The following is a 50,876-nucleotide window of genomic DNA, read 5'->3' as shown; positions in this document are numbered from 1 at the left end:
CTAAGTGTCAACACTAGATGGACACAAATCGATCTTGCAAGAAAATCAATTTTGTCATCAATAGGATCAACTAGTGTTGGTACTTATGCTTAACAAATATATTATTTTCTAAATTTAAAAGCTAAGTGTCAACACTAGATGGACACAAATCGATCTTGCAAGAAAATCAATTTTGTTATCAATAGGATCAAACTAGTGTTGGTACTTATGCTTAACAAATATATTATTTCTAAATTAAAGCTAAGTATCAATACTAGATGGACACAAACACATTATTGAAAACAATTGTACTTGAACTTTAGAAATTTAGAAGCACCAACCTTATTTCCAACTTTGATGAAAGAAGCAATATAGTCTTGTATCAACTTTTTTAGATGTTGAGCTTCCTCAATTGTCTAGCACGAAAAGTTCGAAAATTAGTTAAATATAAACTTCAAATCCAAGAATATTAGTTTTGTATATATATATATATATATATATATATATATATTCAAGTTTTAATAAGTTCAAGTTCATATCTAATTTCTACACTTAATTAGTTATATATTCAAGCTAATTAGTTCCAAGTTCAAGTTCTAATTTCAAGCTCAAGTCTAAGTTCAACTTCAAATTCTAAGTTCAAGTCTAAGTTCAACTTCAAATTCTAAGTTCATGTTCTAAGTTCTAAGTTCAAGTTCTAATTTCAAGTTCAAGTTCTAAGTTCAAGTTCAAATTCTAATTTCAAGTTCAAGTTCAAGTTCAAATTCTAAGTTCAAGTCAAGTTGTAACTTCAAGTTCAAGTTGTAACTTCAAGTTCAAGTTCTAAGTTCAAGTTCAAATTATAAGATCAAGTTCAAGTTCTAAATTCAAGTTGAAGTTCTAAATTCAAGTTCAAGTTCTAAGTTCAAGTTCAAGTTCTAAGTTCAAGTTCAAGTTCAAGTTCAAGTTCAAGTTCAAGTTCAAGTTCAAGTTCAAGTTCAAGTTCAAGTTCAAGTTCAAGTTCTAATTTCAAGTTCAAGTTCAAATTCTAAGTGCAAGTTCAAGTTCAAGTTCTAAGTTCAAGTTCAAATTCTAAGTTCAAGTTTAAGTTCAAGTTCTAATTTCAAGTTCAAGTTCTAAGTTTAACTTCAAATTATAAGTTCAAGTTCAAGTTCTAATTTCAAGTTTAAGTTCTAAGTTCACGTTCAAATTCTAAGTTCAAGTTCTAAATTCAAGTTCTAAGTTCAAGTTCAAGTTCAAATTCTAAGTTCAAGTTCAAGTTCTAAGTTCATGACATTCAAACATTCATCATCTAAATTCATGACATTCAAACATTCATCATCTACTCATAACACTTCAATTACTAATTTCTAACTTCAAATTATTAACATTTTACTAACTAGTCCTAAAATCAAATCCAAAAGAATCCCAATTCAACCTCAAATTACATATTCTCAAGTTTGAACTAGTCCTAAAATACAAAAATGCTAATTCTTCACTAACTAACAATGCCCAATTTAAAAATGCCAATTTTTTTATAAAAAAAACCCTAAAATAAAAATCTTCAATTATCTATTCCTAACTAACAATAATCAAATCAAATTACCAATTGAATAACACAACCCAACAAACAAAAACAATAATATACTAACAAACAATCAATTATATTCACTAGAATTAAAGCTAAGTATCAATACTAGATGGACACAAACACATTATTGAAAACAATTATACTTGAACTTTAGAAATTTAGAAGCACCAACCTTATCTCCTACTTTGATGAAAGAAGCAATATAGTCTTGTATCAACTTTTTTAGACGTTGAGCTTCCTCAGTTGCCTAGCACGAAAAGTTCGAAAATTAGTTAAATATAAACTTCAAAACCAAGAATATTAGTTATATATATAGTTAAAGTTTTCAATTCAAGTTCATATCTAATTTCTAAACTTAATTAGTTATATATTCAAGCTAATTAGTTCCAAGTTCAAGTTCTAATTTCAAGTTCAAGTCTAAGTTCAACTTCAAATTCTAAGTTCATGTTCTAAGTTCAAGTTCAAATTCTAATTTCAAGTTCAAGTTCAAGTTCTAATTTCAAGTTCAAGTTCTAAGTTCAAGTTCAAATTCTAATTTCAAGTTCAAGTTCTAATTTCAAGTTCAACTTCTAATTTCAAGTTCAAGTTCTAAGTTCAAGCTCAAATTCTAATTTCAAGTTCAAGTTCAAATTCTACGTTCAAGTTCTAGTTCTAAGTTTAAGTTCAAATTCTAAGTTCAAGTTCAAGTTCTAAGTTCAAGTCAAGTTCAAGTTCAAGTTCTAAGCCAAGTTCAAGTTCTAAATTCAAGTTCAAGTTCTAATTTCAAGTTCAAGTTATAAGTTCAAGTTCAAGTTCTAAGTTCAAGTTGAAGTTCTAAGTTCAAGTTGAAGTTCTAAGTTCAAGTTGAAGTTGAAGTTCTAAGTTGAAGTTGAAGTTCAAGTTCTAAGTTCAAGTTCAAGTTCAAGTTCAAGTTCTAAGTTCAAGTTCTAATTTCAAGTTCAAGTTCAAGTTCAAGTTCTAAGTTTAACTTCTAATTCTAAGTTCAAGTTCAAGTTCTAATTTCAAGTTCAAGTTCAAGTTCTAAGTTTAACTTCTAATTCTAAGTTCAAGTTCAAGTTCTAATTTCAAGTTCAAGTTCTAATTTCATGTTCAAGTTCAAATTCTAAGTTCAAGTTCAAGTTCAAGTTCTAAGTTCAAGTTCAAGTTCTAAGTTCAAGTTCAAATTCTAAGTTCAAGTTCAAGTTCTAAGTTCAAGTTCTAAGTTCAAGTTCTAATTTCAAGTTCTAAGTTTAACTTCAAATTCTGAGTTCAAGTTCAAGTTCTAGTTCTAAGTTCACATTCAAATTCTAAGTTCAATTTCAAGTTCTAAATTCAAGTTCAAGTTCTAAATTCAAGTTCAAGTTCTAATTTCAAGTTCAAGTTTTAAGTTCAAGTTCAAATTCAAAGTTCAAGTTCAAGTTCTAAGTTCATGACATTCAAACATTCATCATCTAAATTCATGACATTCAAACATTCATCATCTAAATTCATGACATTCAAACATTCTTCATCTACTCATAACACTTCAATTACTAATTTCTAACTTCAAATTATTAACACTTTACTAACTAGTCATAAAATCAAATCCAAAAAAATCCCAATTCAACCTAAAATTACATATTCTCAAGTTTAAACTAGTCCTAAAATACAAAAATGCTAATTCTTCACTAACTAACAATACCCAATTTTAAAATGCCCAATTTTTTTTTAAAAAACCCTAAAATGAAAATCTTCAATTATCTATACCTAACTAACAATAATCAAATCAAATTAACAATTGAATAACACAACCCAACAAACAAAATCAATAATATACTAACAAACAATCAATTATAATCACTAGAATTGAAAAAAAAAACAACTAAAATTTAACCACCCTACCTGCAGCGACGTCGACCGGCGACGGGGAAGGGCAGCAGGCGACGAGGAAGGGGTGCACTGGCTGAGGACGGCGACCGGCGACGGCGACGGGAAGAGCGGCGACGGGAGGATCGATATATATATAGAGAGAGAGAGAGAAGGGAGAGAATAAGAGTGAAGAGAGAGAGGAAAATAAGAAAATGGCAATATGTCATTTAGATATTTAATAAAAAGCGACGGACACCGTCTCTAAGTCCGTCGCTTTTTTTAAATATAGTTGACTAACATTTTGACCAAAAAGCGACGGATTAAGAGACACTGTCCGTCGCTTTTTAAAAATAGTTGACTAGATATTTTGACCAAAAAGCGACGGACTAAGAGATGCCGTCCATCACTTTTTTAAAAATTAATTAATAAAATAAAAACGACGGACAACGTGGTTATTTTTTAATTTATATATAATTATTTTTAATAAAAAGTGACGAACGGCGTCTCTATATATATTAAATAAATAATTATTAATTATATATATATTTAGTGCAAAAATCCGCGAAAAAAAGTAACGGACTAAGAGATGCTGCCCGTCGCTTTTTGTAAAATAATTTTAAAAATAATTATTTTTATTAAAAAGCGACAGACAGTGTGGCAAAAGGTCGCTTTTTGGAGCGACACCGTCCGTCACTTTTCTGTCCGTCGTTTTTAAGCTGTTTTTTAGTAGTGACATGTTTAAGGCCACAAGATTAAAGAGCAATTTTGTACATTTGACATAACTTTAATTTAGGACCATAAAATTTAAAAGTCTTCTTTAATTTCTTAAATTCTGTGTCAAGTCAAACTAAACCATTCTTTGTGAAACGGAGGCAGTATTACAAAATGGCTGACAATGTTGTGAATTTAGTCGCTTTTTTAAAAGCGATTTGTCCGTCATTTTTTTTAGCTCTTTTTAGTGGTGATTGTACTTGTACCTCTCTATTAACAATTTTTTTATTTGAAGAATCATTAGTTATCAAAGTATATTAAGAAAACACTAAATCAATGAAGTTTCAAAAATTTGTGTAACTAACGAAAAATTAGAAGAAACTATCAATTGAAAGCTAAAGAAAATCAGATACAACACTTAAATAATAGTCGAAAAAGTTACAAACCTCAATAAATCAGATTGTATTTCAGTTTTGATTCAGTTTTCTACGATTTAGTTGAAGGAGATAGTGTGAGGGAGAAGGAGGATATAAAATGGGATTGATGAGTGAGAATATTAAGATTTGGCCTAAAAGCATGATTTAGGGGATAGTTAAACTACACTTTATTATTTTAGGCTATTTTTTAGAGTATGGTGTATCTCAATTCATTTATAGGTAAGATTAGTATATAAGATAAACTACCTAATTACATAAACATTCTTATCATATTTACTAATTCTTCTTACAGTTTGAAATTAGATTTTATATCACTAATTAATAATTTCATATCAGATTTCAAGTCAGATACATGTATATAGTGTGTATCTAATGTGATGCGCATATATCTAACTTGAAATTTGGTATGAAATTATTCTATAGTGAGATAAAATGTAATTATTTCAAATTATAAAAAGAATTACTCTAATAAAGATAATAGAAATATTTGTTTAATTAGATAGTTTCTCCAATTTGATACCTAAAGCCCATCTTACGTACACCCCTTAATATATATATATATATATATATTTGGCTAGATATATATAGGGAAATAAGTAAGGAAAAGAACAAAAGTAATAAGGCAAATTTTATTCCATTATGTCTTGGCCTTTAGTAAGGCTCCAATATTGTCAAATCACAAACATGCTACATTAGCTACAACAACAAAACATTGTAATTCCACAATAGAAAGTCCGAGGAGGATAATGTGTACACAAATCTTACCCCAGTCTTGAAAAGGAAAAAAAAGTTGTTCCCACACCCTAAAGTGCTATTTGAGGTCAACAACATGTGCTTGCTCCAGCAGGCTCTCCTCTTCATCCATAGTGTCACAAAGTAGCCTACCCTTAGTCTCTGGCAACCACACAGTAAACAAACCAAATGTGGCACTACAGACTCCAAATACCCCATAAGAAAACAAGCTATTGTTCCTTCCAAGTGCAACAAGCAGTGGACTCAATGCACCACCAACTACTAATGACTGCCTCACCATTGACACCGCGCAGTTCCTCACACACGTTGGAAATAGTTCCAACGTGTAAATCAATAGAACATTAAACGCGGTACAAGCACTAAAAAACGACACCATTTCCAGCCCCATTTGAATCCACTTCAATCCCCCCTCACTCCCCTCCACCAACGCGCAACCCACACTACATATCCCACTTAGTAAGGAAAATCCAAACAGTGAACCCTTCCTATTCATTTTCCCTATAAGAAAAAACGCTATCAAGGATGATGGCAACTCCGAAATTGCATTCAACGTGATACTTAAGTAGATATCAAATCCCAAATCCCCAACCCCTAACGGCATGCCATAATAAACCATTCCAACACCAAAACCAATCAACACTACTGTCATCAATCGACGTAAAGCCCATCCTTTCTCAATCAACAATCTAACAGCAGAGTACAGATCCAAATCTCGTGATGCAGACACAGACATGTTTTTTTCTAAATCAATAAACAATGCTTCGAAGAAACTTGAACTCAACTCCCTCCGTGTAGCTGGATTTGCAATTCTTTTCAACGTCTCAACAAATTCTTCCTTATGTCCTCGCAAATAAAGCCACCTAGGCGATTCATGAACAAAGAAATATACAATAATCGAATACAGAACAGCTGGGAAACAAGTTAATAGATACAAAACTCTCCACGAATTCCCTTTATTTAAATACGCTATCCAAGGTAACGATATAAATCCAAACGTAAAACAAACGAAGCTAATAATCCCAACTTGCCCTCTCCACTTCCTTCCTACTAACTCCGTCGATAAAACAAGAGAACAAGTACCTATAGTTGCTCTGCCAAATCCAGATATGAACCTCAATAAAGAGTACATCCATATATTAGTAGAAATCGCGGTAACACAACCCGTTATAGACATTATAAGACATGATATAACCAACATGTTTTTACGACCAAACGAAGAATCAGCTAAAGTGCAAAGAACAAATCCACCAACAAGGCAACCTATGAAGAAACTTGATGCAGGGAGGCCAGTGATGACTGAGCTGCTACATTCAAGTGACCAATCAGAGACAACTGACGTCTACGTTGGCAAATCAAACTGCCACGTGTCCTTTGGAACGTCGCAGATATTTTTGTACATTTGGCATGAGGAATTATTATTATTAATAATACAATGCCAAGTGGGAAGACCATCAGTGAAAACACTAATGAATGATTGTTGAGCATCGAAAACCCAAGCAAGCGAGACTAGAATAGCTTGTACAAATTGTGACCATCCAAAATCTCCGATGCATACTTCAATCGTATTATCAAGTGAAATGATGCATCTTTTTTCGTTCGAATCGGATAAGAGAGGCTCACTAGTCATGGCTGCCAATTTTTAATTTTTTTTGTGAAATTGGACGTTTTTCGTCTGTCCCTATAAAAAGAGTAATTATTACGCGTACCAAGTTAAGAGACCTGGTGAATATAAAAATGTTTCCTTTTGTATGTTTACCAATGATTTGTTTTTTTTTTATTGGAAAGGAAAATCTTTGTTCAATCATTCACCAAACTTTTTGATTTAAAAATAAGGTAATAGTATTGGCAGGTAGCGGTTAATTAAACTCATGCTTTACCAATTTATAGTGTATAATTAGTTCTAGATGATGTACAACTATGTATCTGAGATGCATATATATACATTTTTTATATAGTAAAGTATACATTGCACACCAATTTTTTTAATCTCAACCAACTCAAATTTTCTTTAAGCAATTTTCAGATATGCGCTCCTCTTAATATTTTAAAAATTATTCAGTCATAATGATTTATATTTACGATACGTTGATTTTTAAACATAAGCTTTTGAACCAACTTTGAATATGGAAGGAGGAGGAGGAGAAGGAGGAAAGTAGTCATTAATAGTTGGAAGAAGACCAAAAAAAGAAGGAATACAAGAAGGTTTGGGAGGTTTCTAGATAAACATATTATATGAGATGTTTGAATTTTACGAAAAAAAATTTAATATAGAAAATGATATTTTAAAAAAATAAAAATAAGATATAACAAATTGAAATGAGAAAAAATTGCAGTCATAAATATAAACGTGAGATTAAAGCTTTTATAAATATTATAACATATTAAAATATATTGATTGTTCGAAAAAATAGTGGTTATTCTTATCTTTTTGTTTGGGTTTTGGCCTTTGGGGAATACCAAAGATAAAGCTATCGGATAGAATATATGCTAAAGGGATGGAGGGTTATGGCCTAGAATATATGCTCATTTTGGTCGTGTTATATGACCGCTCAACATGTTTTTATTTTATTATACATATATATTACTATTGGTGTTTTGTCCGTGTTTATTTAAATGAGATAATCACTTAAAAGTATAATTGATTTAAATATATTGTCAAAATGAAAAAGTGTGAGAAATATTCTTAAATTGTATGAAATAAACAAAAATGTTCTCAATTGATAGTTTCAAAAAGTTCTTCAATAGTTTGATCCAAAAATATTTTTATTGTTATTTATTGGATCAAAAACTTCATTTCTTGAATAAATATACTCCATATGTCCTAATTTATGGGACACTTTTCTTTTTTCGAGAGTCAAACAGTTTAAGTTTGACTGAAAATTTGCAAATGGAATTTTCAAATTTTTGAAATGAAATTTATATATTTGTATACTACGTAAAAAATAGTTAAGTCACAACGATTGACAATTCAAAATATTTAAAAGATATATAAAAAATTTACGATCAAAGATAGACTTGTTTGAATCTCGAAATCTAAAAAGTGTCACATAAATTGGGACGGAGGGAGTATTACTTCTTTTCTTTTAAGACGCATTCTTTTTCAAATGTGATTTTATAAATATAAGAATTTGGTGATAGCCAAGTCGTTGATTGTTTCTCTGATGAAGGTGGCTATTGAAGCGATGGTGGTGGTGGTAATTAACTAATATGTTGTTATACTTTCAGAGTGAAATGAATGATCACATATATATGTATAGTTGAGTGATTGACAATCACCCAAACTTTTGGAGAAATTTAGATATTAAGTCATTATTTTATCTCAGTTATTGGAGTTATTGTGAAGTACTATTGACATCGTGTTGAGTCATAGTCAAACATTGTTGAAGCTTAAAGCTTCAAAATTTGAAAAGCAGATCTCCGCAAATAACTTTCATCTCGAGTGGGCATTGTTGCAAAAAAAATTATATATGTATATATTAAGGAGCCTAAATATGAATTTTGGGGTGATTTGATGTAGTTTTTGAGGTGATTTTAGATGAATTTGATGAATTTAAGGAAGAAGACGAAGTGTGTTTTTTGTTTAATAATGTACAACATTGTATATTATTGTATATGGATGTATAAATTATTCTTAGAATTTTGTATATTGATTATATAGTATTGTATATCAGACTGTGTTTTGGTGTCACGCCCCAAAATAGGGGGCGTAACTGGCACTTGATACTTGGTACTGTATATTGACTATATAGTATTGTAGAATGCATAGCATGTCATGTCATGGATTCATAATGCATATTTGTTACCGTTGTTATGTTGCCAATCTTGGCCCGCTTGTACTCTTGGTATCATAACCCCATAATCACTTTCATATGACATGTAAATGTCTCATGGAACCTCATATGTTTTTCCAAAATAAGCTTGAAAACTTAACTCGACTTTTAGAAAGATAACATTACCTTGAAGATGTTCATAGAAATCTGAAGGTGCTTTACTTATGTCACGCCCCGAGCTACCCCTGAGACGCAGACACGGGACCTAGGACCACAAGTGATCCCAAGCTAACCCTGCTGGCATTATCATGAGCATACTAAAGATAATAAACTAATGCGGAAGCTAAATTAGAAATAAATCTGAAAAGATGGGGAATACCCCTATACTATAGCTGAATATATCAAATCTGAGAGTTTAATACAAAAGAAATATCAAACTCAAAACACTAAGCTGAATCTAACTATGTCTGAAATAGGCCTCTAAACTGACTAGAAATGTTGGGACATGCCCCAACTAGATCTAGCAAAACTGAAACTAAAGACTAAAAGCGATAAAGATAAACATGTCACCAGTCCTCGAAAAATGAGGACTCACCACTGGTTCTGCTGAACTGAAGACTGGGAACCGATCTAAGCGTGATCTGGATACTGAGAACCTGAACCTACATCACGAGAAGATGTAGCGCACGTATGCGTCAGTACTTGAAAGGTACTGAGCATGCAGGATAGAGTAAAGCTGAAATAACATATAACTGAACAAAGCAATAAAGCAATGAAATAATCTGAACATGATATAGATACTGAATGCTGAGCTAACTGAATGCAATGACCAATTTATAACATGTTGAGACTAAATACTGAATATACTGATAAATGGTCAATGCAATAGAATCTGACTGAACTGTGGGAGCTACTAATAACCGACATAAAACCACATGAGCTGAATGTGGAGTCCGATGTATACGCCCCATCGAGAGGACCCAATATACCCTGCCAGAGGTATAGAGGCATGCTGGCGTGAACACTAAACTAATGTTGCCCACAGAGGGGACTTACACCTACGTGGCTCGTAGTTCTGGGACTATATGGGTACGCTGAAACCCTAATCCAACTCGGTATTATAGTACTCCCAATGAATTAAGTGGTTAACTAGTTATGACTGAATTTCTGTAAATACTGGATAGCTCGAAACTGAACATGCAAACTGAGAATGCAACAATTAATCTGATAATGATGCATTCATAAACTGAGGCATGTAAAACTGAATACTGAAATATCTGACCTAGCATGTGTAATTCAAGAACTAAAGAAATACATAGCTAGGGTTCTGAAATTCATGCGATAAACTGAGCAATAACATAATAATCTGATTTGGAACATTTAAATAACTAATTCATGATGATCTATTGAAATTCTAGAAACCCTAGGTATGTTCATAATCATGAAATCAAGAATCTAACTGAATTCTAGGGACCTAATGGGCGAAAAGAACCCACTAGTGAAATCCCACATACCTGGTGACGAATTCCACGGAGAAATCTTTCGATTTCGAAGCTGGAACTGAAGAAACCTCACTGCGTTCTTGAACTAGGGTTCTTGACCTTTTCTCCTTCTTGATTCTAATTTTCTAAGTTTTGATTAAGGATTTTGACTAAGGTAAGTTCTAATTATGTTTCTAGGCTTAAACTGATTAAATCCTCATGATTTAGGGTCTAAACGACGTATCTTAGGGGTTAAATGAAATAGGAAAAGACCAAAAGACCCCTGAATTAGCTGCTGTCGGAGTGACTGACGGACGGGACTGACGGTCCGTCGATTGGGTCCGTAGGTCGAGTCTGCCCGACAGGGCTTCACTAAAACGGGAATAACTTTTTACTCGGAGGTCGGAATTTAGCAAACTCAGTGGAGTTGGAAAGATAATTCAATTATCTATCTAACCATAGGTCATGGGACACATAATTAGTTTTGTGCTAAAAGTTATGACCATCCGAAGTTGACCCATCAATATTTTTCATCTAACTAGCTGCTAACCTCATCTACGGTCAGACCTACGGACCGTGGATCAAATGACGGACCGTGGATCGAATGACGGTCCGTGCTGGTCGACCGTAGTTTGTGTCAGAGGCTGGTAAGGGAAGTCTCGATCCACGGAAACAGACCACAAACCGTGGTCTGATCTACGGACCGTGGGTCTGTCCGTGAGTCAGGACTTAGCCAAATTTTCTGACTGAGTTTTGGGGAAGTTTTCTATCACGAACCACGGACCTGCAAGACGGACCGTGAGTCCATCTACGGTCCGTGGATGGTGTCCGTGAGTGCCATCTGTTACACCAGAAATTTGAAATCTCTATTTTCGGATACGGGGTGTTACAACTTATTTCCTAAACTTGGTTCCTAGATAATTTATAAAAGAAAGTATTTCAAAAGTTAGGTGTTTTAATAGTTTAAACATTTAAGTTATATTAGAGAGTTTTGAAAATCGTGTATTACTATAAAGATTTTTCATAATAAAATTTAGCGGAGAAAAAGGGTTGATTACAAATAATAAATGTCTCCCATAATATTTTAAGTCACATCACCCAAAGAAGAGTAAGAATTCATACATACAGACATATAATCAAGGAAATCAATAAAATGACATGTAGATGTTGAATACTGTATTTATCCGAACGAGTGGTATATCAAAATAATAGAATCATGAAAATAATTCAGTTGAGATCTCAATGCCTTTCACAGAAGATCTTTCTAGCAAGAGAGTAGCACAATATCACATTCGGCGTTTTAGGAATTCCCCGGGGGTGGTGCTAAAATGAAGGATGGAACTTAGCCTTAACATACCTTTTCGATGAACGCTCGGATGCTCATATTTTCTTCACAAAAGTTATTCCTTACGTCCTAAGCTTCGCAACGACTATATATACACAACTGATACGCACCTATAAACAATTTACAATTGAGCTTAAATTGACAGATTTGTCATATCTCCCTAACTTGGCGAAACGTCCATAGAACTTCGTAAAAACAATCATAAAAGAGTCCCGAGATGATTACATTTGCAAGCCAAGTGTAAAACTTGAAGAAACACGAATAACTACTAATTTCTATCTTCAAAAACTAGCTCCAAACACGGCTAATAAAAGGGAAAAACGATTGCCACGTGTAGAGATCATGTTTCTTGGCACGAGACAATTTTTAATAGTAGAAATCATCAAAAATAACCTTCAACATGCAAGAACTCCATTAAAAACCTCTCTTCAGCTTTCTTTCTAGTTAGGGAGTCTACCATGATTGTACCATTTCCGTCGATCACAAGAGCACCGTGGCTAATTTAGTTGAGTTAGACATGGTAGATTTTGATGTCATTCTAGGTATGGAGTGGCTTTATGTCCGTTATGCCTCAATCGATCGTAGAACTCGAGTTAATAAGTTCCAGTTTTCTAATGAGCCAGTTATAGAGTGGAGGAGCAGTTTAGCAGTGTCTAAGGGTCGTTTTATTTCATACCTTAAGGCGAGAAAGTTAGTTTCCAAGGGTTGTGTCTAACAATTAGTCCGAGTTAATGACTCTATTATTGAGACACCTCATATTGAGTTAGTTCCAATTGTGAGTGAGTTTCCAGATGATCTACCCGGAGTCCCTCATGAGAGAGAAATAGACTTCGGTATAGATATTATTTTTGATATTCGTCATATGTTTATTCCGCCATATAGAATGGCACCAGCAGTGTTGAAATAGTTGAAAGAGCAATTGAAAGATCTCCTTGAGAAGGGTTTTATTCGACCAAATGTCTCACCTTGGGGCACTCCGGTCTTATTTGTGAGGAAGAAGGATGGTTCTCTTAGAATGCACTTAGATTACCGTCAATTGAACAAGGTTACTATCAAGAATAAGTATCCTCTTATGATAATTGATGATATTTTCGATCAACTTTAGGGTGCCACTTGTGTTTCTAAGATAGACCTCAGATCTGGCTATCATCAGTTGAGAGTAAGAGAAAGTGATATCCCTAAGATAACTTTCAGGACCCGCTATGGTCATTATGAGTTCCTAGTTATGTCATTTGGTTTGACCAATGCTCCGGCAGTATTCATGGACCTTATGAACAGTGTATTCAAGCCTTATTTAGATATGTTTGTTATCATATTTATTGGTGACATCCCAATCTATTCAATGAATGAGGAAGATCATGCTAGTTATCTCAGAATAGTTCTCCAAACTCTCAGAGATAAGGAGTTGTATGCTAAGTTTTCTAAGTGTGAGTTTTAGCTTGAGTCTGTGGCATTCTTAGGCCATATTGTTTCTGGTGATGGAATTCGAGTTAACACTCAAAAGATAGAGGCAGTGCATAATTGACCTAGACCTACGTGTCCAACTGATATTAGGAGTTTCTTGGGGTTGACTGGATATTATAGAAGGTTCGTCGAAGGGTTCTCATCTATTTCATCTCTTTTGACCAAGTTGACTCAGAAAACGGTTAAGTTTCAATGGTCTGAGGCTTGTGATAAAAGCTTTTAGGAATTGAAAAAGAGGTTGACTACTGCCTAGTATTGACCTTACTAGAAGGTACGCAAGGTTTTGTTGTGTATTGTGATGCGTCCAGAGTCGGTTTGGGTTGTGTGTTAATGCAGAATGGCAAGGTTATAGTTTATGCCTCTAGACAGCTTAAGGTTCACGAGAAGAATTATCCAACCCATGATCTAGAGTTGGTTGCCATAGTATTTGCTTTGAAAATATGGTGTCACTATCTTTATGGTGTTCATGTAGATGTGTTCACCGATCACAAGAGTCTTCAGTACATGTTTAGTTACAAAGAACTTAATCTCAAACAGAGGAGGTGGTTAGAGTTACTCAATGATTATGATATGAGTATTCATTATCACCGAGGTAATGCTAATGTTGTTGCTGATGCTTTGAGCAGGTTGTCTATGGGTAGTACCGCCCATGTTGAGGAAGAAAATAGAGAGTTAGTGAAAGATGTGCACAAACTTGCACGATTAGGAGTATGAATGAGGCTGAATCATCACTAGTGTCTGAAGTGAAAGAGAAACAAGACCAAGATCCTATTTTGCTTGAATTGAAGGCAAATGTTCATAAGCAAGAAGTAATGGCTTTTGAACAAGAGTGAGATGGTGTATTGAGATATCAAGGTAGATTGTGGGTGCAAAGGGTGGATGCACTCCAAGAGAGGATCATGGAGGAAGTTCGTAGCTCCGGATATTCTATACATCCGGGTTCCACAAAGATGTATCGTGATTTGAGAGAGGTTTATTGGTGGAGTAGCATGAAGAAAGGTATTGCAGAGTTTGTTGATAGGAGCCCGAATTGTCAATAAGTTAAGGTAGAGCACCAAACGCCCGGTGGTATGGCTCAGAATATAGAGATTCCAGAATGGAAGTGGGAGATGATCAATATGAACTTTATTACAGGTTTGTCGCAATCTCGCAGACAACATGATTCCATTTGGGTGATTGTTGATCGAATGACCAAATCAGCCCATTTTTTGCCGGTAAAGACTACCCATGCAGCAGAGGATTATGCCAAGTTATATATTCAGAAGGTAATAAGACTTAATGGAGTCCCAATGTCTATTATTTCATATAGAGGTGCCCAATTTACTGCACAATTTTGGAAGTCATTCCAGAAAGTCTTGGGTTTAAAGGTAAAGTTGAGTACTACTTTTCATCCTCAGACAGATGGTCAAGCAGAGCGCACCATTCAGACTTTAGAAGATATGTTGAGGGCTTGTGAGATTGATTTCAAGGGTAATTGGGATGATTACCTACCTCTCATAGAGTTTGCTTACAACAATAGCTACCACTCTAGCATTCAGATGGCTCCGTATGAGGCTCTTTATGGGAGACGATGCAGATCTCCTATTGGATGGTTTGAGGTTGGTGAAGTTGGGTTGATAGGACCAGAGTTAGTTCTTCAAGCCATGGAGAAAGTGAAAGTTATTCAAAAGAGGTTGAAAACAGAGTCGTCAGAAATTCTACACTGATGTTAGGAGAAAGGACTTAGAGTTTGAAGTAGATGATTGGGTATACTTGAAGGTTTTGCGCATGAAGGGTGTTATGAGATTTGGTAAGAAGGGGAAGCTCAGTCCCCGGTATATTGATCCTTACAGAATATCCAAAAGGATTGGTAATGTGGCTTATGAGTTGGAGCTACCGCAAGAGTTAGTAGCGGTACATCCGGTATTTCATATTTTCACGTTGAAGAAGTGCATGGGCGATCCTTCACTTATCATACCTATGGAAGATATTGGTATTAAGGATAACTTATCTTATGAGGAGATTCTTGTTCAGATTCTAGATCGTCAAGTTCGCAAGTTGAGGACCAAAGAAGTAGCATCAGTCAAAATTCTGTGGAGAAATCAGTTTGTTGAGGAAGCTACTTAGAAAGCTGAGGAGGACATGAAGAAAAGTTACCCACATCTCTTCGAGTCCGGAGAAATTCCAGACTAAGGTACTAATCTTTTTCTTGGCATTTACTTTAAGTTGACTTGTTGTGTTTACATTTTGCTTGTTGGGTGTTTAAGCTGAATGTTAGATGTTACATCCTTAGCCTACTAAAAGTAATCTCATTCGAGTACAAATGTTTTCAAGGGGGATATATTGTAACACCCCGCTATTTGAAAGGGCTAGAATTAGAAAGAACCATTTTTGAAAAGAATAAAAATCTGAAATTTGGCAAGTATGTTAAGTATGAGTTTTGGTTCAATTTCAAACGACCATAATTTTCAGTACAAGATGAGTTAGGTGGCAAACAAGATATCAAATGAAAGGTCTTTGAACTATCTTTTCAACGCCATCGAGTTTGCTAATTTTCTAGTTCGTATGAGGGAGATATACCCATTTGAAGTCAGGCTGTCTACATAAGGAAAGTCAACCAGATTTAGAGGGGTATTTTGGTCTTCTCATTACCCAATTGATTTATTTCGTTTTTAGGAATTTCTTTGGAGTCTAAACTGAGTTAGTTTAGCTTACGCAATTAAGAATTACGCTAGGGCTTTTAGTGAAGAGAAAAGAGGAGAAAAGTCAAGGCATTCTTGGAGATTTCTTGCGGAATCAAAGTCGTTTCGCCAAGGGTTGATCCCTAAAGAGGTATGTGAGAATTTCATAGCGTTGGGTTCATTCATCCACACACCAATCATGTTTAGTTCAGCAAAATTTGCTCTAGAAAGTTGAAAGTTTGATGATCTTGAATGGTGTTCTTGAAATTGGCTTTCGTTCTTGAGATTTGATGGTATTGTTGATGGAATCGTGTCGATTTTAGAGTCGTTTAGGATTGGATTCTTGTGTACATGTATTGGGTATCTGAATCTAAAGAGAAATTAAGAAAAAAAATCGAATTTAGGCAAATTGGGGTTAGAAAATGAAGAAAAAAAAGTCAAGCAGATTCTGGCACGCAAGTCCGCGTCGCGAACTTGCTCCCCCAGTGAACAAATTTTCCCTTCGCATCATGGAAAGGACGCAGACTCTACTGTTTCAAAAATTATTTCGCAACCAAAAAATAAAATGCATCTTCGCGTCGCGGACTTGTTCCCAGACATTGATTTCTTGATCATTTCTCATGTTTAACTATCTAAACACACTCCTAAACATCACGAGATCTTTTCTATCACAAATCACAACCTTGAATTCATAAATCAAATTCAAGGTAGAGTTGAGAGTCAAGTCTTGAGGGTTCTTCGAGTCATTTTAAGAAGTCTTTTACAAATCTTTTAAACTTGTTTTAAGACTTAAGCATTGAGATTGAGAAAAAGTATAGCCGAGTTCATTTTCTTTAAAATGTTATATGGGGACTATGTATTCCCAAAGAGTAAATGTTTTCACATCTAAGATGAGAGGAAACACCGATTTTCAAATGAGTTTTCGTTAGTAGTTTTGAGTTCCATCCCTTTTAAGAGATAAACTTTTTGAGTAATAACCTCAAATCACAGAGAAAGAGTTATGTTTTTAAACATATTAACTGAGTATGTTTTGGGAGTAGTATTGAGCACCGATATGGGGATGAGTTCATAATAACTCAAGTCTCCATAAATCATGTAGCCAACGTAGGTAGAAAGGGTCATACTTTTTGGATGATTCCTTAATTCTTTCCAGCATAGACTAGCGGATCCACTTAGTTGAGGCGTTCTATATCCGGGCAAGTAATATGACAATTTTGGCAGCGTGGGTGAGACGTTGTATCATAACATAGCTCATAGTGATGGTTGTCGGTTAGAGAAACTCCCACATAATTATATTACTTTATTATATATATAAATTAAGTTGTTATTGTATATCTCCAATACATTGAGTTGCTACTTACTGTTTAAATGCTTTATACAAACTGCATCTTTACTGTTGTTTATTTCTGCATTAAGTTGAGTATCTATGAGTTGAGTAAAGCTAAGGTAAGTGTTTCTTTCAGAATTCATTTCAAGCTTATGTCATGCTTAGATTTCCCTTCGCATGCTCGTACATTCAATGTACTGATGCCATTTGGCTTGCATCATAAAATGATGCAGATATAGGAAATTAGGATCAACCTTTAGCGCCTCGTTGATCCAGTTGAGCATCTCAGAGCCAATTGGTGAGCCTCCTTGCTTTCCGGAGGATTCCCTTTTTATTGCTTATTAGTCCGTTGTTAGGATGATCGGGGGTCTTGTCTCAACATCCCTCTTAGTTATTAGAGGCTTCATAGACAGTTAGACATTATTAGTTCATTAGTCTTATTCATTTCAGTTGTTTTGATTATAAGAATTGAGTTGCCTTTATGGCCAGTCGAATGTTTTCCTTTATGCATTCTAAGTTTGAGTTATGAATCTATCTCTTGAGTTGTTTTAAATGTTGAGTAAAGTCTTCCGCTGAGTAGTAAGCCAGGCTAAGGGTACGCTTGGGGCCAACAATGGTTATCGAGTGCCAGTCTCGCCCAGGATATAGGCTCGGGCGTGACAAAAATTCTTGGGTTGTCATCTTTGCGAAATAGCCCAAAGGTCTAGTTCAAACCTACATTAAGGCTCATTGCAAATGAAAGCAAGACATAATTTCGTCTTAACCTTCTCAAGTTATTTTCTCTAATTTTAATAAGCATTGTATTTATGAGTGATTTATTGTGTACTACTAAATATATTAGAGGAGAGAACAATATTATATTGTTGATGTGACATTGTAAAAAGAGTAAAATAAGAAAGATTGAGTATAGACATAGTGTTACACTTCGTCACTATTTTACGAGCTTATAGAGAACGCCCTTGGAATCTAAGAGAACTAAATTTAAGATCCACATTAGATTCCTACCGGTATAAAAACATACCGTGTCATTCAATTTTCAAGCAATTACTTTCTACATTATTATAATTTTTATTTAGTGCATATATTATCAGTCTACATTACATCAAAAATCATCTTCAGTGGCAATTAATTAACGACAATAACTTAAACGCAGCTAAATATATATTTTTAGTGACAATTAGCACTCTTTATATTTGTCCCTAAAGTCTCTAGCGACATTGAATCTAATGACAATTATATAATGCTAGTAAAGACTTTAACATTTTTTATTAATGTGTATATAGTGAATAGAGTTAGCTGGTCAAAAAAGAAAAAAGAATTCAATTTACCCCCTCTTACACTTTGAATATTGTGTAGAAAAAGTAAGTGATGATGAAAGATGCAGAGCCATGCATGCATGCAAAACTTTGATTAACATTTCATGTGGCATATCCCTTTTTGGTGGTTAGTGATATATTTGAAGGATACAAGTTTGGTCCTACAAAAAGCTATATATATATAGTAGAAAGAAGCTTCATCGATGTTCGCATTAAGCATGATGAGTGCCTTGTCTTCACCTTCAATACTTTGCCCACCAGAACCCACGCCCCTTAAATAGTTAGCTTTTCACTCCCACCTCTCTTGGCCACCATCTGTGACCTTTCCATCTTGCCAACTTAACAGTTCACTGCAACCAATAAAGTTAAATCAGTTTATTTGCACTACCATGCATATATGCTTTATTACTCCCATCAAAACAAAAAGAAAAAAAATAGAATAAAGTAACTATATCCCTTCATCTAGCCCTTCTTCCACTTTGATTTAGTAGGCGTTTCGACATGTGATATGAAATCAGCATATGGACATGCGACTTCATCCTGATTTCATGAGATGAAATTTCATCATGATTTAGAATTTTTTAAATATAAAAATTGACCCACAAGTTATATTTTATAAATACAACCCCACATATAGATCTACTAATCATTTATTTCATACGTAAATAAAATTTATAATTTATATCACTTAAAGAAATTCTCACTACAATTGTAAGATATAGGTGGTTAAGATGACAAGAATTTAAAGTTAAGAATTTAGAAAAAGACAAATATAGATGGTTTATACTACTTTAACCATCTTTATATATATAGTATTTTATCGGATGCCATTTGAAATTTAAGAAATTAAAGAGACTTAGACCAAATATGTGCAACATACTAAGAGTATCATTTCAAATTAGTGATGTTGAAAATTTCGCATGTCTTTTTATTTTGAATTGACATTGGTGAGAATCCAATGAGTCATGTCATTAGGAGTAAAATAAAGATACTAAGATTAAGTAATTTCTAGAAAAGATAAAGGTGTATTTTTTTTTAATAGATTTTTAAAAAAAAGTATTACCTAAAATGGGATAACAGGAGTGGTGTTTATTAATTAATCCTTCTATTCCGATTTTATATGAAGCTATTTGACTCAATATTGAGTTCAAGAAATAAGTAATAACTTTTGAAAATACGTACTCACAGTTCTCTTAAACATACACAATATTTGTGCAACTATTAAAACTTTTTATTAAAGATAAAATAAAGAGTACACAACACAAATTTAATTAGTTTAGGGCCTAGCTAATTACGTTTTTTTACTTTAGTTTTTGAAATTACCTTTCATATCATATTTATTTTGTCAGATACATATATTTCAGATATATGCAGATCAAATTAAGTATAATATGTTTCATATACTAAGTGTGATTCACATATATATGAGATACACTAACTCTCTCGCTCGTTTCTCTCTATGTATCCGTATCTCAAAATATATTTGAAATGTATTTGATATCCCAGACAGATACAATATGTATCTGGTGTGATTTGCATATATACGGGATACACGGACTCTCACCCGCCTCTATTAATCGCCTAGCTATTTCCTCTCTCACTCACTGTTTTCCTTATGTATCTGTATTTCAGAGTATATCTAGTATCAAAGATACATGTATTTGACTTGAAATCTAAAGAAGTGGTGTATTTGACTTGAAATTTGGTACGAAATTATTAATTAGTGAGACATGTAATTATTTCAAACTACTGAATTAGTATTTATGATAGAGATGTTTGTGTCATTTGATTGTTTTTTCAAAAATAAAATATGACTTCTATATTTAGAAAGATAATTAAATATATATATATATATATATAGATTAGAAATAGGAGTAGCTTGAATGATCAACAATTGGAAATATATGAGAAAATATGGAAGGAGTTCTTCATTTTCCTTTAGAGGAAATAACGCTCCTGGGACAGTAACAGAATCAAGATTTTCACGAAGAGAATTTAAAATATAAAATTAACACATTAATTATATATGCATAACAAATAATTTGAATCATATATAAAAAATGTAATTTTCTTTTAAAAGAAATTCGAATGAACCTCTCAATCCATCCTAACTTCTCCCGAGACTACTAGAGTGGTAAGAAGGACCATAGTATCTATTCATGATCGAGGTGAAAATCTCAAAAGGTGATAAGGGGAAAAAGTATATATGCATAGAATTCCGTTTAGATGAGTACGTACCGCCAGTGAAAAGCTTGTTATAGTTGTAAGAGCCACGCTTAGCCTTGGGAATATCGAATCCTAAATTATAAAAGTTGGATGCTCTATGTCTCTTTGTCTCATTCCTAAAGAGAAGCTTCCAAATATCCCTATCTTTAATTTTGCTCAAATAAAAGAAAAAGAATATATTCTCAAGTAACCCTTAACTTCTTTACACTTTTTTCTACTTTGGTTTTCTTTGACTGGCTATGAAGATCAAGTTCAAGCCACCCTCTTTCTGCTTTTATTGTTATGTAATCATGAATAATTAGCCTAAAATGAAAGTTTCCCAATAAAACGGTTAATCTCATGATGATCATTTTGCGGTACCAAAAATATCATTATTGGGACCTTAAACTTTTTAAAAGTTACTAAAAGAGAAAGAAAAAACAACTTAAAATGGTACGTGTCCATGAGAAGCGTAATGATTAAACAAGGATTGAAGGGCTATTGAATGTACAAATTTTAAACATTTTATATCAGTTAGTTTGACTCGACACATAATTTAAAATAAGTGACAGATATTAATGTGGTTTAGAAAATCATTTCATTAAAGATAAAATAAATATTTTAAAGTTAAATTGTTAAGTTTAATTCAATATAGAAACGTGTCATTTCAAAAAGAAAAGTAAATTATAAAAACGGAGACAGATAGAGTACTATATATCTATAAATATTTGACTATAAAATTAACATTGTATATCAAAATTAAAGTTATTGTTCTAAAACTCATGATTTTAAATCTTGAATCCATCGTATACATACATAGGATGGGCAAAAATACAAAAATGAGAAATGATCAAGACGTGTGCGCACCAAATCTAGTGCAATCCAACAAATTACATATAAGTGTAGATTGTTTAAAAAAATGATGGTGCCCTTCAATATTGTAATTAGGTAATTATAATAAGGTGTACGTGCCATGTCAAATGATACGTTATAGTAAAGTGAATTCATTGATATGCATGGTGACCAACAATTATTGTTTTTCCTAAGTATAATAGTAATAGTAATAGTAATACTACAATATATATCATAAACTCGATAAATTAGAAAAAAGTTCCAGTGTAAAAAATTATCTAAGTTTTTACCCGAAAACAGAATTTCGTCCACCTTGAGCACTCAAACTCGAAACCTGGGCAGCTCTTCTTGGAGAAGGTCTCTCCAGCTTCGCGTCAAATTTCTTCTCATCTTGCAGTAATGGCTTAGATTCGTAGATATCAGACACCGAATCAATCTCAGGGTTGCAACTCCTCTCCATCTGAATAATTTGATGATCGTCTTCATTATTAGAACCTAAACACGAACCTCCTCCACCTAAGTAAGTAAAATGATCATATATATATAGTTTGTTCTCTCTAACAGCTTAAATCTCATAATCACACAATTTCAATACATACCTAATTCATGTAGACGAAAATCATCTGACCACATAAATGGACTCTTTCCATTGCTAGTATTGTAAGGGCTAGACCTTTTCTTTCCAAGAGACAAGTTATGATCAGTTGTAGTATTGCTCAAGTTCATGAATCCATCAAAGGACGATGAGCGTTCACCCATGCTACTCTGAGCATGAAGATCGATGTGTTCTCCACATATGTTCAAATCTTGGAATGACGAGAAAGTTAGAGGAGGTGTTCCAAATTCTTTAAAGGCAGCTGAAATGTCTGGTATTAATCCTCCTTGATGATTTCCAATACCTTTAAAGGTTCTTGTTGGTAATGCCATGTTTTCTTCTCCACCCAATGTTTGACAAGCTTTTTCTAATATAGTTTGCATGTATTTTCCTTGTGCTTCAATCCTCAATTGAAGGTGTCTCTGTACCTGTACCATGCATGCACACATAATTAAATTCCTAAGTTATACTAATGATATACTATGTCTGTCTATCTCAATTTATGTGGTACGTACCTTTTACTTTTTTAGTCTGTTTTAGAAAGAATGTCACCTTTTCATAATTAGGAATAATTTAACTTTGAAATTCTTCTTTTACCTTTAATGGAATGATTTATAGTCATATATACAAATATACAAGGTTTGTTTTAGGCTATGAATTTCAAATGTCTTTTTTTAAAAAAAAAAAAACTGTGTCAAAATCAAACGATGCTACTTAAATTGAGATGAAGGGAGTAATGGTTGAACCTATTAATTAACTTTAAAATTCAAGATCCAACTCTTGTATCCGGTAATACTAGAGAATTATGAGTCTGGGTTTAAAATAGACACTTTCTAGACACCACAAATCAAAAAGGATCCTCTATTAAAACACAGACCAAAACGGACACTTCACCCACAAATGGACGAACTGTCACAAACGAACGTTAACTTTCGTCCGTTTCACTCCAAAACAAATCACAAATATGTTTCATAAATTAAGACAAATGAAGTAATGATTGAACCTATTAACTTTAAAAATTCAAGATCCACCTCTTGTATGTGGTAATACCAGAAAATTATATCACTTTGATAAAAAATAAAAAAAATTGAAATATATAATTACCTCCAATTGTTCATGCAGCCTTCTCTGCACCTCCATTTGCATCCTAATTCCATCAGATATGTGAAAGTTAATACTGACGCTATTTCATGTATCACATATAATTACCCAACGATAAAATTAAATCTAACACCCCATTGATGACAATTACTTGTATAATCACAAGTTCAATCCAACGGCAAAATCAGAATTTTCATTAATAAATTCAAAATTTAATATGTACATAAGAAAAGTAATTTTTAACCTATATATTTTCGCTACGCCACTAATTAAACCACCCAATCTAATAGAATTAAGCATTTATTAGAAGAAGAATAAAAGAAAAAGAAGATCTCAATATTGTTAAAATTTCTACCTTTCATACTTGGAGGATTTATATTAAAGTTTGATTCACATCACACCCTCTAATACACCTCAAAAAGAATTTGAAACAAGAAAAGAAAAGAAAGGGACTAGTGTAAACACCCTTCAAAGAAACAATTCCTAATAATTATTAAAGTGAAAGCAAACTAAAGGAGCTATAACAAGATGAAATTTAATTTATACTAAAGTTTAAAGGGAAATTAACAAGAAAAAATAACATACTCATTCATATTACGTCCGATCATTCCAGATGAAGATGCTGAATTTCTTTGCAGTTCTAAACTTGTAGCTGCAAGTTAATTAAACATATTAATATACACTTATACAAAAAAAAATTCATCTACAAACACTAAGAATACGAATCAGTAATACCTCTATCGCTATCCTTCACTGAGTGATCATTAAATTCTTTGTGCGGTTGTTTTCCCAGTCTAAATTTCTTCTCATAACAACAACAAAAAAAAAACAATTAGGTTATGAAATGATCAAGATAAAAATATTCAAAGGTAGATCTTGAATTAATCGCGAAGATCAAAATTAAACCTGAAGATGACTCTTGAGATGGTAAAGAGTTAAACCCTTAACACCCATAACTCTCATAATAGTCTTAGGTGTTGCCTCTACACAACCAAAAAAAAAATAAAACATATAAGTTTAAATTTTGAATCGACCTCTGGTGATCATATGAAAAGCTTACATATAGGGTTAGGTAGAGAACGTACTATCAGGTCCACCTAACTGAGTAACAGCATCAACGAAGCGTTCATGAAGCTCAACAGTCCAACGAAGACGAGGTTTTGGATCAGTGGTAAGGACGAGACCGGAATCACCTTGAACACACATGGGTCTATCATGAGAATTCATAGTAGAAGGTTTCTTGGCATGGAACATTCTCTCTTCTTTTTTTTATTTTTTTTTATTTCTTTGATGGTATTTCTTCTTAATGGAATACTATGCTAAAGAGATTCAAGAACAAATGCGATATGCAAATAGAATAGGTTTGGTTTTAATTTGAAGAAGAGAACATGTACCTTTTAGAAAAAAAAAAAAAAAAGTGGACAAACCCTTCAATTAAATAAAGATAAAGTCTATGTTGAGTAAAATTTGTATTATACTTAATAATTAGTCCGTCCCATTTTATATGAGTTAGTTTGACTTGACATGGAGTTTAAGAAAGAAAATAAGACTTTTGAAACTGGTGGTATAAAATAAGTGTTAGGTATTTGTGGGTAAAATGAGCATTTTAAAGATAAATTGTTACTCCCTATGTCCCACTTTATATGACTTATTTTCCTTTTTAATCAGTCTAAAAAAGAATGACACATTTCGATAGTTAGTAGCAATTTAACTTACCAGCAATGATTGTGGTGGAGTGGTAAATACTCCTTTATCCTTAACCTAGAAGTCTCGGGTTTGAGTCTCCTTGATACAGAGCCGCCTTTGTTATGGAGCGCTTTACGGGACTTCCCGGCGCGACATGGGTATCGGACACCGGTTGGAAAACAAGAAAAGAATCTTACTTTAAAATGTTTATTTTACCTTTAATGAAATGATTTCTAACCACACAGATATCTAAAACTTATTTTAGATCACAAATTTTCAAAGTCTTTTTTTTAAAAAACTTCGAATCAAGTCAAACTAACTCATATAAATTGGGATGAATGAAGTACTTAAAAAAGAAAAATTGAATCATATAAACTGGGCAGAGGAAGCAGTAGATTTATAAGTAGCTAGGGAAAAAAGTTGTAAATACTAACATGCAGCTCTACTTTAATTTGGCAAAAGAAAATTAAAGTTCCCCTGGTGTAGATGTGGATGTGTATATAACTAGTTAATTACGGTGTTATTTTTTTGCTTTATTAAAGAAAATTAAAGAGGGACTCGTATAACGTGAGGTGGTATAATTTATTATTAATATGATAGGAGTTAATTAGGATCTGGCCTGGGGTTGAATTCACACTTTTTTTAAATTTTTTTTTTTATTGAAAAGGGACTCTAATAACGTGATGTAGTATAATAATATAAATTATTATAGAAAGTGCTAAATAATCAGAAAATTTGATCAGAATTTGGCCAGAATATTAAAAAAATTATAATATTTTTTTTATTTTAAAATAAACTGATTTTTTTTCCAATTTTTAGTTAAAAAATATTAAAGTTAAAAGGGTAAAAATATTTTAAAATATAAAATAATATAAATAAAATATCATTCTGACTAAATTCTGGTAAAATTTTCTCGCCAAAAAGATTTTTCCAATTATTATACTCATACAATCATAACTAACTTTGCATTTATAGGGATTTGTATTGCTATGATTAAACATAATTCAGAATGTTACCTCGTTGGTTAGTGGTACATTGGAAATTGAAATTAGTTATATTTACTCTGTTCTATTTTATACTCCCTTTGTCCCTAATTATTTATCTACTCTTAAATTGACACATTTATTAAGAAAAAAAAATCAACATAGTGAGTTATCATTTTACCTCTATTAATTATAAATTGGATGAATTAAAAATTTAAAATTTTTAAGAAGTTCTACATTTTTCAAAGTAATTAATTGAGGGTATAATAGGTAAAAAAAATTTGTCATTTATTGATTTGTCAAAATGGACAAGTAATTAGAGACAACTAAAAAAAGAAATGGACAAGTAATTAGGGACAAGGGGAGTATGATGTAGTGTGATTTGATACGAAGTTTTTTTTTTTAAAATGATTTTTGTGTGGATATATAAATCATTTTATTATTAAGAATAAAATGAGTAAAAATTAGTATTTTAAAATTAAATTATTACTAAATATAGAATATATTTTTTAAACGAATTAAAAAGAAAAGTGAATCATATAAATTAAAATAAAAATAATAATTAATTTATATTAGAAATCAAACCGCGGAATATCTAGACAACTTCAAAGGTCAAAAGTTTTATGACCAAAAAAACGTTGAAAATATGAATTGTTTAGTGCTATCACTCGACAGCCATTATTATTGAAAACTAATTTATAAATTGAAGAGAACTTTTTGAAACAAAAATCAGATATTCTCAACAGCCATTTTTATTAAAAACTAATTTATAAATTAATTTAAATGCTTTTTGACTGTAGCATTCGAAAATCCGTAGAATTATTTCGGTTAGACCGTCGAAAATAGAAGATATTTTTTTAAAAAAAATAATATATTTTCTATTGTTTATTCAATCAAAAATATGCACTCTTCCCACAATAAATATATATGATCGAATGCAAATTAAAGTAAATTTAAAATTTTTTAGGACTAAAACTTAAAAGATTTTCATATAAACTGGATAAAAAAATTTAGGGAAATTACTATCTAATAGAAAAACTAAACACAAATGATTGGAGATACTTGTTCCACACTGCCAATGTTTTACTCGTGTAGTTTGTGGCTCGATTTACATGGCACGCTTGATTTGACATAAATATTAAGAAATGAAGAAAAATGTTTAAAATTTATGATCTAAAAACAAATCTTAAATATCTATATAGTTATGAATGATTTCATTATGAGTAAAACATGAATTTTAGAATTAAATTCTTTCTAATCAAAAGAAAAATGACATTATTAATTCTTTTAAAATTGACTAAAAAAAGTGTCACGTAAATTATTAGAGAAAAAATAAATATTTGAGGTAAAATGATTTTGGAACCAAAGTAACTTTTAAGAAGATAAAGTTAAATTAACCGCAGTGACTTTGAATTCGATTTTACCAAGGGTTACCTATCTTATACTGTGAAATATATCTAAAAGTGTTTTTTTTTTTTAAGAAAGAAAGAATAAATATCATAGATATTAAAAGGAATTTAGAAAGTTATGGCATAGTTCCTTTGATATTTGTACTAATTTTTTTTTTAGATATTTAGGAAAAGATATTTGTGGTAGATAATATAATTGTGTGGAATATTTTGAATCTAAATTGATTATCCCTATATAAATATTTCTTTTTTTGGATGACCAACTCTACACAAATATAAATAGGAGTGACCTTGGTCATTTAAATTTTGAATTTATGATTTATTTGCTTTAATAATTTGACTCTTTTTTTTTTCATATCATTCATTTTTTTTAGTTAGAATTGATAAAATATTCTTTTTGTCATACATTTGAATTTTTTTAGTTAGAATTAATAAAATATTCTTTTTGTCATACATTTGAATGATTTTATTAATCTTCTGTTTTCCGAACATGTAGTCCAACAAAATGTGTACTTTTAGCTTTTATAATTAGTTAAATTAAATATTATTAATTGAAAAAAATATATCAATGATTTTTTACAATATTAATTACAAATATATGTTAATTTTAATTTATTGGTAATTTTCAAGAAATAATATGTATCATAGATATCTAATTTAATATTATGTATAAAGGCATATGTTTATACTTGTGCAATTAAAAAAAATACGCTTATAATTACAATATAATTATATTATAACAAATAAACATGTTATCATAGTTGTGTAATTACTATGTCTTATATCAATTTCAATTGTCAGATAACTTTCCGAATAAACTCTTAGTGATTTTCAATTTCAACATTTTGCCTAACATATATATTTCCCATCATAAAATTCAAAAAAAAATTGATACATTATACACAATCTTAAATTTAAGATTATAACTTAAAAGTCTAATTTATTTTCTTAATATCAAAGTAATACAATTGCACATACTTAGCACTGTCATCCTAAACACGTACGCTAAAATATTTTATTTCAAACTTTTTCTTTTTTGTATTTTATTATTATATTATGTATAAACAACTAAAATTTATTTATATTGCAATGTACATATGCTAGTATATTTACACTTCAAAGTTATTTTTTTAGAATCTTCTGTTCTGAATTTTGTACCATATCGATATGTTTTTAAAATTCATTTTTTAATTCTTAGTAAAAACGAATTTAGCGGTTTACCCCCCAAATAGCCAAAACATACCCTTTTGCTCTTCGGATTTTTTTTAAGAGGAAATTTCTCAAATAACCACTATAATAAAATTAATTAGGCTCATTAATTATAGTTTATATATTTACAGGTTGTAGTTATAATTTAAGCTGTTATGGGCGATCTTATTTGTATAATTCGCAGGTATGCTTGTATAATTGAGCTATTTTTGTTTGTATTTGTATAAACTGATTAGTATCAATTGATTTGTATTTATTTTCTGAACTTTAAACAGTTATACAAATTACATTATACAAAAGTTCGTTCGTATTTGTATAAACTGGTTAGTATCAATTCATTTGTATTTATTTTTGTATAAATTCGAAAAAATGAATTTATAGAAACAAAAACATCTGAACTTTAAACAGTTATACAAATTATATTATACAAACGTACACACTTATACAAACTGAAAAAGTGGGTGACGTAATTATAACTGAATATTGATGGCGAGTGGTAATTAATGAAAATCATATAGCTATAATAACTAATTAACTAGTATATGTTTGTTTAACCGCGTAATTTCCTTTTTTTAAACATTGGTTTACATTATTTATATGAATAATGGTGTAAAGATTATTTACACTATTAACATAATATAATTTTTGTAACATGTTAATTATTGCGTATAATATTTCACTAAAATCATCAATCAAAGCGTTATTTATTTAGTATTCTTATTTATATAGCGCATATTAACTATTTTCTTTGTCTCAATTTATATGATTTCAATAAAAATGTTATCTGTCCATAATTAAAAAAAGTAATTTTTAAATTTCATTTTTATACTTAATGAAATGACCTATAGTCATATTTAGATCACAAATATCAAATTTTACATCAAATGTCGATTGCAAGGATTGGTGCTTGGATTCATTGGTAATTAAGGTGGCTAACCAACAGAAATTCTAAAGCAGTTACAGACTGTGCAGCTTTTCTTTCTAGCCTCAAACTTCTTTCTTTGTTAGGTTTTTATTTTATTTTATTTATTTATAAGTTGTAGTAGTAATGCTTTTCTTGGGAGTTTCAAAACTCTACACTCTCATAAGCTTTTGTGGAATAGAAGATTGTCGACTCAATTCCCCTTTTAACTCTATTTATTACCCTAGCTAGCTTTTGCATGCATGTTTATTCAAAACAAAACTAATATAACTACTTACTTCCCATGCACTTTTAATCATTGAACATTTATTTAATAACTTCTTTAGTACTTTACATATATATATATATATATATATATATATATATATATATATATATACATCTACTCTACCTATAATCTATTTTTTACCTATACATACACCACTTATTTCTAGCCCAATAAAGTTGAAATTAGTTATATATACTAGTATCAACGTAAGTTTGTGATATAGTGATGAAATTGTTTCACCCTTAATCAGAGGTCTCGAATTTGAGTTTGGGTTCAAAAAAAATTCTGTTGGAAACACTACCATCGAATAGGGGCCTTACAAGCTCCGAACACCGGATGAAAAATAATAATAAAAAAGAGTAATTATGTATACTAGTACTCCAATTTCATGCCCCAAAGATTCTTGAGTTGATAAATTTTGCTTGGATTCCAAACAAGGAAATTAGTAATAATTAACCCGTGAAAGACAAACTTAATTAATTATCCATATAGTTGTAAATTTTATAGATTAGCTAGCGCTAGATTATGCAATCACATATTTTCAATATGGTCATGTAATTAATCACTCTTAGAAATAAAGTGTTTTTCTAACAGTAAACTAGTAAAAAATTTATCCGATAAAATATGATTTTTCCATTCATTTCTCATCAAATCAGCTTATATATGAAAAAATGCATGATGGAAAAAGATTCTCTAAGATTTCGTATAAAAAATAACTTTATTTTTTTCTCACATATTCCATCAAAAAATCTATGAAAATAGCAAATGAATATTTGTCAGAGAGATCAAAATAGTAATTTTTCAACCGTGCATAAGTTCAAGTCTCATAGTAAGTTTGTAACTATTAATTAACCAAATATATTTCTACTTGATAAATAACTATATAATATCTCTAACTATAGTTAAAAAAAAAAAAGTAACCAAATAAATAAGAATGAAAATTAAATAATTTGATATCTTTTTATCTCTACCACTTTCACTTTGTATTCCTCGTGGCCATGCAAATAAGTAACTATAAAATATCTAAAGAAGAAGGTCTCATCTATTCAACCCCACCTCCCAAACGAATATATGCTTTCTTCTTTCACAATCAATTGAAAGATTCTATTCTTCAAATTAAATTTCTTTTTCTCCAAATAAATTACTCATAATTGTTATTACTAATACCTAAAATGAATGTTAATATTCATTATTTACAATCTTTTAAATTAATAAATGAGGAAAATATATTTAAATAATAAAAAGGAAAAGGGGGATATGGATTCTTTACACTTTCATTTTATTTTGTTTCATGAATCAACTGTATTATTCTTGTTTTTTATTTTAAATTGGGTTTGGGACGGGGGGGGGGGGGGGGGGATTCATATTTAAATACATGTGTATTATATATATCAAAAGCACTCAAAAGTTAAAACTCAACTTTTAGTGCTTGCTTATAGTCTGTCTGGAAAACATAAATTATATATTTTATAATATATAGTATAGTAATAAAGAAGAATGAATGATAATTAAAATAATAGTAAGAAATTCGAGGATAAAGGGATTGGATTTAGACAAACTTTCCGGGTGCAATATGTTTGCTTAGATTTCAAGCATCTTTATACTCCTTGAAGGAATTTATTCCCAAAAAATGAATATATTCTTCCTTCTCCGCCCCACCCCCTACCCCTCTTACCTTTCTTTATATGTTTGGAATTTTAGAAAGCTCGAGCTCCCTACTTACCTTTTTTTTTTTCTCTATATGACTCTTCTTAGGTTGAGAGGTTCAAGGTTCTTAACCATATATTACTTACATCCATTCCAATGAATAAATATATATTGCCTCCCAAATTGATCTTGAATCATATTTATATCATGAATACAAATGTTTGAACTATTTAATTGATTTGTTGTAAAGAGTTAACTAGTATTATATATATGGAAAATGGTTTAAAATATTTTTGGACTATCGAAAAGGTATAAATATACTCTTCATTCGTGTATTTTGCTAAAAATATTTATGGTTATGCCTTTTGACTAACAGTCAATATACTGAATTTAATGTTGGTAAAGACTTAAACACTTTTTGTTAATATTAGAACCATCAAATTGGCTTAGTCCATGGGGTCGGCCCAACCCAATCCGTTATTGGAGTCGGGTTGGGATATGATTTTTCAAGCCCATTTAAAACTAGGGCTTATAAGCCCGACTCATATAAGCCCTTAGCTCTTGAGGCTTGATCAGGATCGGGCCGGGGTTGGCCCATGGGCCAAAATTATTTATTTAAGGGTAACTTACAGAAATTTTACTAGTGTATGAGCTAATTACTTAGATGCACGCTATGTTGCAATATTATGAATTTGATCAGATTTTGGTGTATCCAGATACATGCATCTCGGGATATATGAGTTCAAAATTAGGTGTAATTTATTTTGGATACACTATCCATGTGGATTTGCGTGTATCTAGGATACATAGAAAAATCCCACGCTCTCGCCTCCCTCTCATCTCGCTCGCCACTCTCTTATCTCACTTACATATCTGGGATACATCACACCAGATACATGTATCTCGCGTATTTAGTATCCTAGATACATGCTAATCACACTCGATTTTTTGGTAGTGTTATTGAAACAACACCACTATCTGCCATATTTGATTTGAAAATCTTCTCATTTTCTTGATGTTACAAAATTTTAAGTTTGAAAAGAAAAAAAGATGGGCTAGCCCACCCCGGCCTGCAACCCTTCTAGGGTTGGGTTGGGTAGGACATTTTCAGGCTCTTCCAAATGAAGGGCCGGTCCGCCCCAGCCCATAAAATTTCTTGACCCATGAGGCTTGGGCCGCTGGGGATGGGCTAACCTTTTTATACAACTCTAGTTAATATGCATATTTATTGCAGCAAAAAACTGTTTTTGTTATAGTGTATGCAGCGATGGACTTGACTACGATGGGCTACTCTTTCAGGCGCATTATTTTTTTTATTTTTTTTTAAATTATAGACGTTTAGATCAAATTAAAAGGATAGTTTGATAATTAAACTTTTAAGTTAGGAGTCTCACATTTTAATATAATAAAATTCAGGATAATGTCAAATCCAAATGATATTTTCCATTTACATTTATAATTCAGGAAATGACATGTTCCTTTATGGAAGAGAAGCGTCGAAGTAGTCCAAAACATACATGCATCCACCTAAATATTTTGTTCAAAATTACAAAACTTCAATCTTATTTATCTTGAACTTTTCCATGCAAGAAAAATGGATCAAAAACCTAATTTAGTCTTCATTTCATCTATTGATCAATAGTAGATGAATTGGCATCCATCGAAACCTGTTCAAGTTAAGAGAAAACGATTGCATTCAGATGTGCATTCAGATTTAGACGTGTTAATCTTAATGAAAACAAATGAGGTCTTACTAGGATCAACGGTGACAAGTATAGCTGTCCCTCCAAAGTCACAAGTGCCACCAGCCATTTTAGTTCTTTGCCAATAGCTATTAAATGCATAAGATGCATGTGCAAATAAAGTATCAGGTTGATAACATGACCCATTGGGCCGAAGTTGATCACAATCTGCTCCAGATGCACAAGCATAATTCATAGCTTCTTGTATTATTGGATCCGGTACTGACGGCTTCGCCACACACCATAGAGCAATAGCATCTGCGATGTGTGGTGGAGGAGGCACTGCCGGTGGTGGATACACCACCGGCGGTAGGAAATACCCTGTTGGTGGGATAATTGGGACATTATAACTTGGTGGATTAATTGGGACATTATAACTTGGTGGATTAATTGGGACATACCTTGGTGGACTAGGTTCATAATAATAAGGTGGACTAAAAATAGGTTGTGTTGGGCTAGGAACATTTGTGGGAGGATTAGGTGAAACATATTGGGGTGTGTTGGGAATTATTATGGGAGGAAGAAATTGGGGTGGTGGGCTTGGGATTATAATTGGGCCAGATGATGGGCTTGAAGGCTGGTTTATAATTGGGCCATATGATGGGCTTGTAGGTTGGTTTATAATTGGGCCATATGATGGGCTTGGAGGTTGGTTTATAATTGGGCCATATGATGGGCTTGGAGGTTGGTTTATAATTGGGCCAGAATTTCCATTGGCTGGTGGTGGATTGACACAATAAGGTGTTGTTGGGGTATTTGGTATTGGAGGAAGAGAATCATAAGGTGGTAAATTGAAGGGAGAACCAACACCATAGGATGAACCAGCCATAGGTAAATACATGTCAAAATGTTTCAAACCATTGATTTTGATAATTTCTTGTGAACTTTGTGACATTCCACTTAATTTTATAGCATCTGTTTCACATGTACAAGTGCAAAATAATAGAGTAAGTATCATATAGAAGCACTAAGCTGGGATAGATATTTAAACTTGTATAAGATAAGATGAATAAGTAGACAAGTGTCCTACGTGGCGTCTCACACGAATTGTCATGTAGGAGTAGGACATGTGTGTCTATTTGTTCAACTTTATATAAGTTTACGTTTCTATTTATGCATGTCTAAAGTTGAAGACCATAAATGTTATCAGTCTTTGTAAGTCTACACAATATATTGTGTCAAGTGATATAATTAATGTGAGAATACATATTACTGATGATTTTAAATTTTATGCATTGATGATAAAATATAGTACTAACTTGCATAATCATATGACTTATAAAGTAATTATAGATAAATCTATTTACAAAGTAAAAGAGGTTTTTGTTCATCTAATTTATTATTACTAGTGTAGCAAATTTTACAAGTCAACTGTATATAACTCATTACATCTTTGTTATATCATGTTAATTATAAAAAAATATGCAAAAGATATATATCTTATATTCATTATTTTAGTGCGTATATATACGGAATGTGAACAACTTTTTCCGCTATACAGAGAGGATTATACTATACAAATGTAAAATAAATGTTTTTTTTTTTCAAATGTGATGATACAAATAATTGTTAAGGTTAATTTGTCTATTTTTCTTAAATTTCATACCCAATCAAACACTTTCGCTGAAGGAGTAATTGACTTTGTTGGTAAAGAGTAGAATGTACATACCAGTATATATGATGAAGAAAGCTCCAAGACACAAAAGAAGGCTTAAAACGTATAGCATATTGGAGTGACAATGAACTGATATTTTCATGAATATTTCCGCTGGAGAAAATAAATATATTAATCGTTATTTTTTTAAGGAGCGTATCAGATTCAAACGTGATAAGTAAAAGTGAACGGAGAAAGTAATATATACTACTAATTAGTCTGAAAGATTAGATTCTTTGATTTCCTTGGGGGTTATGTGTGCTTGAAGAAATGCACAAACAATATATGAGGAAAGTGCAATGTGATCATTATTCTAATCAGTGTATTATTTCTTCATTATTTTTTTGTTAATTAGTTTCTCCACATGTGTGTATGTCAAGTCACACAGTAAATAATTTGTAAGTCACTGTTAATATTATTAATCTAAAAATTTAAAAATAATTATACACTAAATTAAGAAAAAAAATACAATTTATTTTGTGAATGATCAAAGTGATCTATCATATGGTGATTTGATTGATGGTGTCAAGCTAATTAGTATAGTCTGAACTTACGAAGATGAATAATAGGCAAATTAATTAGATATATGATTCTTTTACTTTTTACTTTAATTTATGAAGTAGAAACATGTAATATCATAAAAATAATTTTTAGCGGTAATAATATGTACATTAATAAAGAGTGTTAAAATCTTACCGACATTAGTTGATTTTCATTGAATTTCATGTCGCTATAGACTTTAGAAATATTTACGAAGAGTGTTAATTGTCTTTAAAAAAAAATATTTAGCGACAATTAAGCTATTGTCATTAAGTAATTGCCGCTAAAAATAATTTTTGTGTAATACTAACAAATTCTTCCGTATAAATTATATTTCTAGTATTTGTTTCTTTCGTCCATTTCAATTAGTAAGTGCTAAGGTAGTGATATACCAACTAGTAGCAATAACTATTTAGCATTTTAAACATGTAAGCTATTTGTATATATGAAATTGTTATTTTTATTTTTGTTTGTTTATTTGACCTTTGGTTCAAAATTATCTTAATTTTCTTCTTTAGATGAAACTTTTTTTATAAAAAAAAAATTCATTATCTAAGCGATTTAAATAATTTTAGAAAATTAAATTAGATGACAACATTTTATTTAAGAGTTCTAAAAGATAAAAATAGTTTGCAAAATGTGTAATATTCTAGTCATCTTATTAAACAATTTGTGTTTAGTTTCTATTTGAGACTTTCCAAAGATGCATATTTAAAAAATATTTATATCATAATATTAAGTGTAGTTTTTTCATATTACGGGGTGTAAGTGTTTTGGTCTTAAGAATACAAGAACTGTATCGAAAATTGAGTTATATTCTAGGAACTTTTTAGTGTAATTAATCATTTTTTTATGGCTCACATCCTCTAAAATATATTTCTTTTATTTTTAGGTCAATATTCTATTATTATCGTAATCCAAAAGCATATCAAAGTGAATTGAAACAGAGAATATGATAAATATGATTTCATACCTCTTTCGATTTCACAAATAAAAATATCTCTGACTATAGGTCTATCAAATGGACGCTTCACATTTTAAAAAATCATTTCTCTTTATCTCCTTTTATTATTGACTCATTAATGAGAAGGTTTCTTGGAATAACCCCATCAAAAATGAAATAAATTATTTAAATTAGTAAAAAGAATATTTAGATAATTTAAACTTCTAAGTTTAAGGTTTAACATAACATAGAGTCTACAACCATGTAATAGTTATCTAAATAGTAGAGTACGTCTACTTGTGTTATTTTCTTAGACATAAGTGATTACTATTTAATTATGTCATTGTATAACAAAATATACATAGCATCAACATAAAAAAGTCATATGTTTAAGCTAATTTGAAGATTTCAACAATAAGAAAAAGGCAATAAACAGACCATAATCTAAGTCACTTCAACACAAATATTATCATTTTTATGCAAATTAATTAGAGTGGCTTACTTGGCTACTGGGAGAGAATAGAGATGATGATCTTCTCAAGGCAAGAGGTTGCAACTTATTATTCAAGGAGAAACTAATTACTCAATTTCACAACCTTTTAAGGCATTGATGCTTGCCTTGACATCCCAAAAGAAGGCCTAAAGTGTGACTTTATTTTTGCTTGCTTTCTACTCAACTCATCTTTTTATTTATTTTTTTATTTTGTGAATGAATATATAGGTGTGACTCTAAATGAAGGCGCACATTTGATAGAGTGTATAAAAATTAAGCATGATGTGTTTGTTGGGATTCATACGCACGTCTATTTTTTACTTCCAATAAGCCAAGAAATTAAATTTTTAAGATGAGAAGACCATTACTGTAATTTAACATTTTTGGTAGGGGCGTTTGATAGAGTATAACAAATAGTACTGAATAAATAGTGTTATTAATGTTGGGATTAGTTATGGTAAAATTATTTCTTATCAATTGGTTGATTTGGTGTATTAAGGACAATTTTGTCTTCAACTACGTTTATCCATATGTTAATAATCCTTATATTGTTAACACTATGATTTACTATGTGTTAATTATACACTCTATGATACTGAATACAATGTACAACTAATATATATATATATATATATTATTTTTTATAATACATCCTACTGACTCCTTAAAAAATTCTAGCTTTTACTATAATATTAATAGATAGATTCATAGTTTACTACTACTTCTCTGTGTCAGGGTGTTTTTAGGACAGCATCATGTTGAAGGTGCATATACACAATTGCCAAAATTGATTTGGGATATATGCTTGCCTTGACATCCCAAAAGAAAACCCAAAGTTGGTCTTTTCTTTTGCTTGCTTTCTACTCAACAGCTCTCCCTATTATCTTTTTACATCTCAAAATTATATAGATCACAAAGCAAATACCCACTCCCTGGCCAAACCCAAAAGGGGGAAAAGGCAATATCATATTCCTTGCATGAATATCAGAAGCTACCCACACAGGAAAAGACATAGTGGTAGTAATCATTAAAAGAGCACTAAACTTGTGATCTAAACTGAAATAATGGATCAATCAAGAAAATAATAAAACTCATCTTTCTTAGGACAATTCGGTGCATTAAACTTTTACTATGTGCAAAGTTTGAAAAAGGATCAGATCATAAGCGTCTATTGTATGGAGTCTTACCGTCTCAACAAGATTGAATGCCTAAAGTCAAATTTTATAGAGATGCCTTTATTCATTTTTTTATTTATCTTTTGTAGTTGACATATATAAATTGAAAAACAATAGCATACTCAGTGTAATCCTATAAGTGAGATTTGGAGGGTAGAATGTACTCAGACCTTATAAATTAAGAATGTAAACAATGCAATTTTTTAATGAAAAAATATAATATAAAATTAGAACAATAAAACCTGACTAATTGATAATTATATCGAAATAATATTGTGTTGAATTTGATAAGCTGGTATATAACGATATATTGAAATAATGTTGATTTATTGTCATGCTTCATGAAATTGGAAGAAGACACCAAAATTCTCTTAGATTTTTTTTTGTAAATAGACAACAATAGATTTTGCATAATGCAAGTTTGGTAGACTTACGAATATTAAATATAAGTGAATAAAAATAGTGAAAGGAAATGAAAAATAGAAATAATAATATGGTTTCATGTTAATTGGCATGATATAAATGAGACAACAAAATAGGTAGCCACGTAAAAAAAGATACTACAATTACCTAAAAACTATTCCATTTCTCTTTTCAAATTTAACGATACATGGGATATTTTTTGGGCATGTGATCCTCTCCTCGAGGGGAATATATAATGATGGAGTTAATTTTCGTTTCATTGTAGGTCAAATTTTGACCTGATTTTCTGTTCAAATTTTTATGACATCGATCGGTATGGGTATTGTTAGTCCCGTATTGACGTACAGTTTTTGTTTTAGATAGTATGGTATTAGAGCTCTAGGTTCACCGGTCTTACTTGTACAAAATCAAGTGTCTAGTATTGTCTCACATTCTTAGAGCTATAGGGGCATACTTAGGAATACTTCACTTTTCTTGGTTACTTTTGGGCTATCGTTATGTATATGTCTATGCTATGGCCCTATACTATGTCTATTTGACTTCCGCATAGTTATATTCGTTTTAGTTTATCAACTTGTTGTTGGGTTTTGACTGGCCTACTGGGGTTAATGGTAGACGTCATCATGATTTGATATCAAATTGTGGCACCAGGCTACCTGAATATATACTCTACAAACAACATCTAATAACTAATAATACCCTAGATAAACTGAAGTCTTTCAAAAGCAAGAAGGTCTCACCAAAACTGGATGAAAATAAGATCCTTGTGATGTGTGTGTTGCTGATCCTAATTACCTTAATATACCTAATCTAAATATGAACATCGAATGATGTCTATACATGAAATGTACGATATGTAATATAGTTAAATAAAATAATTGGATAAAATTGAACATACCAACCTGAACGAAAAACTCTGAAGATAGATTGAATTAAAGTCAACTGAATAATTAAAATAAGATTATTCTACTGAAAAGTTGGGGCATGTTCTAAGAGGCCGTTTGGATTGACTTATTACTTTTGGTATATAAGTCAAAATCCATGTTATTTTAACAAAAGTCTACAAAAGTGCTTAAAATTCATTTTAGCTTAAAAACACCTAAAATAAGTCAATTCAAACAGACTCTAAAACTGATTTATTGAAACAAGATATTTGAATATCTGAGATTGAGAAGAGAAAAATGTAAAATAGTATGCAAGTTACTTTAAAATACTTTCATCTTCTAATAATATAAAATTGTTTCTACAATTTAAACTGAAAACATGTCTAATACTGTAAGTATGAGAAATCATCATATCTATAAATGCATAAGTAATTACATCAGTTCAAATTCTAAAAATATAGAGAAATAATCTTTAAGTGGGAGTTTCTTACATTTGACAACACCATGTGAGCTCATGATGTCCAACTTATAATAATCTCAATTGGGAGAGTTGCCCTATACCTTACCAGAATACATATATGTATGTATGATATAGATACTATTAAGCCTTTTGGGCTTAAAAGAGCAACCGAATAGTGGTGTGCTCAAATCCCACGATGGCACATAGTTATGAGATTTAAATTTTCTGAACTCACATCCTCTCGGAGCTAAATTAATAATTCTCCCAAAATAATCTGTATATACTAATATACTCTTAATTGTATAAATTATTTCTCTATCTGAATCAAGTATCAAAATTAGTAAACTTGTAGTACTACTGGTGAGTCTATGCTCAAAATTACTATCTAAAATATACTGATATTTTGAGTTTTGATGGTAAAAATCATTTTCTTTGAAAATCATATCTATGTTTTCAACAAATAATTGTATACTTCTGTAAGGAATCTTGCAAGTGACTAAGAGGGTGTTTGGATTGGCTTAAAAGTTGGTCAAACCTACTTTTAAGTCAGTTTTTGACTTCTGGAAGTGTTTGACAAATATAAAAATAATTTAAAATAAGTCAAAAATGACTTAAAATAAGTTACGAAGTGTTTGGCAAGGTAAAAAATGACTTAAAAGAAGTCAGAAACCAAAAGTAGGTCTCCCCCTACTTTTTATTTTTTGACTTAAAAGTCATTTCAGTTTAACTTTTTATTTTTGATTTAAAAGCTACTATTTTTAAGCCAATCCAAACGGGCTCTAAACCTTTTTAAGAATATAATCTGCGAAATAAATATAATTAAATTTCATGAAAATATACTATACTTATAAAAACAATGCATCGATCATATGATGTACTATGACTAGGTTTTTAAATAATTTTAGCTAAAAAGGGTCCATGTGAAAGAATAAACATGAATCATCACTCATGAAGAATCATCAATGAATATGATAGCAATTTCAATGATAAGAATTTAATAATAAGAAGTTCGAATTAGAGGGAATTTGAAATCATAAACTTTCAAGGTAAAAATTCTAGTTTTGATCTTACTAACTGAAATTGTAGATGTAGGGCATAATAACGAACTAGATGATAGCCTTACATACTTGTAGAAGACAATAAACTGGAAGGAAAAACTCTTAATGGACTTGTTTGACCAAAACCATATGTGCTTGACTTGTTTTAAATAATTAAACTTGCTCTTGACTTGGGTTAGAGAGAAAGAATGAGAGAATTGACTTAGGATATGATATTTATGCTTTTTGAAAGTCAAAACTTAGTGGCATTGGATAATAGGGTTAAGATGAAAAACCCCTTAGAAACACATTTGAAAAGTCTGAAAACAATGACTAGGGTCACTATACGACTAGTACTTTGATACCACAAGTCGTGGTTTTACCCGTAGTTGCCTGGGTGGATTTGGGACTCTCTAAATATTTTCATGGGTTAAAGTACATGATGTACTATCGATGTCACGATCCGAGTCTACACTCTGGACATGGCCGGCACTCGAGAATTATTGTTGGTCCCTAAGCGAATCCTTATTCTGGCTGACTACAAGCGAAAGACTAACTCACGCATACAAAGCTTAAAATTGAATAAAATTCATTGAATTCAAATACAAAGGTTTAACTCAAACGATTAACTCTAAATATAATAGAATATTCAACTAGCCAGAAATAAGCTGAAAGTAAAAAGGGGGGGGGGGTGAATTAAAATTCCTTCAGTCGACTTCCTGTGATAGCCAGTCGACTCACCTGCAAGTTAGTACAGAGTTAAACAGTAATAATAATCTGCAGTAAGTAAATGACACAGAGATTTTTATACTGGTTCGGATCACCAATGTGGTGCCTAGTCCAGTCCCCTTGGGTTTCAAGGGTTTCCTTAAAAGCTTTGAAGTGAGCTTGGTGTTACAACTTTTCTTGTGACTTGATCCTGTCTGATATGCAAATCAAATTTCTATCTTGACGTTGCCTCTACTTGTAAACCTACACTCATATTCTTTCTTTTTCTTTTCTTTTCAATTGTATCACTCACGTGTTTACAAAGCTTTATGAAAGATAAAAGAAAGTTGTTTGATAAGCTCAAGTGAAGTTGCACACTTCACACTAAAGTCTGGGGTAGATTATATTGTCATCGACCCGTGCTCTTGTAAGGAAAAACCCAAGGGATTTATCTCAATCAAGGATGATTGCGAGATTCCTTGATTGCGGCGATTTTGCTGATCCATGTCCATATTAGATATGTGCATGGTAAATCACTTTCTCTACTCTTCTTGGTTGGCTCAATCCTTTCCTTGTATGATCAACAGACTTTTAATCCTTGGTTTGACTCACGATTCTTCCCTTTCTTGATAACTTGATTCTGTTTGAGGATTTGATTTGATAATCTGCTTGATTTCGTCTTGTCAATCAAGGTGTGCCTTGATTGAGTTGGTTGCTGGATTTAAGCCATCTGTAAGGATATTCTAATTCCTTAGATTGAGGTTTTCCTTTCTATCAGTTTCTGTGATGATCAATCAATTATATTTTTCCATCTTGATGTCTTCTGCACAAATCATTTCCTTTTTTATTTCGTGGCCTGCGAGAATTGGGATCAATGTGTTAAATGTCTATTTTCAAAATCAACTAACTCTAAGGAGTTAACATAGGCAACTCAAATCTTTAAAACATTTAACAAAATAAATGAAACAAAGTACTTCTCAAACTTTGTTGTCTATCTATGAAGCCTCTAAATAACAAAGATGGAAGTCGGGACAAGACCCACGACATCCTGACAAAACTGAAAAGTAAATGGAACCCTCCAGAAGCTAGGACGCTCACCATTGCTAGCTCGAACTGCAAGTGGTATCAACGAAGCGCATGTTGATGACCCTAGCTACATGTATCTGCATCATGAAACGATGCATCCCAAATGACATCAGTATATGAAATGTACGAGCATGTAAGGAGAATTCTAAAGCATAAACATAAGCTTGAATTGGTGAAAAAGAAACATACTTACCTCTTCTCAACTCACTCACCTCAACTCAACTAAAAGAAACATAGTTCATCTCAACTCAAAGAAAAATAGGGCTCAACTCAATAATAAGAGACTCAACTCGGAAACATAGTTCAACTAAACTCAGAGAAATAGGGCTCAACTCAACAATATGATACTCAACTCTATGAAACATAGTTCCACTCAACTAAGAGAAATAAGGCTCAACTCAACAATAAGATACTCATATCTGTGAAACATAGTTCAACTCAAAGAAATAGGGCTCAAATCAACAATAAGATACTCAAATCTGTGAAACATAGTAAAACTCAACTCAGAGAAATAGGGCTCAACTCATTATTAAGAGATTCAACTCTATTCAATATAAAACAGTAGTAAAGATGCATTATAAAGAAAAGCTTTTAAAACAACAGATAGCAACTCAATGTATTGAAAAATACAATAATAACTCATTTGCATATAAAAATACAAAACAACTCGGTGGGAGATTCTCTAACCGACAACCATCACTATGAGCCATGTGATGATACAACATCTAGCCCACGCTGCCAGAACTGTCCTATACTTTGCCAGGGTATAGAACCTACTCACTAAGTGGATCCAGTAGTCTATGCTAAAAAGCAATAAGGAATCATCTAAAAAGTACGACCCTTTCTACCCACGTTGACTACATGGTTTATGGGGGCAATGAGTTGTTAGAACTCTCCCCCATATCGGTGCTCAATACTACTCCCAAAATATAACTTAGCTCATATGTTTTTAAGAAAACATTTCCTCTTCCTTAACTTTGAGATTATTACTCAAAATATTTCTCTTAAAAGAGATAGTACTCAACTGTTCATGAACTCTTTTGGAAATCGGTGTTTCCTCTCATCTTAAATGTAAAAACATTTACTCTTGAGAATACTTAGTTCCCATATATCATTTTGAAGAAAATGAACTCAACTCTACTCTTCCTCAAACTCAAATGATCAAGTCTTAAAAAAATTATAAATAATTGTAAAAGACTTCTCAAAATAGGGTTCATGCCGATTAATTATGGACGTGAACGACTCAATTCAAGGTTGTCAATAACCATACAAAGAACTCAATACTCGAAACTCAACAACTTCATAACTCAAGGAATCAATGATAATACTCATCTAAAATAATGCTCGACTCAGAGGGTTCATGCGAAATTTATGGGCATGAACTACTCAACTCAAGGACTCAATGATACTTCTCATCACAAGATTGCTCGATTCATAGGGTTCATGCGAAATTATGGGCATGAACACCTCAACTCAAGGACCTTCATGGGTAACATGTAGTAGTCCCATGATTAGGATTATAATCTCAAAAGGATTAGAAACTCACTACTCAAGACTTAGAACTTGAAGATACTACTCCTCTCAAATATACTCAACTTATGGAGTTCATGTGGAGTTTATGGGCATGAACGACTCGACTCAATGATCTCAATGATAATGTAGACTCATGAATACATTCTCCTCATTCTCATACTCACTTACTCGAGTCTTGAAACAATTTATTATTAATTGTAGAAGACTCTTCGAAAAAACTCAAATGGACTTTCTCAAAAAATTCGAAAGAACTCTCAAGACTTGACTCTTAACTCTACCTTGAATTTGAATTATGAATTCAAGGTTATTAATTAATGTTATGAATTATTTCTAGATGTTTAGAAGTAGTTTAGAGTAGTTAGAATCGATAGGGAGTAAAGGTACCCTTGAAAGAACTCATACATGCAAAACGACAGAGAAAGGGTCGGGGCAGGCGACCTTGGCGCACTGAGTGGCGCAGGGCGCCAACCCCTGAACTACAAAGCACTTTTGTTGGTGCTATGGTGGGGCGGCGCACCACCCCTTGCCTAGACTTCCCCGATGAATTTCTTTGCTCATTTTCTGACCCTAGTTCGCCTAAAATTGAATGGTTTCTCTCAAACTCTTTTAGATTTATATATATACTAAACACATTTAGATCAAAACCTACCAAGAACAACACTCATTCGCAACTCTCACCTCAAGAACTCAATAAGAACTTCATTATCAAAGAACGAAGCACAAAAACCTCAAGAACGCACAAAAACCTCAAGAACTCAACAAGATTATCAATATACTCAATCTTATGGATGAAATTTGTAAAAGAAACTCATGATTGGCGTGTGGGTGAACAAACCCAACACTATGGAAGCTTACATACCTCAAAGAACTAGGTTCTTGGCGAAATCTTGAATTTCTTGAACGAACGCTTGAAACTTTGAACTTTTTCTCCTCTTGAATCTTCTCTCTAAAACCCTAAATGCTTTGGTGATGAATGAAACAGATTCTAATTAGTTTAGACCCTCAGTTGGGTGTAATTTGCGTTTAGAATAAGTGGGGGTAAGGAAAAGATTAAAATACCCCTCCTTAGTTCGGGTGGAAAGACCCTATCTAGAGAGGCTGCACTCAAACGGTCATATCTCCCTCATCCGAGCTTAAAATTTAGTAAACTCGGTGGCGTTGGAAAGAGGACTCATAAATCTTTCATTTGATATCTTATGGGCCTCCTAACTCATCTTGAAGTTGACCCAAAACTTAAAAGAACTTAGGAATGACTTGAGTGGAACTCAAGGTGCTACATCTAGTGACCTTAACACTTAAAGAATTTTACATTCCTTGGTAAAATCTTACTCACAACGGAGAATGGTTCGAGTCTTAGCTCAAAAAATTTCTGGGGTGTTACAATCGAACCACGACAGCTGATGACACCACAAGTCATATTTTGATTCGTAGTATCTGGGAGTACAAAATAATGCTAGAGAATATCTGCAAAAACGATCATAACTTTTTACTTCGGACTCAGAATTTATGAACGGTCAGTGACGTTGTAAAGTAGGCTCAAAGATAATTAATTTGGTGGGAATGAGACACATAACTCTTCATATTCTAAGATATATTCTCGTTTGAAATTGACTCTTGCATTATCTTATACAAAAACTTAATCGGTAGGGAATCTTCGAACTCGACTTAGTGCTAGAGGTTCCTTCTAACCTTATTTCTCATCCATAGACCTTCCACACTTAGGAATTGACCTTAATACCTGTGTACAATTAGAAATCATCGGGTCCGAACCTATCTGCATGCGAAGAATGGTTCGGCTCTTATCTTGGAATTTGTGGGGTGTTATAATGAGAGATCAATGATGTCAACTATTCTCTTCAGGAACAACACTAGAAAGCAGGGTGATTAAATTAAGGGTGACCAAAAAGTTTCAAAATTAAAAAAAGTGTGTAGGAGATGCTTCATGACAAGACCCTTGTGTGAATGGTATCCTGTAGAGTTTTTCTTTTACAGAAAACAGGGAGAATTTGTTGAGTGCAATCCTGATATTCTTTCAATCAGGCTGAATAGTGGTACTTCTGTTACATTGGAACCCAAACTACAGCCCCTACACAGGTGAAAGCCTATAGCCTATTGTACTACTATTGTGGTAGTCATACAGATTCAAGATCAAGCTCAAATGCCTTTGAGTTTATTTTATTTACTTCCGAAAAGAAGAATCAGTGGATTCATAGAGATTGTAACATTTACTATACTGAAATAAAATACTACAATTGTTGTAATATTTTCTAGTCTTGATTCTTGAAGGGAGTTTCATCACAATTATTCATCAATAACAAATGCAATTCAGATTGAATGGTCTACACTTAGACAAAAAGTAAACATAAAAACAGCTGAAATGAGAAAAGAAGTAAAGAGGAGACAATAGAGGAAACAGGCCTCAGAAGATAGAGGTGAAGGACACATCAAAAATACTATGTTAGTTTGATGTTATTTGATGATAGTCTTGTGTTCTAGCTTGTGAGTGATGTCGTAGTCTATATGAACGAAAGCTCGTTCAACTTCAACAAGTTGCTCCAGCTTTTCCTGTAGTGTTTCACCAATATTATGTGCCTGGTTCAGAAACATATCCTCTGGCAGTACTATATCAACCTCCACAAAATATTGTGTCCCAAAAGTATATGCTCTAACTGTGTCAATATGTTTGATCCTTTCGTGGTGATTCCATACTAGATATGTTAACTTTGCAAGAAAATCTGGTGGAGCTGTTCTTCCAATAAGTGCCCACACGTTTTCCAGCACCGTCCTTGCCCACGTGCTCATCGTGTAAAGTGCTATCTGAAAACACACAACAAAGATTAATCAACACATATTGCTTTTAGTCCACAATGTACACAAATTAAAGAGCTATATATGATGTTAATATGAACTCACAATGATAGCTCCAGTAGGATCAATCCACCAGTAGAAGTGGATGGCTAAGACTGCTGTCGCTAATCCGATTGAGTTGGTAATTACATCAAAGAAATGGTCTTGAGCATAGGCCCTTACAATTTCATTTTTGAATCTTCGGCAGTAGATCATAAGTAGAAACTTTATCACAGTAACAGAAACCATAATTCCAATCATCCATTTTTCTTTCTCAGGGTCCCTATCAGGATGAGACTGATTTTGAAGCATAGAACCAGAAAGCAAATCGATGTTAGTTGTACGCCATTTAACAATCCACAACTAATATTGCGGTAAATCAGAACTCAGTCCTATAATACGAAATGTATTATCATGATACAGATGATTAGAACCAAGTTACATACCTTAGTTATGAGTTGTCTACCAGATTCGAACAATATTTGTAGTCCTAGAGTCGCCATTATGGATGCAAACACAACTAGACCCTGAAAATAGTGCAGCAGATGAGTTCAAACATCCCATCATGCTAGACACATCCTGTGTGATTCATGTTAATGTATATAATGATGCATCAAGCAAAATATATACATTCAGAAAATGAAAAGCAGAAGGAATGCATTTATCAAATTGTCACGGAAAAATGGACATTAGGCCTAATTCAACCCTAAAAGCTAATCATGTGGTGCCGGTTGCTCAAGACAATATAACGAGACTACATATAATTCCCTAAACCAATGCAGGACAATCCAACATATATCTCAGAATGTTGCAGTGTTGTTAACAAGCTTACCACTGGCTGCATTCTCTTCTTTCCAATTGGATAGCGGTACTGGTTCGGGGATTTCATTGCATTAGAAGTGAACCACAAAATAAATCCAGATAAGAGATCTAATAGGGAGTCCAGTGTTGACGAAATTACAGCCAGTGATCTGCTGTCAATAGACGCGTATACTTTAGCAATGAAAAGAACCATATTTGCTATGTTTGACGCATGAATCGCTATCCTTTCACCCTTAGCCAGTTTCTTCAATTCATCCTGGCAAACATTATTGGTAGATAGGAAAAATAGTGATGATTAATTTGATGAGTATCTGTCATTTCTGGCAAATGTACAAGAGATTAACCTCAGTAAGATTTCCAGGTAAATAACCACATTCATTAATTGTGTCCATCTCATTGAATCCTTCAAGCAGCCTTTCTTGTTTTTTGTAGTATTCAACAACTTTTCTCTGATTCCCTGTACGCGATAAAGAGATTCCATGAAGTAGTCACCCAAGATTGATTATATTTTCAAAAGAAAATGAAAATCAGCTATCATTCTTAATGGTAGCTTAATAGCTTATAACACATATACTCTTGAATTAGGTCCATTCCAACTAAGAATATCATAGTAGCAGTCGTAGTATTAATCTTGGAGTTGCTTGTTCTACAATTCCTATTGCACTTCGATTATAGTATTACTATGTTGTAGTTATTGTTCCTATTTTAGAATGCTCTGTCATGCTATCTTTAGTAGTTTGTCGTGGCTTCTCCACTTAAGTTATTTTCTTTCACAAACTGCTTCGATATACATGTCCTTGAGCTAAAGATCTTTCGAGAACAGCCTCTCTACCTCCCAAGGTAGGGGTAAAGTTTGCCTTCAGACTACCCTCCCCAGACGTTACTTGTGGTATTACATTGAGTATGTTGTTGTCGTTGAAAGATAAGTTTTAGACCTATTAGCCTCAACAAGCAGAGCATCTAGTCATGGCACATTTCAAGTAAGAGTAAATTTGAGTCCAATAGAGATGGATTTTGTTGCCTGCTTTGCAGCTCACACTTACAGATTATCAAGTGAACTATTGTTCCTATAAAGTAACTCTGTGATTAGTGGCGGATCCAGGATTTTAAGGTCGTGGGTGCTCCATTAACTACCAGTCACAAAATAGAATAAATAAATTTATGACTAGTAAAAATGACAATTATATTTAAGCACAATAGCGGGAAAAAATTAATACGAAGAAATATAATAAATATTATTTTGGATAAAAGAAAAGCTTTTGTTTTTAATAAAAGTTTTTTTAGGATATTTTTGCAAATGAGCAGCTAGAGAAAGTAAGAAGAGAAGAACTTGTCTTTAAAATTTTAAGAAATGCTTCCAAAGGGGATTGAACCAGGGGACAAAACACAAGTGCATATGAACCTTAAAGCACCCACTTACGACCACTAAATCAATTCACTACTTATTACAAGAGTGCTCACTATGTAATTTTATCCCATTACTTTAAATTTCTATATAAATATAGTTAGTTCGATACGAGATTAATAAGTGCTCGAGCACCCGGAAAGGTCAACTTAGATCCGCCCCTGTCTATGATCGTACATAATTGAAGAAAGTAAAGGATTTGAATACAACAATTTAATTTACCCCTTCATGTATATAAATAATTAACTAGGTGTCATTTGACCATTTCCCCTTTTATACAAATTAAAATATGGTATAATCAGGCGAAAAAGTGCCATGTAAAAGAAGAAAAATAGCAAAAGGCATAAAAGAAAAAGAGAAAAGGCTCAAATATGCTATCAAACTTTGAGTAAAAAGCTCATTTATGTCCTCTATTAAAAGTTTGGTTCATCTATTATTTTTGTTTGAGAAAAGGCCCATCTATGTCATTATTTACGATAAGTTATTTCCAGTATGTTACATAGTTAACATCTGCTGAGCACATGAAGAAATATTTGAGAAATGCAACCATCAATAAATTTATGTAATTGTCAACACTAAGAGCAGGTAGAACATTAATATAATAACAACTAGAATACTCAGCAGGCATTTTATGTGAGATGATTAAGTACAAAAGTCAAACTATCTAATTTTTGGTATAATATTACATAAGTCATAATAATTAATCATTCCATTTTTTTAGCTTCTCTTAATGACATGTCACAACATATTTGACAAATTTGTAACAGTCGTACTTTTGATATATATCAAAGTGTGCAATTTTTTAAATTTCATATTCAATCAAACAAAGAGGCGGATAATATAAATGGAGTAACGTAACAAATATATTGATCAAAATGCATGTAGTATTTGAAAAGGGAAGTGAGGAGGTATTACTGAAAGCGCGAAGTAGACGAAGGAAACTGAAAGATTGATGATCATAAGAGCGGTGTTGAGGAAGATGGAAGTCACTCGTATTGAGTTTCCATGTCGACCCCAACGACATGGAGTGATCAACAATGGATTGAGCAGCGGGAGACAACAACTCCGTCCTAAAACTATCACCACCACCACTACCACCATTACTACGACTGATGATTGACATGATTTAATTTAGATGAGTTGCTATAGTTATGGTCTTAGTTGAAGACTTTTTATATTTATTTCATATAGAACACTTAGTTGTTTATTAGGAACACATACGGCATGAATATGGGCGTAATGGGAATACAAAGGATTCCGTACCTCTCACCCACCGTCCGACCAATTATAATTAAAGACCACAACTAAAACACACTTCCTATAGGCCTACAACATGCACTCCCACCCCCCACCCCCCACCCCCCTTCTCTCTCTACTTAAGTCTTTGCCAACTAAACTAGTAAATTCATGGGAACATTTTGTGTATGGAGTCATTTAACTCATATACAAAAGATTAAAATTATCGGTTATTATAAGTTATAAATAATTGTTCATAATCAAAGATGAGGTAGGACAAACATCTTGATGATTGTAGCACAAGATTAAAAATGATTCGATCTTAATTATGAGAATGGTAAAATTCTAACTTGTGTCATGACCCAAGTCTA

At 32.1% G+C, this 50,876-nt stretch overlaps 3 protein-coding genes and 1 pseudogene across 3 annotated transcripts; all 4 read right to left on the bottom strand.

The window, feature by feature from the left end:
• Positions 1 to 5,327: 5,327 nt before the first annotated feature.
• On the bottom strand, positions 5,328 to 6,916 carry LOC125809905 (organic cation/carnitine transporter 3-like; annotated as a pseudogene).
• Positions 6,917 to 21,924: 15,008 nt separating this feature from the next.
• Positions 21,925 to 24,694, bottom strand: LOC125810284 (myb family transcription factor IPN2). The gene is made up of 7 exons (XM_049489794.1): positions 24,479 to 24,694; positions 24,300 to 24,376; positions 24,129 to 24,195; positions 23,979 to 24,045; positions 23,397 to 23,439; positions 22,297 to 22,720; positions 21,925 to 22,213 (listed from the first exon to the last, which is right to left on the bottom strand). Exons 1-7 carry the CDS (start codon positions 24,645 to 24,647, stop codon positions 21,984 to 21,986), a joined length of 1,077 nt encoding a protein of 358 aa, XP_049345751.1. The 5' UTR covers positions 24,648 to 24,694; the 3' UTR covers positions 21,925 to 21,983.
• Positions 24,695 to 33,032: 8,338 nt separating this feature from the next.
• On the bottom strand, positions 33,033 to 35,016 carry LOC125810293 (proline-rich extensin-like protein EPR1). The gene is made up of 3 exons (XM_049489804.1): positions 34,929 to 35,016; positions 33,272 to 34,174; positions 33,033 to 33,184 (listed from the first exon to the last, which is right to left on the bottom strand). The coding sequence occupies exons 1-3, from the start codon at positions 35,014 to 35,016 to the stop codon at positions 33,153 to 33,155; spliced, it is 1,023 nt and encodes a 340-aa protein (XP_049345761.1). The 3' UTR covers positions 33,033 to 33,152.
• Positions 35,017 to 46,496: 11,480 nt separating this feature from the next.
• On the bottom strand, positions 46,497 to 50,392 carry LOC125810276 (metal tolerance protein 9-like). The gene is made up of 6 exons (XM_049489785.1): positions 50,185 to 50,392; positions 48,209 to 48,321; positions 47,875 to 48,120; positions 47,489 to 47,569; positions 47,109 to 47,339; positions 46,497 to 47,012 (listed from the first exon to the last, which is right to left on the bottom strand). The coding sequence occupies exons 1-6, from the start codon at positions 50,390 to 50,392 to the stop codon at positions 46,665 to 46,667; spliced, it is 1,227 nt and encodes a 408-aa protein (XP_049345742.1). The 3' UTR covers positions 46,497 to 46,664.
• Between the last annotated feature and the right edge of the window lie 484 nt (positions 50,393 to 50,876).

The sequence above is a fragment of the Solanum verrucosum genome, unplaced genomic scaffold, assembly GCF_900185275.1.
Source record: "Solanum verrucosum unplaced genomic scaffold, falcon-dt-bn FXZP01000276.1, whole genome shotgun sequence".
NCBI lineage: Eukaryota > Viridiplantae > Streptophyta > Magnoliopsida > Solanales > Solanaceae > Solanum > Solanum verrucosum.
Note: the sequence above shows the minus strand (reverse complement) of the source record. Positions and strands in the feature narration are given on the sequence as shown.

What these genes read in the sequence shown, in the direction of transcription:
- LOC125810284 (XM_049489794.1), bottom strand. Translation starts at nt 24,647, where the DNA reads ATGTTCCATGCCAAGAAACCTTCTACTATGAATTCTCATGATAGACCC. An exon ending in ATCTCAAGAGTCATCTTCAG is followed by an intron (nt 24,196 to 24,299) that starts GTTTAATTTTGA and finishes TGTTATGAGAAG; the next exon opens with AAATTTAGACTGGGAAAACA. An exon ending in TTTTCGTCTACATGAATTAG is followed by an intron (nt 22,214 to 22,296) that starts GTATGTATTGAA and finishes TTACTTACTTAG; the next exon opens with GTGGAGGAGGTTCGTGTTTA.
- LOC125810293 (XM_049489804.1), bottom strand. Translation starts at nt 35,016, where the DNA reads ATGAAAATATCAGTTCATTGTCACTCCAATATGCTATACGTTTTAAGC. An exon ending in TTTCTTCATCATATATACTG is followed by an intron (nt 34,175 to 34,928) that starts GTATGTACATTC and finishes CATGTGAAACAG; the next exon opens with ATGCTATAAAATTAAGTGGA. An exon ending in ACTTGTCACCGTTGATCCTA is followed by an intron (nt 33,185 to 33,271) that starts GTAAGACCTCAT and finishes TAACTTGAACAG; the next exon opens with GTTTCGATGGATGCCAATTC.
- LOC125810276 (XM_049489785.1), bottom strand. Translation starts at nt 50,392, where the DNA reads ATGTCAATCATCAGTCGTAGTAATGGTGGTAGTGGTGGTGGTGATAGT. An exon ending in TACCTGGAAATCTTACTGAG is followed by an intron (nt 48,121 to 48,208) that starts GTTAATCTCTTG and finishes AATGTTTGCCAG; the next exon opens with GATGAATTGAAGAAACTGGC. An exon ending in AGAAGAGAATGCAGCCAGTG is followed by an intron (nt 47,570 to 47,874) that starts GTAAGCTTGTTA and finishes CACTATTTTCAG; the next exon opens with GGTCTAGTTGTGTTTGCATC.